General features: G+C 39.5%; 1 protein-coding gene and 1 long non-coding RNA gene across 2 annotated transcripts; one reads left to right on the forward strand and one right to left on the reverse strand.

The window, feature by feature from the left end:
- Positions 1-14,353: 14,353 nt before the first annotated feature.
- LOC105612761 (uncharacterized) lies at positions 14,354-49,365 on the reverse strand. The gene is made up of 3 exons (XR_001041031.5): positions 49,175-49,365; positions 25,534-25,793; positions 14,354-22,240 (listed from the first exon to the last, which is right to left on the reverse strand). It is a non-coding gene; the product is annotated as an uncharacterized LOC105612761 (long non-coding RNA).
- Positions 49,366-49,523: 158 nt separating this feature from the next.
- On the forward strand, positions 49,524-54,650 carry DDIT4L (DNA damage inducible transcript 4 like). The gene is made up of 3 exons (XM_015096396.4): positions 49,524-49,695; positions 50,001-50,140; positions 52,037-54,650. The coding sequence occupies exons 2-3, from the start codon at positions 50,050-50,052 to the stop codon at positions 52,525-52,527; spliced, it is 582 nt and encodes a 193-aa protein (XP_014951882.2). The 5' UTR covers positions 49,524-49,695; positions 50,001-50,049; the 3' UTR covers positions 52,528-54,650.
- Positions 54,651-72,089: the final 17,439 nt, after the last annotated feature.

Below are 72,089 nucleotides of genomic sequence, written 5' to 3' on the forward strand. Positions count from 1 at the left end.
AAGAAATAAAGAATTAGGACTTAATAAATAAGAAATTTGATTTCTTATAAGTCAAATTTATAAGAAAAGACACAACTTTAACAACTGTAAAAGATGACTTAAACAGATGTTCTAAATAAATGCCCCTTACTTGAAAAATAATCACCATAGAAAACACTTGAATGTTAAAAAAAATAAGAATAAAAATTATTTTTATCAGTTATATAAAAAATATTTTATTAATAATAAAAATATAATTTTATTATTATTCCCTAGAGTAACAAAAGATACATACATGTTACAGTACTTATTGATGCACAATTCTGATGCAGAAATTAACAAGAAAATACAGTCTTGAAACTTATCCCTAAATACATGGATATTTAGTATATAATAAAAGCAGAATTTCAAATTAGTGGGAAAAGAATGGACTATTCAATGATATTTAATGGCAATAGGAAAAATATCTAAATGGAAGAAAATAAAACTATATACTCACCTCACTCCAAATAGTCACATAAACTTCATATTGCTTAAAGTTCTAAGTGTTAAAAAAAAAAAAAGAAGAACATTAGAAATAGATACAGGAAAAAAATTACAGCTAGAGGACTTTCCAAGTAAAATGGGTTTCCAAACAAGACAATAAAAGGAATACAAGGAAAGCCATTAATGAAAAAATTGCAAACAAGACTATATAATCCTTAATTCTCTATGCCAAAGTTGTCAAAAATATAGTTTAAAAAATCAAACTGATGAAAATATTTTAAAACTGAAATTGACAAAAGCTAATTTCTCTAATATATACAGAGTTTCTTCAAATCAATATGGAAAAAACAAAAGTAAAGAACGTAAACGTAATTTTCTAGAAATAAAAATTCTCAAACTTACTAGTAAATGCACAAGACATGAAAATTAAAACAATACAACAATGTTTACCTATCAAATAGGCAAAACATGAAATTGCAGAAGCTGTGTTTGTCCCATTTTCAGATCCCTTTCCAAGGGAGTTATTCCCTGTGCTACTGTAGACTTATTGTGCTTGTGGAAAGAGGTGAGTTTAGGACCTTCCTCCATCTTCAACCCTCTCATTTAAAAAAAAATTTTTTTTAATTGCTAATATTGGTGTTGTGTAAGCTTGGTTTCAAGCCAACCTAACTCTCAATGTCACTTCTAACCACAGAGCCTTTATTTGCTCATCCTCCAACCACAAATGATCCCATACAATTGTCATTTCACGGACAGATTATAATGCAGTCCTGACTAAAGTGAGAACAGTATAGATCCTTCTGCCTGGCTCTCATATTCAGACCCCAGTCATGTATGCTTGTTAAACTTTCCTAAAACCCATTTTTCCTTTATGTATAATAGGGATTTATTCATTCTTGACTGCGTATTTCTATTTTACTATTTCTACTCCTGCTTTAATCAGCTTCAAATCCCTGTGGAATTGATGAATACAGAGAGAGGCATAGAAATAGAGGTGATAAGTAGAAGACAGGGGACAACAAAGAAAATGGATGTTTAAATCAAACTTTCTTGATTTCTTCTGAGATACTAACCTAAGGAATTAAATATTAAATGATAAAAACAATTTTATTATCAACTTATGACCTCTTTCCAAAAGTGTGCTCATGTGAATCAGGAACACATCCACAATTTAGGGCTTAAAAATAACCACTTTCTGGAGTCAAAAGATGGAAAACCATCTATATCTTCTATACAAATTATGCTAAGTTAATACTTTTGACTTGAAGCATCTCCTATAAAAATATTTTTTACAAAATAAATACATACATTTTATTGATGTTGATGCTAAGACTTTTGGCTATTGTAGGCATCAAAAGCAAGAAAATGTATATACATCTATACACACACATATTTATAATCAATTATACTGCATCAAGGAGAAGGCAATGGCACCCCACTCCGGTACTCTTGCCTGGAAAATCCTATGGACGGAGGAGCCTGGTGGGCTGCTGTCCATGGGGTCGCTAAGAGTCGGATACGACTGAGCAACTTCGCTTTCATTTTCATGCATTGGAGAGGGAAATGGCAACCCACTCCAGTGTTCTTGCCTGGAGAATCCCAGGGACGGGAATGGCAACCCACTCCAGTGTTCTTGCCTGGAGAATCCCAGGGATGGGGGGCTGTCATCTATGGGATCACACAGAGTCAGACACGACTGAAGTGACTTAGCAGCATACTGCGTCAATAACTAAAAAGCCAAAGAACCCATCTTCTTTTCCCACTCTGAATATGTGTAACCAAACTCAGGCTTTGACTGAAGTCATTGTTCCGTGATTATGTATTATTCAGCTTCTATCTAAGTCTGTCTCAGAATCTTCTATCTTGAACTACACAACAACTTTGGCAAAAAAATAAAAAGGCCTGTCCTACCATTCCTCATGCAAGTGATAAGGATCTGCTTCTGTTGTGCACTGCTTGAGGTTTTGCTTAAGGAAGAAAGCCCTTGTAGTGCCCTTTTTATGTAATTCATCCTGGGGATAATCCCCCAGGAAATGTCTGGATAGCTTCACTGGGTTATGGGAAATGAAAATCCTATGTTGTTTTAGCTGAGTATGTTTTAGACCTTATTGTTGGAAGTGAGCCTTACTTGACATTTGATATTAATCACAGACATTGGAGAAACACCTCAGGGAGCTGGAATTGTCATCTGTGACCAATCAAGTCTCATTGGACAACACTCACTGCTCAGTGTTGCTTTAACTTACTGTGCTGAGATGCCACACCTGTCAGCCAGCTTGCACATCTTCCCAAGGATTTGCTAGGCTTAGTTTTCTCCCTGTCTTTAAATGCAACATAAGTTAGCAACATTCATTGACAGATTTCAGCAGTATTTTTCCCCTAGTTGAGCTGTTAGCTCGATTGTGAAGTACAGGGATTTCTTTTCAGTCTTCAAAGAATTCAGAACCACAATCAGAACTAGGGGGAAATAGCAAAGCAGATTGACAGCATATCCATCCAGATAGTCTAGCAGTTGCTTAGCTGTTCGCCAACACTGCCAGCCCTCCTCTCATCTCTCCAGCAAGTGGAACGCTGAAGAAATATACCTGGAATTTTCAGATAAAGGCAACTGGAAAACACCAACACAGATGTGGTGCAGTGGTAAAAAAAAAAAAAAAAAAAAAAATCCACTTGCAATGCAGGAGACGCAAGAGACGAGAGTTGGATACCTGGGTAAGGAAGATCCCCCAGAGCAGGAAATAGCAATCCACTCCAGTATTCTTGCCTGGGAAAATTTCATGGACAGAGGAGCCTGCCGGGCTACAGTCCATGAGGTTACAAAGAGCTCGACGCGACTGAGCACAGACAGACATTCATTCAATACAGATGAAGTAGCGGTTAAATCAAAGTTAATTTTAAATTGCTCAAATAATTGGGGCTTGTAATTCTTATGGTTTATAATATCCTCTTCATGACCCCCACCACATGCCTGGGCTCTTTCTAAGAGATCACAAAGATTGGTTGGTGAGCAGAGGCAGCATAAAACCAAGAACCAGATGGAGTTTGGAGGTGCTCCCTAAGAAGCCTTCTTCAGTTTATTAAAGCCACATAGAGCAATGTAAGCAATGGTAGAGAAACCTGTACTTAAGCATAGATAGAAAATTTTAAAGTTCAAGAGGTTTTTATTTGTTAAGAAAATCGTGAAAAAAATGGAGTGAGAGAAATTAGGGGTTGGGTAAAATTTAGTTGTTAAATATTTAAAGTGAAAAATGCAGGACATGAGGCTGAGTATTATTTTTAAGTGTTTCCTAAGATATTTCCTTGAAACAGTTTCTTCAATCTAGATGTATACAGTGTTCAAAACAATTACAGCTATGGAAAAGGAAAGGAGATAAATTATCCAGCGGCTCCAGCAGAAATACTATCCAAAATGGATAATTTTAATTACAAGCTCTTTACTAAAGAGGCTTTTCTGTATTTATGAGAAAATGAGACCATGTCTGGTGAAGTCAAGGTCTCTAATTATCCAGAGCAGTGTTGACTTCTGTAGTCCAGGCCGTGACCGTGACCAAATGGGAATGAAATTCAAACCTTTTGTCCATCAGGATCTGCTTCAGCCTTCCCTCTGAGGCTGCAATTCACACTTAAAAAAAATAACACTAATCATGTTGAAGACCTTTTGAGGTTCCACCTGTGTTAAATCAAGAACAAGGAAAAGATTTAACACTTTCTTCCCCATCTCAAGCAAGCCAGAAATGCTCACTACATATTACTACATATTGCTAATCACTTCATGTCCTGTATGTGGCAGATTTATTCACAATGGAAAATTTTGACATTTTTTTCTTTTTTATAAAAATATTCAAGTAAAATAGATAAGATTAATAAAGGGGAATTTTTAATATAAGCAACATTTTTATGTATTTACCTCTTAGGTTAAACCAAGGGATAAAATCCTTGACACAACATCATTTTAAATAAAATTGTTATTGATTCATATAGCTGACAAAAAACTGGACGTGAATTATAGCACATTATGCTGGGTCTTTCGAGGAGTAGAGTAACTTCATAAACCTCTGCTGCCACATTTGCCTCATGTCCCTTGTATTTTGTACACTCATCTACTATTAACACCTACCTGAAATAGAAGGAGTAAAGTTGATCTCTTGGTAAATGACTGCATTGGCCCAAATTCCCTGGGATCCTGTATCTGGCCAGTTCTTGAGGCCACATGCCCTCAGTCTAGTCATACCTGGCAGGCTAACAGAACATATTTCTTCTGCACAGGGCATAACTATAAACCCTCAAGGACAGCAAAACCCACTCCAGTTTCAGCCTTACCTCTGAAATGTATCCATCACTGGAGAATGAGTGCAGCATGACTAATGGTGATTAGGAGGACACATGGTATGATGGAAAAAGAACTGAGCTTGGAATCAGAAGGCAACTGCTCCTGTTTCAGTGCTAACCCTTACTAACTGGGTGACCTACGGCAAATCTTTTTAAATCTCTGTCCTCAGTTTCTCCTTTGTAAACATGGGCAGTGATAATTTACTATATCAAGTTGTTTGTAAATAACATGTGGAAACATTTTGTAAATATTATACATGCAAAAAATTACATGTATTAGTTCAGTTCAGTCACTTAGTCGTGTCTGACTCTTTGCCACCCCATAAATTGCAGCACACCAGGCCTCTCTGTCCATCACCAACTCCCTGAGTTCACTCAAACTCATGTCCATCCAGTCGGTGATGCCATCCAGCCATCTCATCCTCTGTCGTCCCCTTCTCCTCCTGCCCCCAATCCCTCCCAGCATCAGAGTCTTTTCCAAAGAGTCAACTCTTCGCATGAGGTGGCCAAAGTATTGGAGTTTCAGCTTTAGCATCAGTCCTTCCAATGAACACCCAGGGCTGATCTCCTTCAGAATGGACTGATTGGATCTCCTTGCAGTCCAAGGGACTCTCAAGAGTCTTCTCCAACACCACAGTTCAAAAGCATCCATTCTTCAGCACTCAGCTTTCCTCACAGTCCAACTCTCACATCCATACATGACCACTGGAAACAGTGCCTCTACATTAATTTATCTATATTTGCACATTTCTCATGGCCAGGTAAGAAGAATAAATAATGAAAAATTAAATGCTGCTTCCTTCACACTTTCTGTTTTGGAAGCATCTTTCAGGCCACATTTAATTGCAGGCAATGAATCTCAGAACAAAGAACTTTTACCTCACCTTCCCTTGTAAAATATGTGAGAAATCATGATAGTTAAGGCTCAAATATAAACTTGGCTAAAGCTAAGGTGGGAAAATTTTAGACAAGGAGTCAGCAGACTGGTGTGCTGAACTCAGCTCTGCTAAAAGCAAATGTCACATCAACATGACACATAACCTCTGTGTAATTTATCCTTCAATTAAAAGGAGGAAAGAGGGGGATTAGAGTTAAGTTGTTCTTCACTCTTTTGTGTCATGCATCTCTCTAAATATTTTTATATATTTTAATATTTTAATACCAAAAATCACAACCATCATATGAGGTGGTATTAATATTATCTTCGCCTTATCATTAGGTCACTGAAGCTTAGAGTACCGAAATGACACAAATAACACCTGCATCTAAGTCTAGGGAATTCAAGGACCCACGTAAATGATCTACAGAAGACTTTAGGTTAAAAGTCTCAGAATTAGAGCATATTCTCCAGGGAGTTTTCCCAACCCAGGGACTGAACCCAGGTCTCCTGCATTGCAGGCAGATTCTTTAGCATCTGAGCCACCAAGGAAGCATGGTCCTTGTACCTGAGCATTCTCTTCTTAAATGAAAGGCCCATATTTTATTTGGGTAACACTCAAAACCTTGGCCTGATATGGCCCCTTTCCTTCTAATAAGAGATGGATAGTTACCTCAGATGGACAGTTACCTACCAGTGGATATGCAACACTATTACCCAGTGAGATAATAGCACTCTGGCATCTTTAAAAATAAAGCCAATGACTCTAAGAAACAAAAATGAATTCACTTTGTCCTGGTGACATTCAGAGAAGCTGCTGCCAATAGGCCCTGGGTTTGTCCTCGGGCCACTTTCTTCCTAAATGCACACTAGATTGCACAGTTTTATCAAGGATCATGGATTCTTACCATTTGAATCCTCCTTTATAGAGACTATAATTTTTTCAGATCCAATTCAATACTCAACAAACATTAGAACGGAGTAAGTAAGCACATTTTCAGATATCCAAGTTTTCCAAAAATCTTGCTTCTATACACCCTTTTTGTCTTTTAAAGGAGATTGATAGATATTATGCTCCATTGGAACAAAGAATTAAACCAAAAAGATCAAGGCATGATATCCAAAAATGGAAGCTGTACCACATGAGATCTCCTTGCATGACAGCAAAGACAAGTGCCAGGACTGTAGCTAAGCAGGAAGGAGAATGTGTAGAAAGAGAATTGATAGCTATTTTTTGGAGCTTCTGTTAAAGGATGTAGGGGATCTTAATCATAAACTTGAAGAAAGCTGAGTAAAAGAAAAAAAATCAACTAATTCACAGCAAAAATAAAAGTTTGCAGAAGTATACTTAGCAGTGAACATTTACAAATACAAAATAATGAAAACCCTGAATATGGACTTAACCATAAAGCTATTCTGCAGGTTTCCAAGAAGAATAAATATGTCTGCATGAAGAGGGGTATAAGAAAAATTTTCATCTTCTATAGTCAATAGTTCAGTTCTGCTCAATCGCTCAGTCATGTCCGACTCTGCGACCCCATGAATTGCAGCACACCAGGCCTCCCTGTCCATCACCAACTCCTGGAGTTCACTCAAACTCATGTCCATCGAGTCAGTGATGCCATCCAGCCATCTCATCCTCTTTCATCCCCTTCTCCTCCTGCCCCCAATCCCTCCCAGCATCAGACTCTATTCCAACGAGTCAACTCTTCGCATGAGGTGGCCAAAGTACTGGAGTTTCAGCTTTCGTATCAGTCCTTCCAATGAACATCCAGGGCTGATCACCTTCAGAATGGACTTGTTGGATCTCCTTGCAGTCCAAGGGACTCTCAAGAGTCTTCTCCAACACCACAGCTCAAAAGCATCAATTCTTCAGTGCTCAGCGCTCAGCCTTCTTCAACTTCTTCTTCCAACTCTCACATCCATACATGACCACTGGAAAAACCTTGACAAGATGAACCTTTGTTGGCAAAGTAATATCTTGGCTTTTCAATATGCTGTCTAGGTTGGGCATTACTCTCCTTCCAAGGAGTAAGCGTCTTTTAATTTCATTGGCTGCAGTCACAATCTGCAGTGACTTTGGAGCCCAAAAAGATAAAGTCTGACACTGTTTCCACTGTTTCCCCATCTATTTGCCATTAAGTGATGGGACAGGATGCCATGATCTCCGTTTTCTGAATGTTGACCTTTAAGCCAACTTTCGCACTCTCCTCTTTCACTTTCATCAAGAGGCTCTTTAGTTCTTCTTCGCTTTCTGCCATAAGGGTGGTGTTATCTGCATATCTGAGGTTATTGATATTTCTCCCAACAATTGTGATTCCAGCTTGTGTTTCTTCCAGCCCAGCGTTTCTCATGATGTACTCTGCATAGAAGTTAAATAAGCAGGGTGACAATATACAGCCTTGACGTACTCCTTTTCCTATTTGGAATCAGTCTGTTGTTCCACGTCCAGTTGTAACTGTTGCTTCCTGACCTGCATACAGGTTTCTCAAAAGGTAGGTCAGGTGGTCTGGTATTCCCATCTCTTTCAGAATTTTCCACAGTTGATTGTGATCCACACAGTCAAAGGCTTTGGCATCGTCAATAAAGCAGAATAGATGTTCTTCTGGAACTCTCTTGCTTTTTCGATGATCCAGCAGATGTTGGCAATTTGATCTCTGGTTCCTCTGCCTTTCCTAACATCTAAAACATAAAGTATGATAGACTAGTAATGGAATCATGCCACTGAAGATACATGGGTGATTATTGGACACAATAGCTGAACAAGTTGAGAATGATCAGACCCAAAGAGTGGAAAATGAGATGGTGAGAAGGAAAACAAACTTTAATATTATTTGACTTTAAAGACTGTCTACAATAAATACCTCAATATAAATAAAAATTAAACATTAACAAGATACTAGAGGAGACTATACAATAGACTAAAGTCACATCACTTTGGTGACAAAGGTCCATATTATCAATGCTATGGTTTTTCCAGTAGTCATGTATGGATGTGAGAGTTGGACCACAAAGAAGGATGAATGTCAAAGAATTGATGCTTTTGAACTGTGGTGTTGGAGAAGACTCTTGAGAGTCCCTTGGACAGCAAGGAGATCAAATTCGTCAATCCTATAGGAAATCAACCCTGAATATTCATTGGAAGGACTGATGCTGAAGCTGAAGCTCCAATACTTTGGCCACCTGATGGGAAGAGCCGACTCATTGGAACAGACCCTGATGCTGGAAAAGATTGAGGGCAGGGGGAAAAAAAGGAGGGAACAGAGGATGAGATGGTTGGATGGCATCACCAACTCAATGGACATGAGTTGAGCAAACTCTGGGAGATGGTGAACGATAGGAAAGCCTGGCATGCTGCAGTCCACGGGGTCGCAAGAGGTGGACACTACTTAGTGACTGAACTACAGCAGAAACCTGCGTTGATCTGAAAGGAGTGAAATGCTGCCCCTGCTCTTCCCTTGGAATTCTGAGGAAGCACCGCCCCCACCCAAAGTCATCTTTACATGACCTTTTTCTCAATCCCATAGTACATTCCAGACAGTACTGAAACTTAAACAGCTTCAAGATCTTCTTATTTCTTTTTAGTCGTGATTAAGAAGTAACATGGAAGTTTCTGGTGAAAAGATAATATCATTGTATTTTAGGGGTCATTTTGAGTAAACGATTCAGAGCAATGTTACTGCAATGTTGCTGATCAAGATCAGCTGTGGGAAGCCCTGCTTTTACCTTCTCAAGTTCCATGTGGTCAGTTTCAAAAGCCATCACCTCTTGTGATACTGGTATGTTACCTGGTGAGCAATTCACACAACTTCTGAATTTATGCACTCTAAACGAAAAGCAAAATGGCATACCAGTCTTGAAATCCTGCCTGGAGATGCATAGAAAATGTGGAGTATCCCCAGGGTATTTGATTGCTAAAAGGAAATGTCCTGAGTCACTACTGCCTACTCAGGGTTTGAAAACACTGCAGATGTGCCAACAATTTCTTCTTTCACCTTTGCCATCTTGATGAAGAGTTCCACTCCAGAAAGGATAATGAAGAGCAAGCATTCACAGTGGGTCACTTAGTATGAACACAGATTTTGCCCACTCTGTCCATCCAGCAACTGCAATAGAAAATGGACTTGGGCATGTAACACATGAAATTAGAGTAACAGACTTTCTTGTAGGAGATATCACTTAGGTTTCTCCAACCACAGACCCTTAACCACCATGGCAAACATCTCAAAATTTCACACCTCTGAACACTCAGGAAACTGAGAAGACAATGTCTGTGGTTTGCTCTCATTGTTATTAGGAAAACGGCTTCCAGTGTAAATTCTATTAAAATGGATGAGTTTCCAGATCAATTTTCTCTAGTCTACAGAGTGTGTTTATATACATATTTCACTGCTGAACAGAATTTTTAAAGATAGCCCGTCGTGTACCTAATGCATATTTCCCACTCAATCTCTGCCAATTATGCAACACCTCTAGAGGCAGGATCTTGCTTCTTCCAGAAGCAAGTCTCGTCTGTGAACCACTGAGAGCTAAGGAGATCTTTCTTTGTTCTATGGCTCAGTGACTGCCACTCCAAAAGCCTTTTATTCCTCTGGAGTCTTAAAACAAGGAACAAATGGAAGCTCTTTTCCACGTTATAACCCTTAAAATGTTTGATGGCAGCTTCCATTTCTCCCACCACAAGTTTTCTTCTTGCCTCTACTCTTTCTGCCACATCTGCCCAACAGCTTCTATAGCCTTATCTCATGTACCACAGCCCCAATTCCTTTCAATGGGCAGGGTACTCTGTAGAGCAGTGTCACGTGGGGCTTTGAGCAGGGGCATCAGACTCAGAAAAACTAGGATTTTAATCTTGCATTGCAAAAGAGTCAGTCATTACTTAGCAACTCAATGACAATAATCTTTCATCTACCCTATATGTACAGGACTTGGACCAAGTAAGGTATCTAAACCTCAGTCTCTTAATCCATAAAAAAGTGGCAAGAATAATACTTATCTCTTAATGACATAATATAGGTAAAGTTTCATCAAGTTGCTGAAAACACAGTAGATTTCAAGAAAATGCTACATTAGCATTGTTTGGTCCAGTGTGCAAGTGTTGTGATCTGTCCATCCTCTGCAAAGGGACATGCTCACATCTCAATAGATTATTCTGAGCAGGATTCAGCCAGCCTTGGGCAGTGTCATAATCTTGGACCACTGGGCACTGCTTTCATGATTGACAGGTTGCTGTCACTTATTTACTCACCGCTGCATCTTTAAAAAGATATTAATTTCAACTAAGACCACAGAGCAACCTCATCCTCTGCAACTCTCCATGTCTGGAACTGAACAATATAAAGGAAATGCTGGAGTATGTGTGTTTTCCATTCTAAAGGATCTCTCCTTAAGGTACAAAGGGAAAAATGGCAGTGCAAGAAGGTAGAAGGGAAAGGGAATACTAAAAACTGTTAGAATCCCTTTTGCGGTCCAATTCTAGCAATTTAGGATGCCAAAATAACCCTGAAAATAAAACTCTGGATATCCAAGATGGAGCAGTTATAGATTAGACAGCAGTGATAATGACAACTGGACGTCAGAGGAAATCTGTAAAAAGGATCCCTGGCTATCTTGGAAAAATAAACAGTTTGAATTGAGTTCCATTCAATTTTAGGAAAAAAGTTTCAATAACTACATGAGACCAAACAAATAAATCAATGAATGTGTCCAAGGGTTCTTTTTGCATTCTATGGAAATAGCTCTCAGGGAAGAGAAATTCATGAGGTTCTTGAGTTTAGGAAGGAAGAAACCACAGTAGAAGAGAGCAGGGCTAAAAGCATGATTGTTTGATAAGGACAAACATTAGTGATGTATAAATTGTCTGACATGCATGTGCATTGTTTTTTGTAAAACAGAGACTGTTGACTTTTTTATTTTTTCTTTTGCAGAACAATCAGAAAACACAGAGGCAAAAATAAAAACTAAAAATTAAAAACATGAAAAAATCTCCCATAATGCTATACCAGTGAAAAATGAAAATGAAAGTTCCTCAGTTGTGTCTGACTCTTTGCAACCTCATAGACTGTCCATGGAGTTCTTCAGGCCAAAATACTGGAGTGGGTAGCCTTTCCCTTCTCCAGGGGATCTTCCCAACCCAGGGATCGAACCCAGGTATCCCATATTGCATGCATATTCTTTACCAGCTGAGCCATAAGGGAAACCCAAGAACACTGGAGTGAGATACTTCTCCCTTCTGAGATACTTAATATTTTAAAACTCTGTGTATTCAAAGCATTTTTATACCATTTTCAAAAGGGAACATTTTGAAAAATTGAATCTGCTAAGGCTAGCCTCTTTCTGATCGTCACTGAGGAAGTATAGAGACAGCAGAAAAGTCACCTCTAGAATCTGGTAGCTAGAGCACTAAACACGGACTTATTGGAGAAGATCCTGATGTTGGGAAATATTGCAGGCAAAAGGAGAAGAGGGCGGCAGAGGATGAGATGGTTAGATAGCTCACCAACTCAACAGACATGAATTTGAGCAAATTCCAGGAGGTAGGGGAAGACTGGAATGCTGCAGTTCATGGGGTAGCAAAGAGGTGAACACAACTTAGTGATTGGACAGCAACAATAATTGCATAATGTCAATGACCCAGAAAAAAAGACCAAATTTTGTCAGGATATTTCCAGACACAACTATAATAAGCATAGCTTTATAGAAATCAGGCAAACCTATTTTAGTCTTCCCTTTGTGTTTTAATAGAAGAGTCATGAGATTAACCTGAGAGTGAAATTCAAATTATTGAATAGTGGAATGGTTCTGGAGAAAGGCGGAAAGGAAGTGCCCAGTGAAACCAGTTTCTTGCAAAAGAAGCTTTCTGGTAAACTCAAGTTTTAAAGGGGTTTCCCTGCTAGCTCAGTTGGTAAAGAATCCACTTGCAATGTAGAAGAACCCGGTTTGATTCCTGGGTCAGGAAGATTCGCTGGAGAAGGGATAGGCTACCCACTCCAGTATTCTTGAGCTTCCCTGTGGCTTAGCTGGTAAAGAATCTGCATACAATACGGGAGACCTGGGTTCAGTCCCTGGGTTGGGAAGATCCCCTGGAGAAGGGAACAGCTATCCACTCCAGCATTCTGGCCTGGAGAATTCCATGGACTGTATAGCCCATGGGGTCACAAAGAGTCAGACATGACCAAGCAACTTTCACTTTCAAGTTTTTAAAATGATGAAAAGATAAATGTGTACCCAAATAAAAATACAAAGAAAAAACAATGGATTTCAACATATAATGGATGCAGACAAATACTGTTTGATTCCACTTATACAAGGTATCTAGAATAGTTAAATTCATAGAGTCAGAAGGTACATTAGCAGATGGGGTGGGGGTGCAAGAAGGGAGGACAGGGGGACTTAGTGTTTAATGGGGACAGAGTTTCAGTTTAGAAAAGAGAAAATTTCTGGAAATGGATGATGGTGAGGATCAAATAACACTGTGAATGTACCACTGAACTGTACAGTTTGTGTGTTCTCCATTCCTCAGTCGTGTCTGACTCTTTGCACCCAATGGACTGTAGCCCGCCGGACTCCTCTGTCCATGGAGTTTTCCAGGCAGGAATACTGGAGTGGGTTGCCGTTTCCTTCTTCAGGGGATCTTCCCAACCCAGGGATCAAACCCACATCTCCAATCTCCCGCATTGGCAGACAGATTCTTTCACCACTGTGCCACATATGTGATTTTTATTGCAATAAAAAAAAGATAATAATAGAAGCAAAATAATGTTAGAAAAGCTAAAATTCTAAAGTCAAAAGAACTAAAATAAAAGGGACCTTGTAAGTTAGATTTAAAGCAGATAAAATCAGGAAGATAAACATCCCTGATTATAGAAGATGGTGTTATGTTAACAAATGCTTGAATGAAGACAGAAGGCTTCCTTTTACAATCTTTTTCCCCCAAGGAGAAGAGAATGCTGTTTATATTAGAAAGTGCAGATGATCCCTCAAGTCCCTTCTAACCTGAACAAAAGTGTTTTAGGGATGTTTCACTTTTTAGCAGGTTGCTGGAGTTTTGGGTAAATACCACCAGATGTATGATTTCAGATCCAAAAAAACCTCTGTAAGTTTCATAACTAAGAGTCAGCTTTTCGCAGAAAAATCTCTTTGATATCAAAAGATTGAAAACATTATATTAGGAATATGGATATGTGTACCTATAATATGACACACATATGCAAAGAATTACAGGGCTACCTACAGCTGAAAACAAAACCTTACATTTGGAAGGCTAATATTAAGGAGGATAACCCTTAAAAGCATTTCAACAGCAGTCATTCTGGTTTCTCAGACTTCTAAAATCAGATTGTTTAAATACATATCACTGATTTCATTTTTCAGAATATTAACATAAAAGTAAAGAAATTCAGATAATGTTTTGAGTTGCACTCAGATTATGTTCTGAGTTGCAGTCAGAAGGGTAAGTTAAATTTCTTTTCCACTCAAAATATTATCCATGATTTTCCATATAAGTCAACACGCTATGATCACTCCCTTACTCTTTCCCTAGAATCAGATGAGAAATAAACATTGAATTTGTGAAGGACACCAAAATAAGTGTAAAGATAATTTAACTCACATCACGGGGAAACAGCTTACACCATTCAAACAATATGTTAATGGCTGTATTCATGGCTTCATGAAGTTGCCTTTATTTTCTTTTTTAATTTAAATTTTATTTTTTTTACTTTACAATACTGTATTGGTTTTGCCATACATTGGCATGAGTCCACCACAGGTATACATGAGTTCCCAACCCTCCTCCCACCAAGTTGCTTAATTGGCTATTTCTTATACAATTCTCAGAGCTGTAAATGGAATATGACATCCATGTTCTTTTTGCATCAATCAAGTAAAGAACAAACAATAAAAAATCCTTTTAAAATAAATAATTAAAAACTAAATATATGGGTGTGCCCATTTATCAGTGCAGTTCAGTCACTCAGTCATGTCCAACTCTCTGCAGCCCCATGGACTGCAGCATGCCAGGCCTCCCTGTCCATCACCAGCTCCCAGAGCTTGCTCAAACTCATGTCCATTGAGTCGGTGATGCCATCCAACCATCTTATCCTCTGTCATCCCCTTCTCCTCCTGCCTTCAATCTTTTCCAGCATCAGGGTCTTTTCTAATGAGTCAGTTCTTTGCATCAGGTGGCCAAAGTATTGGAGTTTCAGCATCAGTCCTTCCAATGAATATTCAGGACTGATTTCCTTTATGATGACTGGTTGGACCTCCTGCATTCCAAGGGAGTCTTAAGAGTCTTCTCCAATATCACAATTCAAAAACATCAATTCTTTGGCACTCAGCTTTCTTCATAGTCCAACTCTCATGTCTATACATGACTACTGGAAAAACCATAGCCTTAACTAGATGGACCTTTGTTGGCAAAGTAATGTCTCTACTTTTTAATATGCTCTCTAGGTTGGTCATAACTTTTCTTCCAAGGAGTAGGTGTCTTTTAATTTCATGGCTGCAGTCACCATCTGCAGTGATTTTGGAGCCCAAAAAAATGAAGTCTGCCACTGTTTCCCCATCTGTTTGCCATGAAATGATGGGACCAGATGCCATGATCTGTTTGCTGAATGTTGAGCTTTAAGCCAACTTTCTCACTCTCCTCTTTCACTTTCATCAAGAGGCTCTTTAGTTCTTTGCTTTCTGCCATAGGGGTGGTTTCATCTGCATATCTGAGGCTATTGATATTTCTCCTGGCAATCTTGATTCCAGCTTGTGCTTCATCCAGCCCACCATTTCTCATGATGCACTCTGCATATAAGTTAAATAAGCAGGGTGACAATATACAGCCTTGACATACTCCTTTCCTGGTTTGGAACCAGTCTGTTGTTCCATGTCCAGTTCTAACTGTTGCTTCCTGACCTGCATACAGATTTCTCAACAGGCAGGTCAGGTGGTCCGGTATTCCCATCTCTTTCAGAATTTTCCACAGTTTATTGTGATCCACATAGTCAAAGGCTTTGGTGTAGTCAATAAAGCAGAAACAGATATTTTCTGGAACTCTCTTGCTTTTTTGATGATCCAACAGATGTTGGCAATTTGACTTCTGGTTCCTTTGCCTTTTCTAAATCCAGCTTGAACATATGGAAGGTCACAGTTCATGTACTGTTGAAGCCTGGCTTGGAGAATTTTGAGCAATACTTTGCTACCATGTAAGATGAGTTCAATTGTGTGGTAGTTTGAACTTTCTTTGGCATTGCCTGTCTTAGGGATTGGAATGAAAACTGACCTTGTCCAGTCCTGTGGAATTTGCCCCAGATGGGGGAAGGGCTTTCTAACACTGAGGCAAACCAAGGTCAAAGACAGGCTATCCCCATTCCCTCTGAGGATCTGGGTTAGAGATGACCTGTTGCAGCATCTAATGGGTGTGTGGCCACTTCAAATTGTGAGGAAAGTGTAGACAGTGGGAATGGAGAGCTGGAAATTCTCCTTTTCCAAATCATCCTTGGTGACCACAGGGCACATTCAGCTGTTGAGAGTCTGGGGAGAGGGGAATGGTAGGTGCTTGACAGAAGACTCCTCACAAAGGATTCCATAGAAAGAACTATAGAGCAGACACCCAAATTCAAGGCCAAATGCGACTTGTCATCAGATCTGAGAGCTAGGTGATTGATAACAAGCCAGCCTCATCTTCAAGGCTGCAGGAACCCAAGCCATGTGAGAGTTACACTGGCCACCAGTTACACTGGTCAGTTGTGTGGGACAGCGGGTCACCCAGGAACACCTAGTATGAGGTTCCTGAATCTTCCCCACCTCCCCAAAACCATGGAAGCCACGACCCTTCCATGCACCTTAGAAACAAAGCAGAATAAAAGGGGTGAGGGATGCTTCTGTCGTTAACAGGCATTTTTATCCAAGACTGTTTTCTAAATGGACTATTTAAATTCCCAGATCCAATGCAGCTTTAAATCACATAGAACATTTGAAAGTTTTTCTTGGTAATTAGTAAATAGGGATTTTGGAGGAAGGCCAATTAGTTATGACTATAATAAACAAATTACATTCACACTGTACATTTCAATTGTGAGGTGAATTAGATTTGTGAATCTGCTACCTCCAGTTCTGCCCACTCATGAAAATCTTAATTCAAATCGTCAGCAAGTTCCATCCCCACAGTGGGTTCTTTATATTGGGATTTTGTGGAAACAACCTAAGAAGTGCTGAAAAATGAGTAATTCTATGCACTGCAAAAATAACAGCAGAATTACCTTAGGTATAAATGTATAAAAACATCTACAGAGGATACAGAATTAAGTTCTCACACTTTCTTTTCTCCTCCAAAGGAAGCAGGGAAAAACCTCTAGCTATGGGTCTTGGGCTTATCTCTCTTCTCTAGTCTCACTTCTTCTTTTTATGTCGCCTGAGCTTCTCCTCTGCACCATCCAGGCTGTCTTGTCTCTTGTCCTAGGTTTTGCTTTTTCAGGAACTTTTTTTATTGTTTCTCTAACATACTTGCTCTAAGTACCCCATGTGAAAGTGAAAGTGTTAGTCATGTCCGACTCTTTGTGATCCCATATACTATAGCCCTCTGGACTCCACTGTCCATGAAATCTTCCAGGCAAGGATACTGGACTGTGTAGCCATTCCCTTCTGCAGAGGATCTTCCTGACCCAGGTATCGAATCTAGGTCTCCAGTATTGCAGGCAGAGTCTTCACCAGGGAAGCCCCACGCCCCCCAAGTACCCTCACGAGTACACTCTATTCATTAAATCTTGGTAGAATGATCTCTACTAACGAATCTCTACCAAGGTTTTCTGCTTCACACATGAACCAACACACTGTGCCTTCCTGCTTTATAATCCTGAGTTTGCCTTGAGTCCCTTGCCAAGCCCTGGAAGTTCTCTTTCTAGCAGTAATGCTCTCTGTCCTAGCCTCTGCATGAGTGAACTGGGCATGAAAAACATCTTCAAGAGTTATTGAAAATGGTTTTCGTCAGAGTCAAGCCCAAGGATGCTATGAGAATTTCTCTGCAACATCATTAATCACCCCAGACTCAGTAGTATATAGTGTATAGACTTTCCCATTAAAAGGTATCTTAAACATTTCATCGTTCCTGCACATTTTCCTCTGGATTTATGCTTACAGTTACATTTTTGGCAGCAGTAGTTTTTGCATTTATCACTTGCTGCTTTGGATGAATTGCTTGAATTTTCAGTTGGTTTTTTTTTTTTTTTTTACTGCTCTTCTGAATGTCTTAAACTTTTATAGTTACATGAGTACATTGCCTTTGGTTAGTCAAACTAGAGTTTAGAACTTAAAGAAGTTATATTTAATGAGATTGTAAGAAAATTTTGCTTGGGGACATTCCACAGTCTAGTAATTAAAATATGTATTCCTCTGTGAAATCAAATGATGAGCTCTCTCTAATGCAGTCAAATTGTCATTAAAAAAATAGAAGGAGCATCTTCTTTTCTGTTCTGCTCATATATAAACACATTTTTAAAATCCAGGTATTAAATGGAAAATAGGAAAATAAATATTTCATTTCCATGAGATGGGCACTGAAACCAACAAGCAGCATATTGAGGAGATCAAAATGAACTGTGTTTTCTTGTCTCATGTCCTAGACGTGGCTTCCTTTTAACAGGACCCTTATTAGCAGGCCTCTGGCCAGCTTAACATAGACACAGGAGAGAGAGAGAGCCCAAGACTTGCCCCTCCATGTGGGACCTGCTACTTCTGGAAACTGGGGTGAAAGAAAGCAATGCAAAATGGAGGGGATGCAATTGGCTAATGTGAGAGCATATTCCCTAAGATATTATCTGTAGGCATGCACTCCAAAAATCACTGAGCTCCTATTTTCTACCAGGCATTGAACTGTGTTTTCTAGAGTAAATAAGGACACAGTTTCCACTTTCCAGGAGTTCATAGCCTAGTAGGGGAGATAAGATATACACAAATGATCCTAGTAATCAGCAAGAGAGTAATGGCTATAACAGGCACAGTACCAACCAGGATGCTGAAGAAGTGCAGAGGGAGAAAGAGACTGAGGTGTTTGGGAAAGGGCTCAAGCAGAAGATGGCACTCAAGCTGAGCCTTGAAGTTCATGAGTACGATTTCCCAGGGTAGGCATGAGGACTGTGGCTTTTCCAGGGGTAGAGCGGCAAGATTAAAACGTAGAGAGAGAGAAACCACAGGTCTATTCATGGCAGAGAGGTGAAATAGGACCAGGATGACAGAGGAAAGCACAGCCACTGAGAGAAGAAAGCAAATTTGTTTCATAAAAGAGGAAAGGCAGGAGATTCTTAAGCCTTTCCTCCAAGCCCCGCTCTACACTCCCAAGGCACTGACAGAAAATCAGAACCATTTTCAAAGACTGCATAACTAAGGGAGATAGGTTTATTTAACAAACAGTAAAGTAGGCTATTGGAGTGCATAATCCCCTAGAACAGGGAGGGTTGACTGTATTAGGGAGCATCGCCTTTCTGCTGGATTATTAGTGCCAGTTGGCTGCTTTAAGAATCGGTGCCTCATTAGAAGTAAAAATGTAAACCAGATCAAACAAAATTTACATGAAATGTTTTATTCAGCTGAGTGTTCCCTGAAATTCAAATTAACTGGATAAAAACAAAAACAGTGGAAGATAGTTAATGAAGTCAAATTTTCCTAAAATCTCTGTATATTTCAGGCATAATTTTGCAGTAAGGCTGGCACTAGAATAGGGGACCATTTGCTTATATTCCATCAAAACTACTCCATCTAGAACAGAGACATTCTGTGACCCATTAGACTTCTAACAGGATTATTCTAAAAAATTTGGAGAATTCCATACATAATCATCTAGAAGTCTGTGATTAATGTGAAAGCAAAAGGAAATCTTCTGTCAAATAAAGGGAATACAGAATTTTCATTTATTAAGAATGAACTCACTCTAGGATCCTATTTTCTGTTTCTGAAGACACAGCTCTCAAGGAAACAACTGAGGGCATTAAACATGCAATTTCAAACTGTCCAGTGAGCAATGTGTGTGGCTGTTGTTTATGTTCATTATTCATAAAACAGCTCTTTGTGAATGTGTCCTTTAATTTGGGGAAGGATCCAAGCAACATGATGATTCTAGAATCATCACCATTTAATATGAATTAAGAGGCTTTCAAAGGAAGACACTGCTTGATGGGACCATCTACATGAAACAGTTAATCATATACAGCCAATAAGACCTTGGTATCTAAGGGAAAGGGGCAGAATCAAAGACAGCAAAGGGGAGAAAGGGGCCACATAGCTTACTTGGACTTTGCAAATCTTCCTTATTTTTCTGTGTTATCTGACTTAATGCAAGACTGAACCAGCCATTTTCCTCAATAAATCTAGTTTAAACAGCTGCTTAGAAAGAAAATGTAACTAGGTCAATGCACATTAAAAAGATGACCTAAATTTTTCTCCTAATGATTTAATAAATGCTTGACTAGAAACAAGAAAAAAAAGAGATTTTTAAGGGAAAAGATGAAGTAACAGCTTATCATACTTCAGCAAATTTACACCCTGAAGGAAAACACCTATCTTATTTTCTATAAAGGTGCTTAGTCAAATACAAAATCACTATACAGACAATCTAAGTAGAGACTAAGAAAATGAACATTTTACCAAAATGATGCCAATTTAAAAAGCCCACATCTCCACCTGCCTTTAGAAAAACTAATGACTGATTAAAAAGTGCTCTAACCATTAATCCTACATCCTAACTTAAAAGAACACAGGTCAGCATGGAACACAGAAGAAGAAGGAATCCTTGTGATTTTAGGTGATGGTAGTAAAGTTTGCTAATAATTCAACTGCCAAAAATCGCAAATTTGGAAAGGCTGGGAAATCTGTTTTAAAGACAAAATAATCAATTGTTTCGATTGACACAACCAATCAGGTCAACCATCAATTCTTGGGGTGTTTGGATTATTGGGCTTATCTGTCTTCTCTAGTCTTGCTTCTTCTTTTCATGTTGTCTGAACTTCTCTGCACCATCCAGGTTTTCTTCTCTCATGTCCTAGGTGTTACCGAAAACTCAGGATTACTGAACACTTACTACTTCCCAGACATTGTATAACCACATAGTTTGGTGAAACAAAATTGAGGAAGATACAGTCTCTATCCTTAGTTCAGTTCAGTCGCTAAGTCGTATCTGACTCCTTGCTACCCCATGGACTGCAGCACGCCAGACCTCCTTGTCCATCACCAACACCCAGAGTTTACTCAAACTCATGTCCATTGAGTCGGTGATGCCATCCAACCATCTCATCTTCTGTCATTCCCTTCTCCTCCTGTCTTCAATCTTTCCCAGCATCAGGGTCTTTTCCAATGAGTCACTTCTTCACATCAGGTGACCAAAGTATTAGAGTATTGGAGTTTTAGCTTCAGCATCAGTCCTTCCAATGAATATTCAGGACTGATTTCCTTTAGGATGACTGGTTGGATCTCCTTGCAGTCCAAGGGACTCTCAAGAGTCTTCTCCAACACCACAGTTCAAAAGCATCAGTCTTCAGTGCACAGCTTTCTTTATAGTCCAACTCTCACATCCATATATGACCACTGGAAAAACCATAGCTTTGACTAGACAGACAATTGTTGGCAAAGTAATGTCTCTGGTTTTTAATATGCTGTCTAGATTGGTCATAACTTTTCTTCCAAGGAGCAACTATCTTTTAATTTCATGGCCACAGTCACCATCTGCAGTGATTTTGGAGCTCCCCAAAATTAAAGTCTGCCACTGTTTTCACTGTTTCCCCATCTATTTGCCATGAAGTGATGGGACCAGGTGCCAGGATCTTAGATTTCTGAATGTTGAGCTTTAAGCCAACTTTCTCACTCTCCTCTTTCACTTTCATCAAGAGGCTCTTTAGTTCTTTGCTTTCTGCCATAAGGGTGATGTCATCTGCATATCTGAGGCTATTGATATTTCTCCTGGCAACCTTGTTTCCAGCTCATGCTTCATCCAGCCCAGCGTTTCTCATGATGTACTCTGCATATAAGTTAAATAAGCAGGGTGACAATATACAGCCTTGACATACTCCTTTTCCTCTTTGGAAACAGTCTGTTGTTCCATGTCCAGTTCTAACTGTTGCTTCCTGACCTGCATACAGACTTCTCAGGAGGCAGGTAAGGTGGTCTGGTATTCTCATCTCTTGAAGAATTTTCCACAGTTTGTTGTGATCCACACAGTCAAAGGCTTTAGTGAAGTCAATAAAACAGAAATAGATGTTTTTCTGGAACTCTCTTGCTTTATCAATGATCCATCGGATGTTGGCAATTTGACTTCTAGTTCCTCTGCCTTTTCTAAATCCAGCTTGAACATCTGGAAGGTCACAGTTCACATACTGTTGAAGCCTCGCTTGGAGAATTTTGAGCATTACTTTGCTAGAGTGTGAGATGAGCACAACTGTGTGGTAGTTTGAACTTTCTTTGGCATTGCCTTTCTTTGGGATCAGAATGAAAACTGACCTTTTCCAGTCCTGTGGCCACTGCTGAGTTTTCCAAATTTGCTGGCCATATTGAGTGCAGTACTTTCACAGCATCTATCCTTAAGAAACTCACTACCTAAAGGTGAGGGGAAGGAGACCAGATATAAATAGAAAAATTAAAATACAATATGGCAAGTGCTATTTTTAAAAGTATGGAGTAAGCACTAGTAAGATCTAGATGTCAGAAAACCTAATTCTGCTACTTTTTCCTCCTCCTTAAATCAAAACCCTTAAAATTCTTCTCTCACCCACCACCCTTCAAGGGCGACCTAAATGTAATCCTGGGTACTGTGAAAAATATCAACTAACATGAAAAGCAAATCTTTTCATTTAAAAGAAAGAAGCAAGTCAGAGCATCCCACTCCTAAGTTGGGATGTAAGAATATGAGTCTTTGCTAGCATTGTTTCAGCTTCCCACAGGGTGAGCAAGAAGGTCATATTCTTGCAAAGTGTCTTTTCCAAGAAATGGGTCTTCAAAGAGCCTATATCGATTCCATCACTAGGGCCACAGACAGGTGACTTAACCTCTCTGAGCCTCAGTTTCTCCATCTGTAACATGGACAGAATTATAATCCTTCCTCACACAGTTGCTGCCAGAATTAAATAAGGTAGCAATGCTAAAAAAAAAAAAAAAGTGTGTGTTGTGGGGAAGGGAGTGGGTGAGTAAAGTGCCTGAATTCTTTAATTAATGCTCAATAAGTAGTCACTCTGATTAAATAAATCAGCTCCTGAAGATGCTGCCTATTATATATGCATGAGTTCCCAAAAGGCTTTTCACAGCTACGGGGCAGGCAGCGTAATGAATTTCACTTGGATCTGGGGAATATATTTTGCTCTGTGTACATTGTCTTGAGGCTACATTGCCAACATTAGGTTTTTAAATGTAATTGCTTTGTTGCAGCATAGTTTTCAGTCTTTTGAGTTAATACATAATTTTCTCTATAACAGTTATTATAAAGCTCAACACTGAAAAGACTCGCACACCTGTAGGACAGAAAAATGATGACATTGGCAATGCATGATATCCAGAAGGAATGGGAGGAGAAAATTTGAGCAGAAAGTTTTTCAATGGGGAAGGTTCACTGAAATGTATCTTTACTGGCTTCAGAAGCCTGAGTGCCTCAAATGGAGGTTTCACGCTGGTGAAGTCTTTCAACCGGACAAAGATTTTCATGTGGAAAACTTAAGCACAAATTAAAAAATTATTATGAAGAAAACCTAGCCTTCCAAAGCAGTGCCGTAACCTTTCCAACGGGCTGCCCTAACTTCAGAACTGAGAAGAGGGTGAGGGAACTTAGTTGTTCAGATGTATGATCTGAACACATCTGGCTCTTAAGAGCTTTAAGCAATCCTTTTGCAAAAAGCTGCTTGTGCTCACAGAATGCACATTTAACCTGCAGCTTCCGAAACACTTTTTGTCAGCCTTCCATCCCTACTGCTTAGCTCTTATTCTCCCCTTTCTGCCTGTTTCAACCATATTCAATAAGTAAGACTTATTCAAAGGCCATCTTTTCCAGGGTCCCCTCAGCATCTTTGGTTGTGATTTTTTTTTTCTTGGTCCTCTGTACTTGTATGACATTTGACTTTTGTCCTGAAGTGAAGTTACTCAGTCGTGTCCGACTCTTTGCGACCCCATGGACTGTAGCCTACCAGGCTCCTCCGTCCCTCGGATTCTCCAGATAAGAATACTGGAATGGGTTGCCATTTCCTTCTCCGGGAGATCTTCCCAACCCAGGGATTGACTCCAGGTCTCCCGTATTGCAGGCAGACGCTTTACCATCTGAGCCACCAGGGAAGCTCGATTTTTGTCTTGATCACACGTTAACTACACACTAGGGAAAGGTATGACCCAAGTCATACTTTTGATGTGAACTCTTTAAGCTTCAGGACTCTGACTTCCACATCTTTGTACACAGTGCAAATATCTATAGCCTAAGTTATTTGAAAATCTCTCTGAGCTAATTGACAAAACAAAGAATACACGGCTTAAAGTTACAAAGTGCACTATTTATGACTTCATAGCAAGAGTAACAGCAGATACTGTGCTGGCCAAAAAGCCATCTTTTTCTGGAAAACCGCCTTCATTCACTATCAGTAACATCACAGGGGCCTCAAGAAATTATTGAACTATAATCCAATGCCTGGGCTTCCAGATGACCTACATTTTAAGCTTAAGGCCAGTGAACCATTTCATAAATTGAACTGGCAAAACTTTTACAAACATGCTCCTGGGATTCAGCCTTTCTTGGAAGAGAATTGCCTGGGTGGACTCAGGATTATTGGACTCATCACTGTATTTGGAGCTTCTTTTACCAAAGGTTAGCATTTGGAGGGACAATAAGAACATATATGACCATTTCCTCCTTGCCTCCCTTACCTTCTTCCTCTTGTTTTTTTTTTTTAACAAAGTGCTTAACACTTCTAAAAATATTATCTTTTATCTATTACATACTGATTGTTTATTGTCTATCTTCCTCACTAGAATGTAATCTCCATAGCAGTCATTGTTTTGTTCACTGATGTACTGATGGATCCAAAGAGTATCTAGCAATGTTTTGCACACAGCAAGCCCTCAATAAATTAATTGCAGAAATGGTTAAATAAGTGAATAACAGACTACCTCCTAACAAGTATTGCTTTGCTGATAAGATAGGCAAAGGATCAGGGGTGGAAGTGCTGAAGACATAGGAAGATTGAAGAGATTTAATATGCCAAGGAAAAGGGAATATATATGAGAGTGTGTGTGTGTGTGTGTGTGTGTGTGTGTGTCTGTGATTATAGACAGAGTCTCAGGTAAAGAATGTGGGGAGAAAAACCAAATACTGAAACCTTAACTGTGCATACAATGTCTGAAAAGTGAAAGTGTTAGTCACTCTTCCAGTTGTGTCCAACTCTCTGCAACCCCATGGACTGTAGCAAGCCAGACTCCTCTGTCCCTGGAATTCTCCAGGCAAGAATACTGGAGTGGATTGCTATGCCCTCCTCCAGGGATCTTCCTGACCTATGGATTGGACTCGGGTCTCCTGCCTTGCAGGCAGATTCTTCACCAGCTGACCTGCAGTGTCTAGGAGAGTGAAAACTGTAGTTACTAGGAAGAAGACAACGTGCCATCGGCTGGTTTGTGTGAGTGTGCAGAGGGTGCTCAAAATATTACTCTTTCCTGCTGAGTCCCTCCTCAGATGGTTTCGAGCAAGGTTTTCAGCACTGTTGACATCTGGGGCTGGCTGAGTCTCTGTCGGGGGGCTGTCCCATAATCACAGGGTAGTTAGCAGCACCTGGCCTTACTCACTAGTCACCCCAAGTTTCAAGTAGCCAAATATGACTCTAGAAAGGGCCAAATGCTTGCCAGATGAAAGTGGGGCAACTTACCTTGCTGAAAAGCACTAGTTAAGAATCTGTCTGGGATGAGTCTTACAGTCCTTTCCTTTCTGGTCTATTTTCCTCCTCTCTCCTCCCTCCATCTCCCACATCAGCATTTTCAACCCCTCTGATCTCTCCCCAAGGCCACAGCTCCATCCTGGAGGCTTTTCAAATTCAGACTGGCCACCATTCCTGAATTTGTTCTGAAAACCTGGTGATCCTTCCTGGCCATTGCAGAAGTTTACATCATCATTCTTCACAACCAGCATCTACGAAAAGCAAACATATGGAAAGGAAGCAAATTCACCTTGCTAATAGCAATCACCTTTCAGAACATAATTTCTGAGCACTGTTCAGTTCAGTTCAGTTTAGTCACTCAGTCGTGCCCGACTCTTTGTGACCCCATGAATCGCAGCACGCCAAGCCTCCCAGCCCATCACCAACTCCCGGAGTTCACTCAGATTCACGTCCATCAAGTCAGTGATGCCATCCAGCCATCTCATCCTCTGTCGTCCCCTTCTCCTCCTACCCCCAATCCTTCCCAGCATCAAAGTCTTTTCCAATGAGTCAACTCTTCGCATGAGGTGGCCAAAGTTCTGGAGTTTCAGCTTTAGCATCATTCCTTCCAAAGAAATCCCAGGGCTGATCTCCTTCAGAATGGACTGGTTGGATCTCCTTGCAGTCCAAGGGACTCTCAAGAGTCTTCTCCAAAACCACAGTTCAAAAGCATCAATTCTTCAGCGCTCAGCCTTCCTCACAGTCCAACTCTCATATCCATACATGACCACTGGAAAACCATAGCCTTGACTAGACGGACCTTAGTCAGCAAAGTAATGTCTCTGCTTTTGAATATGCTATCTAGGTTGGTCAAAACTTTTCTTCCAAGGAGTAAGTGTCTTTTAATTTCATGAGGACTGTTAGAAAAAGCATTATTATACCTCCACTAGAGGAAAGAGGAGGAAGAGAGAACTTTCTTTGCTACACAACTATTCTCACATCCTGTTTATCTCAGAAATGAGGGTAAAGATGTTCCACAATGATGAGCGCACAAAACCTACAATATTTTCAATAATAGATTTAAGTCAGACTGACTTTCACTTCTGGTAACTAAGACAGAAGCTAAAATTTATACCCTCCCCCAGTTTTTTGGGCTCCAAAATCACTGCAAATGGTAATTGCAGCCATGAAATTAAAAGACACTCCTTGGAAGGAAAGTTATGACCAACCTAGATAGCACATTCAAAAGCAGAGATATTACTTTGCCAACAAAGGTCCATCTAGTCAAGGTATGGTTTTTCCAGTGGTGCCGAAGAATTGATGCTTTTGAATTGCGATGTTGGAGAAGACACTTGAGAGTTCCTTGGACTGCAAGGAGATCCAACCAGTCCATTCTAAAAATCAGTCCTGGGTGTTCTTTGGAAGGACTGATGCTAAAGCTGAAACTCCAATACTTTGGCCACCTCATGCGAAGAGTTGACTCATTGGAAAAGACTCTGATGCTGGGAGGGATTGGGGGCAGGAGAAGGGGATGACAGAAGATAAGATGGCTTTATGGCATCACCGACTCGATGCACATGAGTTTGAGTGAACTCCTGGAGTTGGTGATGGACAGGGAGGCCTGGCGTGCTGTGATTCATGGGGTCGCAAAGAGTCAGCAACTGAACTGAACTGAACTGAATTGAACTAGTGATATGGGAGTAAGATTTTTTATTCCATTAGTTCTGATATTTTTTCCAATTAGTTCTTAAGCAGCAAAATCCACTTCAGAGTCCAGCAGAAGCCAGGAAGGGTAGAGAGAGGTATTTAGAAATAGTTTAGCCTTCAGTCTTGATTTGTGCCTAAAAGAATGTTTTCTAAAAGGCTGCTTTAGCCTTTAAATAGTTTTGCAAGTCACATTTCATGACAACACTGTCTAGAAAAAATGCACTGTGAGCCCAAGGCACCAGCACAGAATCAAAACATCCACTATAAATATCATGGTGAATCAGATTCCACTGGGAGAAATAAACTCCTCAGGAGCAAGTTTGAGATTTTCCAGGAAGCCTTGATTCTTTCAGGGCATTATAGGGATCATTTAAAGTGCAAAAATTTATGAGATCTCTAAACACACAGCTACACAACACACACCAACATTACAATTAAACTGGGAGCTCATTTTCCTGAATTCACAGCAAGGATATAAAAAGCAGAGACAGAAGGTTGATCTAAATTAGATACTGTTTCCTCCAAACCTTTAGAAACCTTGCACATTTTTTTTTCTCTTACAACCAGCTTTCCATACCTCCAGCCTATCTACTTACAGATTTTTAGCTTTGAATGTGCTATAACTAAAAAGATACAAGTCTCCCTTAGGCCACATCCTCCGAAAGACCAGCTGAAGGTGCTTTCAATTGCAATCAGCCCTGAGAATGTTTGGCTTAATCTCCACTACAGCTTCTGCTTTCAAACTTCGGTGGCCCAGAAGAAGGAAGGCCGAGGAAACAGGATGGGAAAAGGGAAGACATCAAAAGCACTGCAGAGCATCCTTTGGGTGCTGTGAAGTGAAAAGAGAATAGTTATTTGGGGGGGAAATCAGACAAACAAACTAGACACAGTAGCTTTCTTTTTAAATAAATTAATGGACTATATAGTTAAGCATACCGAAAACATTTTCCTAAAAGATAATGCAATGTAAGAAGCTGAAGTTGAACGGTTCTATGAAGACCTACAAGACCTTCTAGAACTAACACCAAAAAAAGATGTCCTTTTCATTATCGGGACTGGATAGCAGAAGTAGAAAGTCAAGGAACACCTGGAGTAACAGGCAAATTTGGCCTTGGAGTACAGAATGAAGCAGGGCAAAGGCTAATAGAGTTTTGCCAAGAGAAGGCACTGGTCATAGCAAACACCCTCTTCCAACAACACAAGAGAAGACTCTACACATGGACATCACCAGATGGCCAACACCGAAATCAGATTGATTATATTCTTTGCAGCCAAAGATGGAGAAGCTCTATACAGTCAGCAAAAACAAGACCAGGAGCTGACTGGCTCAGATCATGAACTCCTTTTTGCCAAATGCAGACTTAAATTGAAGAAAGTAGGGAAAACCACTAGACCATTCAGGTATGACCTAAATCAAATCCCTTATGATTATACAGTGGAAGTGAGAAATAGATTTAAGGGACTAGATCTGATAGACAGAGTGTCTGATGAACTATGGATGGAGGTTCATGACATTGTACAAGAGAGAGGGATCAAGACCATCCCCATGAAAAACAAATGCAAAAAAGCAAAATGGCTGTCTGGGGAGGCCTTACAAATAGCTGTGAAAAGAGGAGAAGCAAAAAGCAAAGGAGAAAAGGAAAGATATAAGCATCTGAATGTAGAGTTCCAAAGAATTGCAAGAAGAGATAAGAAAGCCTTCCTCAGTGATCAATGCAAAGAAATACAGGCAAACAACAGAATGGGAAAGACTAGAGATCTCTTCAAGAAAATTAGAGATACCAAGGGAACATTTCATGCAAAGATGGGCAGAATAAACAACAGAAATGGTACCAATCTCACAGAAGCAGAAGATATTAAGAAAAGGTGGCAAGAATACCCAGAATTGTACAAAAAAGATCTTCATGACCCAGATAATCATGATGGTGTGATCACTCACCTAGAGCCAGACATCCTGGAGTGTGAAGTCAAGTAGGCCTTAGGAAGCATCTCTACGAACAAAGCTAGTGGAGGTGATGGAATTCCAGCTGAGCTATTTTAAATCCTAAAAGATGATGCTGTGAAAGTACTGCACTCAATATGTCAGCACATTTGGAAAACTCAGCAGTGGCCACAGGACTGGAAAAGGTCCGTTTTCATTCCAATCCCAAAGAAAGGCAATGCCAAAGAACGCTCAAACGACTGCACAATTGCACTCATCTCACATGCTAGTAAAGTAATGCTCAAAATTCTCCAACCAGGCTTCAGCAATATGTGAACCATGAACTTTGAGATGTTCAAGCTGGTTTTAGAAAAGGCAGAGGAACCAGAAATCAAATTGCCAAAATCACTGGATCATCAAAATAGCAAGAGAGCTCCAGAAAAACATCTGTTTCTGCCTTATTGACTATTCCAAAGCCTTAGACTGTGTGGATCACAACAAACTGTGGAAAATTCTGAAAGAGATGGGAATACCAGACCACCTGACCTGCCTCTTGAGAAACCTACATGTAGATTGAAGCAACAGTTAGAACTGGACATGGAACAACAGACTGGTTCCAAATAGGAAAAGGAGTATGTCAAGGCTGTATATTGTCACCCTGCTTATTTAACTTCTATGCAGAGTACATCATGAGAAACACTGGGCTGGATGAAGCACAAGCTGGAATCAGGATTGCCAGGAGAAATATCAATAACCTCAGATATGCAGATGACACCACCCTTATGGCAGAAAGCAAAGAAGAACTTAAGTGCCTCTTGATGAAAGTGAAAGAGGATAGTGAGAAAGTTGGCTTAAAGCTCAACATTCAGAAAACTAAGATTACGGCATCCAGTCCCATCACTTCATGGCAAATAGATGGGAAACAGTGGCAGACTTTATTCTTTGGGGCTCCAAAATCACTGCAGATGGTGACTGCAGCCATAAAATTAAAAGATGCTTACTCATTGGAAGGAAATTTATGACCAACCTAGACAGCATATTAAAAAGCAGAGACATTATTTTACCAACAAAGGTCCGTCTAGTCAAGGCTATGGTTTTTCCAGTAGTCATGTATGGATTTGAGAGTTGGCCTATAAAGAAAGCTGAGGGTTGAAGAATTGATGCTTTTGAACTGTGGTGTTGGAGAAGACTCTTGAGAGTCCCTTGGACTTCAGGAATTTCCAACCAGTCCATCCTAAAGGAAATCTATTCTGAATATTCATTGGAAGGACTGATATTGAAGCTAAATATCCAATACTTTGGTCACCTGATGTGAAGAACTGACTCATTGGAAAAGTCCCTAATGCGGGGAGAGACTGAAGGTGGGAGGAAAGGGGGAAGACAGAGGATGAGACGGTTGGATGGCATTACCGACTCAATGGACATGAGTTTGAGTAAACTCTGGGCGTTGGTCATGGACAGGGAGGCCGGGTGTGCTGTAGTCCATGGGGTCGCGAAGAGTCGGACACAACTGAGTGACTAAACTGAAGTGAACTTAATGTGAAGTACAATAAGTTTGGAGTAAGATAATCTCTTGCATTTTATTCCAGGAGGGTGAATTTGTGTTAGATTTAAAAGAAAATTAGAAATGGAGCTTATACGGAAGAATGCAAGAGAATGATGTTTAAAAAATTATCTTTATAATAGGACATCTAAAGCCCCAATGTTTATAATAAATATTTAAAGCTATTACTCATCTTTATTGCACTGAAATATGTCATATCAATTATATTAAAAGTTGGGTTCTGGTTCCCATTCTGTCAATAATCAATCTCTGTGACCTTATGTATACTTCCCTTCTTTTTATCTCTGTTTCCCGGCTTTTTAAGTCAGACAATTAGACTAGATTATGTCTTGAATGTGTGCATGCTTAGTCACTTCAGCCATGTCCGACTCTTTGCAACCCTATGGACTATAGCCCACTAGTCTTCTCTGTGCATGGGATTCTCCAGGCAAGAATACTGGAGTGGATTGCCATGCCCTCCTCCAGGGGATCTTCCCAATCCAGGGATCAAACCCACGTCTCTTGTGTCTTCTGCATTGGAGCCACCTGGGAAGACCCCAGATTATGTCGTAAAGACTACTGAAGTGAATAGACAAAATTTGTGTAGTTTCTGGGATTCTTTTAGCCCTGAAGACTTATCTGGAAATAATGTAAAGGTAATACATTTTTTTTCCTTTGCTCTTTATTTTGAAAACTCCCAAACTGCCTTAAGTTGCTCAGAGCTCTCTTTAAGAACAAGGAACATCAACATACCCATAAAATGATTTCTAGGTATTTGTGGAATAGGCAGTTCTTGAAAGAATGTGGAATAAATGGCCTGTAAAGGCCCTTCCCAGTCATCTGTTCTAACTGTTTACCTTTCTAACTAGACTGAGAATTATATTATCTAAGAGAGAGAAAAATATAAGCAAGCTAATGCACTGAAAGGAATGACAGAATATCCCATGGGTGGTAGCCATCCATTATTGCCTAAAAATAAGAGCACTTAGTGATTGGAACTGAGCCAAGTAGTTTTTGAAGGGGGATTAAGGGACAGGGGAAAAGCCTGGAGTATGAGGCATGGCAGAGGAGGGCAAAACTGACCTGCAATGAAGAAGCCAGGGCTTTCAGCTAAGTATCTGGGGAAGTCCAACTGTGCTGTAGGAGCTGGGTGGAACTGAGTAAAAATGGTCAGGTTGGAGGGTGAGGAAGGGAGGCTGGTCACTGAAAGTAAAATTCCCTGCTTCGTGGTTTTACCAAGGCTCTTATTGTCCAGTGGAGAAGGAAATGGCAACCCACTCCAGTATTCTTGCCTGGAAAATCCCGTGGACAGAGAAGCCTGGTGTGTTACAGTCCATTGTGTCTCAAGAGTCAGACACAACTGAACACAGCACAGCGCCTTGTCCAGGTACAAAGTATTTAAGAATGTTGCTACATGCAAAGAGACGATTGGGCAGGTTCTCTCTATCCCCAAATGAACAGGTACACGGTAAGAGTATTGGCCATGTCGTCCGCTTCTGGCGACTTCAATCTTGCGACTTCAAGGTACGTGTGAGGAGACCAATCCTCCCACGCCAGACCAAAGCTCCCCAGCTAGAAGAGCCAAAGTCTAAGGGGACTACCTACTTTTACCAATTTAATTTCTAGAAAATCTCTAATTATCAAGCACTGGATGTCCTCCAGAAATTTGGAAAATTGTGACTTGGTTGCTGAGTCAACTTGTCCTGTCAGACTGTCAATCACTGATTTTCTTTTTTCTTTTTCTTTTTTTTTTTTTTTTTTGCTTTTTGCTTTTAACGTTTTTAAGTGGCAACAGTCATGTATGAGGGGATGCATGTGTCAGCTCAGTTGGCATCATGCTGCCTTGACCTTTGTGGCCCTTCACCAACCCTGGAACTCAATAAAAGTCTAATGCATAAAAGGAGGCTCCCTTCTTTTTCTCCTTGACCAGAGTGAAGCCACTTTATAGAATTCCATAAAGTACAATTTCTCCTTTTTTCCAGATTTAAGAGGGTTGACAATAAAATGGGACTGTAGGAGATTTTTTTCTCAACTCTGAATCAGCAAACCAAAAATTAGAATTTATTGCATTCCTAGTACAGAGGTCAGGACACCAGAGCAAGGACTCAAGCCAACACAAAGACAAGAATTCCTTTTCCTTCCAGAGGGGCCTACTGCAATAATTCTTTGAAGTAGTCTAAAGAAGTTTTCATCCCATGAAAAACCTCCATCTGAAACACATTTATTTTTAAAAAGGTAGATATACAAAGTCATCTTCTGAGACACATTTTATAAGCAATGCATAACTTAAAATGTTACTAATGAAAGGAAGTAGAATCACATAAATCTAATAATCCTGAAGAGCCATAAAATTTCTGATCTGCCTCTGGAAAAGGATTGGAGCTTAGACCATTCTGCTGGTCAATAAACATGCCCGATTCCACTCAGAAAAAATGTTGAGCTATGAGTCCCATGTTCTGAAAATATGTGGATGTAGAAATCAATTCTGAGCAAGACTCTCCTAATAAGGAGTTCTAAGTCTTTGTCTACAATGCCTTTCTAACGTTTTCAAAGAGTTCACAACCGACCCACCATTGAAGAGACATGTGCTTGCTCTGTTTTGCCCATAGCGGTCATATACTGATGTTGAAGAACTCTGCCACCTTCTCTGGCTCCTTTGCTAGGGTGAAGAACATAATCTCCTGAGTTACAGGAAAACCTCCCAAGAACACACTTCATGCCAGTTGATTATCCACATTGATATACTCAACAGATGTCATTTACATGCACAAAACCCCTCCTTACACAATGAACGCATGCTAAAAATAACCCTTTCTGCTCCCACTCATAAAAAAGAATTGCAATGTAATGGCTATATGCCAGAAAAATTTTGAATTTGAGTTAATTGTTTTAATCAAAATGTTCATAAAATGTAATACCTTATATTTCATAACAAATCATTTGTGATATAGCCTTACTATAAAGTAGGATACTTCACTGTGTGATGGTAGCATATAAAGTAATAATTATTAATAAATTATTCTGACCAAAGGACAAAGATAAAATGAATATATTTCAGTTGAAAAAAAAACAACAACAAAACAAAACTATACACAATGGATAGTTCATCAGGAAGCTGTAATTCACAAAAGGAAGCTTTCCCTGATTATTTGGCTCAGGGTTAGAAAAACTCTCTTCAAGCAAAACAATTTTCCACGAGAATATAGTTTTTGTCATGTTTAAGTCATGTCAACTGAGTTAAGACCATATTCTTTAACTACACCAGGTAAGATGAAGGAGCTCAAGGTAGGAATTTAAATTGTGAGAGAATATGACTCACATTTAAGTGATATTCAATTTGCTCCTTTACATGGCTTCCTCAGCACTCGATCTGTATCCCCATCCTTCCCAATCTCATTCCTGACACCGCTTATTCTCCCACTTCCCCCTACCTGCAACCTCCCTCCATCATCATTACACACTCCACTATTCCGTATCTTTCCTACAAACAGTCACTCACAGAGTTACACTGTTCAAATCCTAGCTCTACCACTTACTGCCTGTGTAACCTAAGGCAAGTTTCTAAATCTCTGTGTTCCTCATTCCTCATCCTCAGCCCTAACTTAGGAGCGACACCACTCAATTAATAGGGTCATTATGAAGATGACAAGAAATTATTCATGTGGAACACTTGGGAAGTGCCCACTGGATACTGGCTTTCAATAGTATTAATTTCTCTGTCTATAACATTTATTCCACTCCTCACCCCTTTTTGTATACTCAGTTCCTTTGCATCTTTCAAATAACATTTTAAAGAGGAAATCAAATAACCATATCCTTGACTAGGTCAATATTCTTTTTGTTTATACTATGTCCATTATCATAGGACTTCATGTCCCCTGCTGCTGGTTTCAACATATTGCTTTCTCCCACTAAACTGTTAGCTCCATGAAGATAAATCCCATATCTACACTGTTGTCCATTTTACTCTCACCCTTCACCAACACTTAGCACATGTGACCTCAGTTGCTTCCGTCACGTTTGACTGTTTGCAACCTCACTGACTGTACAGCCCACCAGGCTCCTCTGTCCATGGGTTCTTCAAGCAAAAATACTGGAGGAGGTTGTCATGTCCTCCTCCAGGGGATCTTCCTGACCCAGGGATCAAACCCATGTCTCTTACATCTCCTGCATTGGCAGGTGGACTCCTTACTGCTAGGGCCACCTGGAAAGCCCATTTGCACAAACCAAGCCCTCAAAATAATTTGTCAAAAGAATGAAAGAATTAATGAATGAAAGTTGACTGGCAAGAGAAACTCACATTTGCTTGAATTTTAATTGTGTTTTAATTTTATTTCAAACATGGTTATGATTTCTTCTACATGCGTAATTGCCTACTCATAGGCATCACTTCTCCTCCACTCCCCAAAATTTCTGTTGCTACTGAAAGAAACAGAATTATGGCAGTTGCTCAATGAAAACAAGTTGAAAAATTATTTAAAATGGAAGCCATGAAAATTGCAAATCCTTCCTTGAACTTTTTCCTTTGTAAACCTCAACACAGAAGGCTGCTTCTAGACCCTAGTATCTGGACCATATGGTCTGTATGTTGCTAACTGCTCTAACTTGCTATTTGCTTTACCAAAGTATATTTAGCTGATTTTACTTTTTAAAAAAGGAAAATATATAACATTGAATTCTTTATTTAAATTTATTATATTTAATCTGTAGAAGCTAAGTAAAACATCATTTTATTTTTACTAAAATCTCTGTTTCATGCTAAGGCTAAACTTAAGTTCTGCTGCTGCTGCTGCTGCTGCTGCTGCTGCTAAGTCGCTTCAGTCGTGTCCGACTCTGTGCAACCCCATGGATGGCAGCCCACCAGGCTTCCCCGTCCCTGGGATTCTCTAGGCAAGAACACTGGAGTGGGTTGCCATTTCCTTCTCCAGTGCATGAAAGTAAAAAGTGAAAGTGAAGTAGCGCAGTCTTGTCTGACTCTTCGCGACCCCATGGACTGCAGCTTACCAGGCTCCTCCGTTCAAGGATTTTCTAGGCAAGAGTACTGGAGTGGGGTGCCACTGAACTAGTTTTCCTCAAAATTTTAGGTTGTTCAATTCACATTATAAGGTTATGTATGGAAATGCTAAGCCCACAGTGAAAGTTATTATGTTTGCAATTATTTAATTCAAAATAATGTTTTTTTAATAACTATTAAATGTGTCTGAAATGTTTTCCTGTTCATGGTAGGAAGTTAGCACAAATATCTAGTAAGTAATTATAGGTACAGAGAAGGCAATGGCACCCCACTCCAGTGTTCTTGCCTGGAGAATCCCAGGGACGGGGGAGCCTGGTGGGCTGCTGTCCTTGGGGTCGCTCAGAGTCGGACACGACTGAAGTGACTTAGCAGCAACAGCGGCAATTATAGGTGAAATGCTCACAATTGCATGATGAATAATGAATAATGACAATCATTAAACCCTAGGGATTCATGTATTTATTCAGCCAATATTTATTAAACATCAAGAAGGTGTTAGACATTGTGCTAAGCAATAGGCATATAACAGCACAGACATGGACTTGGCCTCTTGGAAGAGAATGCTGGCATTAAAGAAATAAACCTCCAAAAAATGTAAATTATATTTATGGTAAAATCTATAAATTAAAAGGATACCAGCAGAGTTAATAACTGAGGGGACCTAATTTAGATTCAAGTGTTAGGAAAGTCTTCTCCAAGGATGCAGTATTTAAAATAAAACTAAGAAAGAATTAACATCAATTCAACACAAACTTTCTCAGAAAATACAAGAGGAGAAAGTACTACATGAATTATTTAATAAGACCAATATTTCCCTGGTACCCAAATCAGACAAAGATAGTATAAGAAAGAAAACTCTAGAAAACATCCCTTATGAAATAGAAGCAAAATCTGTTAACAAAATGTTGTTATTCAGTCGCTCATTCGTGTCCAACTCTTTGCTACCTCATGGACTGCAGCGCCAGGCTTCCCTGTCCTGCACCATCTCCCAGAGCTTGCTCAAACTCATTGAGTCAGCGATGCCATCCAACCATCTCATCCTCTCTCATCCCCTTTTCCTCCTCCCTTTAATCTTTCGCAGCATCAGGGTCTTTTCCAATGAGTCAGCTCTTCCCTTCAGGTGGCCAAAGTACTGGAGCTTCAGCTTCAGCATCAGTCCTTACAAAGAATATTCAGGATTGATTTCCTTTAGGATAGACTGGTTTGAACTCCTTGCTCTCCAAGGGACTCTCAAGGGTCTTCTCCAACACCACGGTTCAAAACCATCAATTCTTTGGCACTCTGCCTTCTTTGTTGGCCAACTCTCATATGCACACATGACTACTAAAAAAACCATATCTTTGAGTAGATGGAACTTTGCCATCAAAGTAATGTCTCTGCTTTTTAATATACTGTCTATGTTTGTCATAGCTTAGCAAAATACTAGTAAATTGAACCCAAGTATATGAAAGCAATAATACATCACGAGGAAAGGTAAGGCTGATTCAACATTCTGAAATCAATAGATGTAATTCACTATATCAACAGAGTAAAGCAGAAGATCACATAATCATCACAAAAGATGTAGAAGAATGTATGTGACAAAATTTAACGTCCATTCATAATAAAAATCCTTTTAGCAAACAAGGATTAGTAGAGAGTTTCCTCAGTGTGATGGAGAGAATCTCCAAAATGTCTCCAGCTAACATTACAGTTTACAATAATGTGAACTGCATGCTTCCCCAAGAATGAGAACAAGACAAGGATATCCTTTCTCACTACTCACATTCAACATCCCGCCTGAGGATCTGCTCAGTGCGATAAAGGGAAAATTAAAAAATGAAACAAAAGCAGATTGGAATGAATGGAATAAAACTATCTATTTACGGACAGCATGATTCCTGTGGAGAAAATCCCAAAGAATTTATTTAAAAGTTAGTAGAACTACTAAGTCATTTTAGCAAGAGTTAAAGAACAGGTCAATTTTCTTATATCTTGTATTTCTGCATTTTTATAGTATTTCTGTATTTCTATTGCATTTCTATATGCTGCTGCCACTGCTGCTAAGCCGCTTCAGTCGTGTCCGACTCTGTGCGACCCCAGAGACGGCAGCCCACCAGGCTCCCCCTTCCCTGAGATTGTCCAGGCAAGAACACTGGAGTGGGTTGCCATTTCCTTCTCCAATGCATGAAAGTGAAAAGTAAAAGCAAAGTTGCTCAGTCGTGTCTGACTCTTAGCGACCCCATGGACTGCAGCCCACCAGGCTCCTCCGTCCATGGGATTTTCCAGGCAAGAGTACTGGAGTGGGGTGCCATTGCCTTCTCCACTCTATATGCTAGCAATGAACAACTGGAACTTGAAATTTTAAAATAGCATAAAATGTAATATGTATAAATAAAAAAATATATGCAGTTTCTGTAAGCTGAAAACTACAGATGTTTAAAAAAGAAATCAAAGACTTAAATAAATGGAGAACTTGTATCATGTTTATTATTGGAAAACTCAAAGTTGAAAAAATTTTTCTAAACATATCTGTATTCAATGTATTTCTAATCAAATCCCAGAAGACATTTTCTTTTGAAATTAACAAGCTGATTCTAAATTCATATGAAGACACAAAGGAACTAGAAAGCCAAAATAATTTTCAAAGAGAAGAACAAAATTAGAAGACTCACATTACCTGCTTTCAAGACTTGTGATATTGGTAAAAGGCAGGCATATAGATTAATAGAGTACAATAAATACCAAAAATAAAGTGGCATGTATATAGTCAATTGACTTTTCATAAAGATGCAACGGCAATTCCATTAAGGATATTGTTTTCCAACAAATGATGCTAGAGCAACTGGGCATCTATAGGTAAAAAATAATAATTTCAGCCCACGCCATCTATCATATATAAAAAGGAGCTCAAAGTAGATCATACACATAAATGTAAAACTATAAAATTTCTAGAAGAAAACATGAGAAAAATAGTTGTAATCTTGAGTTATATAGAAACTGTTGGATATGACACAAAAATATGACTCATGAAAGTACTGACAAATTGGACATTATCATAACTTAAAACTTTTTTCAAAATACACTGCTAAAAGAATTAAAAATCTACACACTGGTAAAAAATGTTTGCAAAGCATCTATGTAATAGGGGACTTACATCTCAAATTCATAAAGAACCCTCAAGTCTCAATAATAAGAACTCTCAAATTCTCAATAACAATGAAGAACTCTCAAGCCTCAAAAAATCCATTAAAAAGCCAAGGGCAAAAAAATTCAACATATATTTCATCAAATAATACATACATATGACAAGCTCATGAAAAGATGTTGAACAAAATGAGTCATGAATAAAATAAAAATTAATACCATAATGAGATACTATTACCTTCCTATTAGAAGGACTAAAATTAAAAAGAAAAAAGGCAGAGGAATGACAGTATCATATTCTGGCAAAGGTATGGCACACCTGGGAATACTCATATTAATACATTGCTGGGGGGAAGTACAAAACTGGAACCACTTGGGGAAACATTTTGGCAACTTCTTATAAAATTAAACAAACACCATATGACTCAGCAATTCCAGTCTCTTGGTACTTACCTAAGAGAAATGATAATGTATATTAATATACAAATCTGTAAGCAAATATATACACTGAGTTTGCTCATAATCCTCAAAAACTGGAAAAAACCCAAATGTCCTTCAACTCCAAATGGATAGACAAAGCGTGGTACATATATGCAATTGAATAGTACTCAGAAATGGAAAGAACTACTAATACAACAACTTGGACGAATCTCAAATGAATTATGCTAAGCAAAAGAAACAAGAGTCAAAAGTCTACAGACTGTGAATCCATATATGTAACATGTTTGCCCAGGGCTGGGCTTCAGGCAAGAGGTTGATTACAAATACTCACAAGGTAATAATATTTTGTGGTGACGGAACTGTTTGTATTGATTGTGGTGGTAATGGTGGGTACATGACTGTAAGAGTTGTTTAAAATTTGAGAACGCTACACTAAATAGAGTAGATTTTAATATATTTAAAGTACAGTAAACCTGATCCCCCAACTTAATAGTTACCATTTACAGAGTATACTTTTAAGAATTTTCAAACCCTCAAGAAAACAGAATATAAGCATATCTATAACCAAATCACTTTGCTGTATACCTGAGACTAACACAATATTGTAAAACAACTATACTTCAAATTTAAAAAAAGAATTTTCAAATCCTCATTTATATGCAAAGAAGCTGCTATGCTTCCTTTTTTAAGGTGAAGTGGCGAAGATGTAGAATAGTATTGCCTTTTATTTCTTAAAGTGAACAATGACTGCAAACCACATATAGTATTTTAATTTTCTAGTAGTTATATTAAAAAAATTCTAAAAAGAAGTGAAATTAATTCTGATATTTTCTTTAATCCAATATATAAAAATCTTACTACTTCAACATGTAACAGACATAATGTAATTATCAATGAGATGTTTTGCATTCTTTATATTTGATTAAATCTTTGAAATCTGGTGTGTATTTTACACAGCTCACTTTGGATTAGTCACATTTTAAAGTGTCCAATGCAACATGTGTGTAGTGGCTATCAATTAGAGCAGACCTAGAACACTCTCAAACCTGCACTTGAACCCATGATCTCTTCCATACTCAATATGAGTACCAAATTTTCTGATGTACCAAATTTCATTTAACTGAATATTCTACCATGAGTTATAATTTTGCAGTGGTTAAAAGAGGGAAATGTTATTGAATTATTTGAACACTGAAGTAAAAATATAGGCAATTTGTAAATTTTATGTTTAAAAAGATGTCTTTCTCTTTTTAAATGAAGATTTTCTCCTTAAAAGAAACCAAAGGAACTTTGGCCTCAATAAACACAGCAATGTCCTTACATAACCAGAATACATAACCATAACCATAACATTTGATTGAAAATTCAGTACAAATGGAACTGTAGAAAGAAAAAAAAAAAAAAAAAACTTTTGCTGCCTTAACCGACCAATCTGAAGTTATAATAATCATTGTAGATACAGCCCTAATACTTTTCCAAAACTGGGAATTAGGAAAACTTTGATATATTTCTAGTTTTTCCTGAGAATTGTGATTAATACATTCCACTTACCGTTTCTCCCTTTTCAAAATAGGACAATACATTTCCTACCATGAATGAATGAAACTGCAACTCCCAGCCAATAGGTTTTCAGAGCATGTTAAAACTATATAAAAAGGCATAGAAAATGCTTAAAATAGTTATGAAGCGAACAAATGTTGGAGAGCCTGTGAGAAGAGAAATTCTCATACTTTATTGGTGGGTCCCCAAAACTGTACAACCTCTGAAAAAGATAATTGATCAAGATCTTTCAAAACTATATTTTGCATAGTTGTCTGGTTTCAAAAGCCCCTCCTCTAGAATTCATCTTAATTTTTCCCACATTCAAAGTGACTTCTGAATAAGATTATTCATTAAAGAATTGTATGTAACTGTAAAATATCTATCAATAATCAAAATATCCCTTGTAATGTACAGGTGAGATGAAAATCTATAAGGCAGAACACTAGTACTTTATAGGCTAGAGAGAATAATTATAAGTTCATACACAAAGAACTCTTAAGTTTTATATTCAGTGCAAAAAGGCAATGAGAAGAACATATAGTTTTTTCCTTTAGAGTGAAAAAAGTGAAAATGAGAATATATATTAGTATGTGCTTGTATTTCCATAAAGAAATTCTAGAAGAATGCATAAAAACTAATAAAAGTGGTTACTTCCAGGCAGGGGGTACAAAGAATGATATGAATGAGAAGTAGCAACAGGAATTTGATTTTTCACTTTGCAGCTTTTAAATTGTTTGTAAAGTCAAAGTCAATTATACTTTATTAATGCATTTTGAGTTTTCTGGACCTGCCTCAGTAATACTTCCCCTAGGTTACTTAAGAGTAAGATAAAAGTGTAAAGATCATTATTTTAAAACTAATTTTTACAATTAAACTTGTAAGATTCTACCTACATAATTTCTTACAAGGCTTATATCTTTGTAATGTGTATTTAAAATAGATTACTGATTTAGAAAATATAAATACATTTTTTATTTATGGAGTTTTCATAGTAACTGTGCACTGGAAATGGAACTCTTACATTAGATATAAATGCTAAAAGTAGGGTGTCCAAGAAAACCACATTATGATGTGTAAATTGAATGAAACAAAAAATTAACATATTTTTAGAAGTATAACTAAGCAATATTACTGCTTTTTTGTTTACTGTTTAGCTTAGTATGTGATATTTATGCTTTATTCCACCAAGAAGTAGGTTACTTTCATTTCAGTCCCACTTCCCCTCACCATACTCATCCTCCCACTCCATAGACCCAATGCTTATGTCAAAGATGGTGAATTCTGTGCAATGTTGAGATTCCAGGAGTGGGGTGGGGATGAAGACAGCCTCCCTCTAGTCATTGTTTGCCCACAACATATCCATCACTTGTGCCATCAGCATCCATCTGCTCTGGCCATTTCCTGCTTCTGAATGGTCCTCAGCGTGCAGCGAGAATCTTTTTCAAATATGGGAAGTCTGCCCAGTTCCTCTGTAGTATCTGCCGCCTGCTAGACACTGCCAAAAAGTCAGACCTTTGTCTCTATTGCTCTGGAATCCATAAATAACTCTCTCCTCCTCCCAGCTGGGTGAATCTCTTTTTTAGTTTTTCAATACTTCTGGGTGATTCTGCTACCTTATCCTGTGCCCAGGTCAGAGACCAAGTCCGTGTGAAAGCTATATGTGGGGCCAGGTCTTCTAATTCTCCCACCAGTATACCCTTTATTATCCATTATCTGCAAAGTAAAATTTACTACAACCTCAAAAGCCCAACACAGCACATGACAAATTAGTTGCTTAAATAGAATGTGCTTTTACTTACGTGTGCAAATTCACATAAGCTATGTGTGTTTAGATGGCCACCTTTGACTGAGTTCTTCATATGTACAAATTATGTTGCCAGAAACGTAACATGTTGTTTCATTGAATGTTCTACATTACAGATGAGGAGGCTGACATTCAAAGGATTTCAGTTAATTTCAGGATGCCTATCTGTGGCAGATCCAGGATTTGAAGCCTAGCCTGACTGAGTCACAGCCTTTAGTCAAATCACTGGGGTGTGCTGTTCCCCTCCACATATGGAGGTGAGCACTGTCTTGCTTTTAGCATATGGATGTCTAAATCTACTGCCAAAGTAATTATGCATTGCTACAAATAATTTTCTAAGTACCACTTATTGCTCAACTTGATACAATGCATCAACAATGTCACACAACTTCAGTGTGCGTCCAGGTATATTGACATCTCCCAAAAGGCTGCTTCAGCAATTTATGATTTAGAACCTCTGTTACTGTATATCATTTATTAAAATAGTTCTTAACCACAGCACAATATTTCAAAACATCAAGTCAATGTTTTAAAGTATATTTTATGATATGATTTCAGAAGAAGAGATGAAAACTTGCATAACTGTACTTACCCTCTCCAGTAAATTTGGAGGTAATAAGACATATATCTTTCTATACTACTCCCTTCCTTCCAAATTTGTTGTTTCCAAATTCAACATTCCCCCAATCAATCATTTTAAATACATTTTACAATGTAAGCCCATTTCTTTTTTTATATAACTGGCTTCCATTTCATCAAGATTAAAAATAATTTAGAGTTTGATAGTGTGTCAAGTTTATTAAATAGGATATTATTTTTCTATAATATTATTCATAGCTGTGCATGATTTCTTGAGCCAAGCCCAAGGTCTTGATGGCCAGTAGGAGCTATGGAGACTCCACAAACATTTGCCCAGCTGGGAACCACCTTTCATCAAGGCCAGGCCTTATTATAGAGTAGGAACTCAATAAATACTTTTTATTAATTGGCCCAGAAAAAGTTTTACAAATACTTAGATCATCTTATTGTTTTGTTTATTCTCTATAATTAAAAGCACAGCTTCCCGAGACTTTCCTGATAGTCCAGTGGCTAAGACTCCATGCTCCCAAAGCAGGGAGCCCATGTTCCATCCCTGGTCAGGAAACTAGATCCCCTATGCCACAGTTAAGAGTTCGTATGCTGCAATTAAAGATTTCACATGTTGCAACTAAGACTTGATACAGCCAAATAAATAAATACTTTTTTAAAAAAGCAGAGCTTCCCAGAATTTAATTGCATACCATATGAATCACCTAGGAGTCTTTTTAAAAAGCAGATTCTGCTTGAGTTGGATTGAGGACTGAGGTTCTGCATTTCTTAGGAGCTCCTAAGTGATGTTCATGCTACTGGTCCATGAAACAAGGTGACTAGCAATGCTATAAAACCTCCTTCAGAACATATTAGTGCTTATATCATTGCACTGCCACAGTGCACTGTAGCTCCCCAAACTTGGCTCATTAATTGTAATCTTATATTAATTTGTCTGCACATCTTTCTAAACTACAATCTCTAGGATATAGAGACTCTTGCATTCTCTGTGCCTGGCAGAGAATCAATATTCAATAAATACTTCTGAATGTCAACCAACCAATGAATGAATGTGTAGCAAAGATACACTTTTATACACACCTTAAACAGACATCACACTCCTCAAGCTACCTTTTCATAACAAGATCACTGGGGCATTGGGATTTTTTAAGATCAGAGCAAAATACACAGTTCTAATCATGGCTGATGTTTATTGAGTCTATTGTGTATTAACTCATTTAATCCCCACAAAGGCCCTTCATAAGGTCAAGTTATTACAATTCCCATTTTAAACACAGAAATGGAGTCACAGAAATGGAGTCACAGAAACATTAAAGACCTTGCTGATGTCTATACTGCTAGTCTGTGTCATTGCTGGGATATGCACCTAAATAGTCAGGCTCCACAGTCCATGTGTTTAACTACTACACCATAAATATCAAAAACTGGAACCTCTCTGTGACTTTGTCAAGCTTTTTCATTTTAATATACTTGACATCTGCAAAATTGGGATCAGGTATATTCTAAAGGCTACTCTGCAGAAACTCCATCTAGTCCATTGGGTATTCTTGGGATTTAATTCTCTTCTCATACTATCCCCCAAATTTATGCCATAAAGCAAATTATAACTTTTCTGGGAAACAAATGTGAACAACAAAAGCTGTACAAAGCTCGTCCACCAGAATAGGACACTAGGCTGGCAAAAGAAGGGGGAACAATGAAGGACCAGCACCTACATGAATGCATAGCTTTATTTATAAGAATTCCAAAGAAAAGGTATGACATTCTGGTATTCTCAAATTTGGGGCTTGCCAAGGTTTTAAGTTGCATCCCTAGAAAAATGTCAAGGACATCCTCCACATTCTTGGCTGACATTCCCTTATGTAGGCACCTGAATTCGAAACTTTTGCATAATTAAGGAAAAGTAGAGACTGTGTGCTTTTAAACACATCAGCTTGCTTTATTTAAAAGGAGATAATACACACCATTGTTTATTAGGAGAAAAAAGTCATACAACTATTTTAAGAGATAAGTCACTATGGGAACCATTTCTCTGCTTGAATTTAGAGAAGTGAAGCCTTCTGCTACTGGAAAATTCTCTCAGCTTTTAGCAGCAGTAGATATTATATTATTTTATATTGGACCTTTTTTTGCCTTATACTTAATAATTAAGTCTCCATGTTACTTAATGGAAAATCTTTCAATATATCATAGAATAACTCATATTGCATATTTAATGATGAAATGGAAATTTTATTGCGTGGAACATCCTCAAAGACAAATAAAAATAATGATGAACTATCTCATCCAGAATGTCATACTTATCTTGATACAACTGGATGGTTTTACAGTCAATGATTCTAAATGTCTATAAATTTTATTTTTTTCCAGGAAACCATTTTCTAGATTATGAAGCATTAATCAGGTAACTTTTTATCCACAATATTTTCTTACATATCATTGGGAGATCTCCTTCACCACTCCCCAAAACAGTTATGCACATATTCTAATAAAAAAGTTCTTCCTAATCAGTGGCAAATATTTTCTAGATTTCCTAAAAACATTAAAGACCATAAATTGTGTTCTACCTTAGCAATACTTCTCTAACCCCATGTAGCCCCTCTAGCATTGACTTCATTGAACCAGAAAACTACAATTTCAAGATAACAATAAAATCAACAACAATAACTATCACTTATTAAGTACTTGCTGTGTAACAGGCTCTGTTCTAAGACCTCACATGAGGGTTAGAATTTAGCACAACTAAGGAAAGCTAGAGACAGTGTGAAATCAAAGATCTCAGATTTATTTTATTAAAAAAGGGATAATATTTTAAATTGATTATAAGGGTTTCTCTTTTAATCCTCACAACAACTTTATGAGTTTGATAAGGGGCTTTGGATATTGCACAGATCAACTTTCATATTCTGTAAATCCTCCCTGAACCTATCGTACAGATTAAGAAACACAGTCATTTTCCCCTCCAGTGTCATAGTTTATGAAATGAAATAAGCAATGCACTGAATGTAAATGTATTAATAAGAGCTCAGGAACAATGGTACACATTGGATAAAAAGAGAAAACAGGCTGGCAAAACAAGTAATAAATATTCAACACTCTAAATCACAAATGCACAAGATACCAATATTTCCTATAACAATACATTAAAACATCATATTGTCTGTCTTTTTTACAAAATCGCTGGTAGTTTAAATTTGCACTTTATGTAAGCAGTGATATTATAAATACTATATTTATACACGAGGAAGCATGGAACTTAAATATTTGTGTATGCATCAGATGAATATACTGTTGCCATTCATTGCTACTATTTCTCTTTTTTGTGGGAGACAGATAAGTAAATTATAGTAATAATAAAAAAGCAAGCGTGCTTAAGTTAAAGTCCTTGCCTATGATTTTGGTAGCTTGTTATAGTACATTGGTGTATGAAAGTTAATCAATTATTTAATCAATTAGATTTTCTCTTCATATACAATGGTTATTTCCAGTAAACATCCTCACTATCTTTATAATGTTAATTAGAAAGGATATAACAAACCAGCAATGAAATAAACTTCATCGCTGTATCTGGTAAACACCTGAGGTACGCCAATGTGATCAACTTTCAGTTATAAGCAATTAAGCGTATTCACAACAGTACAAACTCTAACACGCTATCTTGTGACAAGACTATTGTGGCACTTACTAACAGTTTTTCCTAATTCTATTCTATAGTTCCTTTGGAAAAATCAGCTCTGTTCATTTAACCCTGAAAACATGCAAACCAGAGACAGAATGAATTTTTTACCTTTTTAAGTAGATTTTTTTAAAGACAATTTCCATTCATTATCCCAGGAACTGTGTTCTATATCAGTAATTTCTTATGTTCTATAATTTCTGAAAGCAAGGCCCTTTCAGCTAAAAAATTACATTATTCATCTTTCATACATAAGTAAATTATTTTCTGTGGTAAAATCCCCAAGGACTTGGCAAAATTTCAGTTACTCAGGTGAGCTGAGAGTAGCTGCTATAAGGTTCAATAATCTTTCTGGCCCTTTGGGAGTACTTAATTTATGCGTGCGTGCTCAGTGACTCAGTGTCTTGATTCTTTGCAAACCCATGTACTATAACCCTCCAGGCTCCTCTGTCCATGGAATTCTCCAGACAAGAATACTGGAGTGAGTTGCTATTTCCTCCTCCAGGGGATCTTCCCCACCCAGGGATCTCTAACCAGCATCTCTTGCTTGGCGGGCAGATTCTTTACCACTGAGCCACTTGAGAAGCCCTATGCCTAAACACCCTAAGGAAACTGAAATGGGTCATTTCTTTACTTCACTAGTATAGGTTCACATCACTTTTTATATCAATCCGAATTACTCTGCTTAGAAGCAGGTGAGCCTCATTAACCCTGGCACCCAGATAAGGAGAGCAGTGTCCTAACCCTACCCCCAGCTGCCAGGCAGCTGCCCTCCCCGACTTGACCATCCATTGGTCCTGACCACACTTGCCATTGCAAGTGTTTGGCTTAACCTGGCTTGTCTATTTGGCCCTTTTCTATTGCTGAAGTAGAAGTGGAAATCTGCCTATCAGCATCTCCTCCTTTGGCTCCCTGACCTTCAGGCAGCACGCAGCTGCCTAAGCCGAGTTAAAAATGGACTGTCGAGCTGGCTTTCTGCTGCTCTGCCTCCCAGTGTCCTTCTACTGATCTGTTTATCACGCCTTCCTTACCCCTTCCGCTGTTGTTTTACTTCAGAAGAGTTTTCAGTCTGGCCAGCTGAAACTGCTTCTCAAGGCCCTACCCTACACAGATCCTTGTAGATTATAGGATTGAGAGCCAAGGGTAGCACCTCCTACTTATAGAGAGTCTTCTCCCTGAAGCATCCCCTCCGTTTCCTCTCCTGACCCACCACTGTCATTGGGAAAGCTCCCTCTGACCAAATCATCTCCTACTGGCACACCAGGGAGTGAACAGGCAGGCTTAGGCACTGTGGAAGAACACAGAATGTGTAGCTTCTTGCTGGTGGCTTGTGCCAGGGTGTTGACCCTGCCGCACTCCTCTGTTCCACTGTGCGCTCAGGTTCAGAACAGGACATCAAGCTTCACAGGGATATAAAACACTGTATCTTCATTCCCTCAAGCCCCTCAAGACTGCCCATGCCCAAGTTCCTTCCCCTAATGGGGCTGGCCAGGAGCTTCTGTCTCTGAGAACCACAACTGCTCCCAGAAACCTAGACGGGTCGTGGAAGCAGCTAAAACCCCCATTTTTTTTTTTTAATTGCAGGAAGGGCAGAAGACCTAAACAGACATTCTTCTTTAGAAGACATACAGATGGCTAATAAACACACGAAAAGTGTGCTCAACAACATTCATTATTAGAGAAATGCAAATCAAAACTACAATGGAGTATCACCTCACACTGGTTTGAATGGTCACCATCAAAAATATATACAAACAATAATGCCAGACAGGGTGTAAAGAAAAGGAAACCCTCTTGCATTGTTGGAGGAAATGTAAATTGATACCGCCACTATAGAGATTCTGTTTAAAAAAAAAAAAAAAAAAAAAAACTAGGAATAAAACTACCAACTAAAGGTTTTGTTTAGTTTCTTGGCAAACTTCATTCAAGCTGCTGGCTCTCTGGAGCCAGGTCTAATTGGAAGAGTAACAGGCTCACCCTTCTCCCGGAGAAAACGCGTTAGTCATAGATGAAACGCTAGGAAGGTGCCGAGAAGACCCCAGGCTGGGGAGCCTCGGATGCGGGAAGGCAAGCTAGAGCCGACCGCGTGCGGGAAAGGAGAGTACAGAAACCTTGGGACGCGAAGCGGATTAGAATTAATTCCGTCAGAGGCCAGCACTAAGTGCATAAATGGTGCCCGTTGAACAGATAAACATATTTAAGCACAGTGTTCGGCATGTCAGAGCAAAGACTCGGGTCACGGTCATAGACAAAGTCAGAAAGCTTCCCGCTTCTCTGGGACAGAACCTCACCAAGGCCATCAGGAGCGTGAGTGTGTGCGCACACTCTGGGGAGAGGGGTCGCACCCAAGAATCCAGGTTGGTGGCGGAGGCGAGCGATCAGTTTGGGGCGAGTCGTGCACCCAGGATTGCACTCGTGGTGACCCGTGGCCCACCCCAAAAAACAACAGGTGTCAACCCTACCGCAAACTTTTCCTTAACTCCCAGCGGCTCGCCTGGAGCTGCTGGAAGTGTGCGGGTGGAGATGCAACCCGACCCCTGGGAGGCGGGGCGCGGGCCCGGGGCGGGGCGGTGCAGGTGGGCGGGCCGGGACCGGGAGAGGAGGCTGGGCATATAAAGTGCTCAAAGCCCCCGCGGCGATGCAGCTTAGTGGAGCCTGAACCTGCGGGGCGGGGGACGAGCAAGGTGCCGGTGGCTGCTTGGGCCCGCAGGTCACTGAGCCCCCGAGGGAGGGGGTTCCAGAAGACCGGGCCGGCCTCGATTTACCCGCTGCTGGACCAGCGAGCACGTCGGCCCCGGCGCACCCCCAGCAAGTGAGGCCGGGGGCTGCCTGGGTGGGAGGAATGGGGGCGGGGGCTCCGCTCCTCTGGGCTCAGGGGTGAGCTCCGCGGGGCAAATCGGTTCCGAGTTTTGCCAACTTTGAGTTAGTTGAAGATTGTGGCTGTTAGTTGGCGTCTTTGCTCCCAGGGTTTTGTGAACCTGAGTTGCAGAGGCCGATTCCACCCCTTTGGAAAATGAATGCCTCGCCTTGTTCGCTCCGGGGACGCTGGGCATTTTAGGAACTCCTGCACGTCTTGCTTGCTTTTGCAAATCTGTCCTTCTTGCCTCCTTTTTCTAGCTCCCCGGAAAGGCCGTTCCGCCCCGCGAGGGAAACGGAGCCGTTGACCATGGTTGCAACTGGCAGCTTGAGCAGTAAGAACCCGGCCAGCATTTCAGAGTTGGTGGACCATGGCTTCCACCCGGGGAGCCTGCTAAATGGTGAGTTTCCCAACCGCCTACCTCTCTTCCCTCCAAAGGCCTCATTCCCTGGATGGATTGAGATTGTCAGGCATGCCGTGTGGACCCTCTCCTTGAATTTTGGAGATGCTATAAAATCCATCTTAAAGAGATTCTTTAAAACAGCATCTTCTGTCTATGATAGTGAGAATCAAAAGAAGCAAAAAATAAAATCCCAAGGGCTACCTGGTCTAGTCTGTGGCTGATAGACTCCTTGGGATTAAAAACTATACAGGCCCCTACCCTACATGGTTGTGAAGTTATGGTGAATTTTAAGTATACAGTTATGTGTATTTTGACAAATGTATTCACCTGTGTAACCAGTACCATCACCTTCTGCCCCCAAAGCCCCACAGACCCATTTGCTGTACCCACTCTACCTCTCCCATGTCTCCAGGGAAACACTGATCTCCTTTTTGTCACTATAGATTACTTTTACCTCTAGAACTACATGCAAATGGAGCATGTAATATGTACTCTCTGTATCTGGTTTCTTTCCCACCACCTAATGATTTTGAGATCCATTCCATGCTGTTGATTCTATCAGTATGTGTTCATTTTGGTTTGCTGAATAGTATTCTATTTGTGGATATACCCATTATTTCATTTTTTAATGCCAAAGGGAAGCTTTAAAACTGCAGTGATGCTGGACATATTGTCTTGTAATTTTAAACAACAGTGTCTAAATTAACATGCTGTGCTGCCACGCAGAATCTGTGTGGATGTAGATCAATTGCTTAAGATCATTGGGCCTTCCTCATTTAGAAGGTGAAGTGGTTGATGATCTAATTTTATAAGCCAAAGCTCTAAAATTCTCTGTCTTCAACATAGATTTTTTTTTAAAAAAAGAGCCTTATAATTTGGAGTGCATTTGTTTTATTTATTAAAACACACACACACACACACACACACACACACACACACACAGAGTGATCTAAGTATATAAGTGATGTAGGAGCCAACAAAGATGCAGAAGGCTTCAGGCAGGGAGCCCACAGGGCATCTGCCTGTGACCTGCTCAGTTGACTGTGTGGTGTGGCATCCTGCCAAGGGGTAGGATTAATTTGGAAGGTAGGTGACCAAATGCAGAGCTATCTCTTTTCCTTTGAGCAAATCTAATTTTGTTTTCCTAGGACTATTTTGTTTTCCTTGGCTCCAAAAAAAAAAAAAAAAAAAACCCACCCAGCCAGTTATAAATATCCTTGTGAACCTCAGAAGTCTTCTCTGTGGGCAATTTTTAATCGAAGAGGTTGAAGCTAAAATTGGGATCTACAGGTTATTCCAGTAAAGACTTTTAAAGAAAACACAAATTTAATTGATGTTTAATATAGCTCATCATCAAAGTCATTTTAAGTTCATCACTAAAGAATAATAGCAAAAAAACCCACTGTTTTATAAGAATAAATGAATGAATTTCTTAGAAAGTAACAATCCTTAGTCCAAAAATATTATTAACATTTTTAGTCCAAACCTAATGCATAGTCTCTATAAAAGGAAACTTGAAATGCCCCGTAAGCAAGTCAGGAAGCAAGATAGAAAAGAAAATCACTAGTATTCTAAAATAGCCCTGAATAGATTTGGTTACGTAGTCTTTAAGATTGTATGTGTGTACTCACATTAAGTTTATTGAAAAATGGTGATAGGCTACCTACCTATTTATCAACACCTTTATTTCATAGATGAACTTTCAGTGTCAGGTCAGTTGATTTGCTTTGTTACTCAGAAAGTTAACAGCAAAGTGAGGTCAAATGACTTCCAAACAAATATTAGAAGAGTAGATCTGACAGATAGAAATAAACAGTGTTGCCAAACCTGGGTGTGTTTTTCTGCTCCTGGGTTGGTTTGTTTGTTTTCATCTTAAACTTCCATTTTCCACAGATTTTGACTACTGGGATTATGTTGTTCCTGAGCCCAACCTCAATGAGGTGGTATTTGAGGAGACAACTTGCCAGAGTTTGGTAAAAATGCTGGAGAACTGTCTGTCCAAATCTAAGCACACCAAACTTGGCTGCTCCAGAGTCCTTGTTCCTGAGAAACTGACCCAGAGGATTGCTCAAGACGTCCTGAGACTTTCCTCCACGGAGCCCTGTGGTCTGCGGGGCTGTGTTATGCACGTGAACTTGGAAATTGAAAATGTATGTAAAAAGCTGGATAGGATTGTGTGTGATTCTAGCGTGGTGCCCACCTTTGAGCTCACCCTGGTGTTTAAGCAGGAGAACTGCTCATGGACGAGCTTCAGGGATTTTTTCTTTAGTCGAGGTCGCTTCTCCTCTGGCCTCAGGCGAACTCTGATCCTGAGCTCAGGATTCCGACTTGTTAAGAAAAAGCTTTACTCCTTGATTGGCACAACAGTCATTGAAGAGTGCTAAAAGGGAAGCACTTGAAAGAGTCCTTTTTATGATTGGGTAATAAAAACTTCACAGCCGCCCAAAGTCATTGTAGCTTGCCTTGCCTGCTCTCCGCAAGGCACACCAAACTGAAATCATCTTCCTTGTGGTTCATATTCACAGCCACCCCAGCTGAAGGGCTTATTTGGGGCAATTGAGAAATGACCAGTACATTGTCTGCATTTACCACAGTTTTTATAAAATGGAATGGAATAGAATAAGAAAAGAAGCAATACACTTTAGTTTTTTATTTGACTCCACAAGTTTTCCAGGTAGTCTTGCTAATAGACTGTAGAAACCCACTTTGCCTAGTTTGATTTTCATATGGCTTTTTTTCTGTAAGTTTTCAGTGTGATCCTCTCAATCACAGAATCTTATATGAATGCTTTTTAGCCCATCGAAATTTCCAAAAGCCCATACTACCCATTTCCTGCCCCTACTCAAATTTGAAGAGTTCTTATACAGGAGGATAGAATTAATCAAGTGGGTGAGCTTAATTAGATTCTAACCTCATGCAAAAGTGAATAAGGAATCTTGCATTGAGAACAGAGTTACAAACTGCTGTTTCTCTGCATCCTCTCCTCTCTTCTGTTTCAAAGAGATGGCAAAAACTTGACCTACCATTTCAGTAACCACAGTATTGTTTTAAATAATATGGTACAATACCTGCTCAGTTTTTCTAGTTCATAAGTATTTATCTTTAAACTAGAAAAATGGAAAATGCCGGGGTTTTTTTTGCATGTAGTGATTCCTCTTCTATTGAGTGAATGGTGAGTGTATACAAGGATAAGTGAGTTCAGGTTCCTTTCTCATTCACTTGATAATTTAGCTTCATTTTACTTTTACATATACTTAATCTCAGATATCACCATCTCAACATATCATTGTTGTCTCATCCTTGGCCTTTCCTGGGAACTGAAGGAAACTTCCTTAACCTGAAACTTCAAAGATAGCTGCACACCATTAGTTTTAATTTTTAAGATGGACCTATTTACAAGGTCTCCTTTGGCTATATATATCTGGTCTATGGGCTTCCCAGGTGGTACTAGTGGTAAAGAACCCACCTGCCAATGCTTAAGACATAAAAGACTTGAGTTTAATCCCTGGATTGGGAAGCTCTCCTGGAGGAGGGCATGGCAACCCACTCTAGTATTCTTGCCTGGAGAATCCCATGGACAGAAGAGCCTGGAAGCCTACAGTCCATGGGGTCACACAGAATTGGACGTTACTGAAGCGACTTGGTGCACACACACATCTGGTGTATAGTACAGAGAATGAAAATTGTGATCTGGATAACCAGTGCATGCACACTCAGCTTTCTTCATCCTTGGACACCTGTCTCAAGGGAACAATAAAGGCCTTTATTTTTTTCTCTTGTTCCAACTAGCTAGATCCTTATCTTTTGATGCTAAGGAGAGAGCACAGCCTCCACATTATAATGTTCATTCAGGAAGACCTTCACATCCTTGCTGTCGGTCATGGATAAGGAGCTTATTTCAGTCTCCTGCCCAAGCTATTGGCAGGACTTTACATACCTGAGGCCAGCATTGTAGGGACCATGGCTTCATCCTGCTGCTGCTGCTAAGTTGCCTCAGTCTTGTCCGACTCTGTGCAACCCCATAGACGGCAGCCCACAAGGCTCCCCCGTCCTTGGCATCCTCCAGGCAAAAACACTGGAGTGGGTTGCCCTAGCCTTCTCCAGCTTCATCCTAGGGTAATTCAAAAGAAGGTGTGATCCTGTTTCTAATCCCATAAATAATGTAAAATTTCACTATTCAAATCAGCCAGTGTTCCAACAAACGGAACTCTTCAAGTGCTTGGAAAGATAGTGCAAAGCGAATCTTACCAGACTGGGCCAAGATCAGTTGAGTTGGTTTTGCATGTCTGTTATTGCCTAGGGCTCTGAAGGTCATTGTGATTCTGTGGGTGAGGAACCTGGCCTGCATGTAGAATTGTTGTCCTTTCCCCACTAACAGTTGTCTTTGACCCTCTTGTCTTTTATACTCACAAAATAGTGATGGCTTTATAGAGACCCTTAAATTAATATTCCTGTTAAAGGAAATTAAGTTTGTCAATTTTGACAATAAAGTAGCATATATTTTTAATTCTCTTGTCCACTTTGTCTTTTCTGAGTTATGCAATGATCACCTTAAAATATATTTGACAGTATTTGAGGGAAGCTTTTAGAACAAGTATTCATCTCCATTTTGACAAAGGCTATTTGTACCCTTCATTATAACATTCTAGTTGTAAATTGTATGTGCTTATGTGTCAGACTTTATTTTTGGGGGCTCCAAAATCACTGCAGATGGTGATTGCAGCCATGAAATTAAAAGACGCTTACTCCTTGGAAGAAAAGTTATGACCAGCCTAGATAGCATATTCAAAAGCAGAGATATTACTTTGCCAACAAAGGTCCATCTGGTCAAGGCTGTGGTTTTTCCAGTAGTCTGTATGGATGTGAGAGTTGGACTGTGAAGAAAGCTGAGCACCAAAGAATTGATGCTTTTGAGCTGTGGTGTTGGAGAAGACTCTTGAGAGTACCTGGACTGCAAGGAGATCCAAACAGTCCATCCTAAAGGAGATCAGTCCTGGATGTTCATTGGAAGGACTGATGCTAAAGCTGAAACTCCAGTACTTTGGCCACCTCATGCGAAGAGTTGACTCATTGGGAAAGACTCTGATGCTGGGAGGGATTGGGGGCAGGAGGAGAAGGGGACGACAGAGGATGAGATGGCTGGATGGCATCATCGACTTGATGGACATGAGTCTGAGTGAACTCTGGGAGATGGTGATGGACAGGGAGGCCTGGCGTGCTGAGATTCATGGGGTCGCAAAGAGTCGGACACAACTGAGCAACTGAACTGAACTGGCTAGTGTAAGAGTCATTCACGTCATAGTTTTCAAATACAACAACACTTCTCACGGAAGACATTAGTTATTTAAGCTCCTTGGTCTACTGTCTTAAAAGAAACCTCGCTGTGCATAGGCTGCTTCTGTAGTTTTCCTAATACCCGGATACAAATACATCAGATGGTAAGACCAGGATATATTTTAATTTTTACCAGAATATCCTATTAGAGCAACATATCTCTAATTCCACAGTTATTCATCAATTTGAATTTTTAATCTTGTCCACGTATCTTTTCTGTCTCCTCAAATATATGTCATTAGTTCGGATTTCTCACACTATATAACCCACATTTAATAAGACTTGCTACATCTAGGCTGCCTAACTGTTCGAGGTGCTTTACATAAACCATCTCATTTACTCCTCATATCAGCCCTGTGCAATGAGATCATTATCATCTCCATCTTATGGCTAAATGAGCAGACACAGAGAGGTTAAGTAACTTGCCCAACACACCAAGTTATGCAAGAGAGCCAAGGTATAAAACCAAGCTGCTCTGCGGGGTCTTCTCTGGTGGTCCAGTGCCTGGTCAGGGAGTTGGATCCCATGTGTCACAGCTAAGAGTTTGAAAGTCCCAACTGAAAGATCCCCTCAGGCTATAACTAGAGATGATTCTGTGTGCCACAATTAAGATGAATTACAGACCAAAAAAAAAAGAAACAAGCTGGTTTCAAGCTGTGCTCACAATGCTGCTTCCAACTGCTCTAGGGAGCATAGACATCTTATCTGTATCAGTGAAGGACTGTAAAAACAACATCAGAAACATTTGCCCTTAAGTTCAAAGAATTCTTAATGTGATTTCTTTTCAGGTAGAAAAGAATGAGGAAACTCCTGACAGTATTCACCATTCATTAGAACAGAACTGTGCCTAGAATAAAAATCCTGAATATTTGAAAGACATGCGTTTCAATCCTGGCACCGTTACACCTGTTTTTTGCAGTTGACCTGGTTACTTTCTCACGTACATTCATGCACTTGGCTCTCAATCGTCTGTATCGGTTTAAACAAGTGATAATAAAAACTGACGTCCGAGGCACACTAGTAGCAGATGAGGAGGGAGAGATACACGAAGATGCACTGGGAGGAGGATCATGGGATGTTTAAAATCCCAGACTCCTGGCTAGACTCTGCCATCGATTATGGACTCACAGTGCTCTACTGGGTCCTCCACACCTGGCACAAACTCGAAGCGAGACTATGAAGGGTCCTGTGAGAAACCTGGGGCCAGGTGTGGAGGTCATGTATTTAACTTCTGTCTACATGCCCCAGAGAACTCAGTCCTAAATGGCCTCATTCACCTGCAAGGGGGACCGGGAAGTGTGGTGGCACAGTATGCCCAGAAGCAAATAGGCTTGAACTGAAAACAGAATTTCTGCTACACAGAAAGTGATGAGTTAGTCTATAAAACAATAGAGAGCCCAGACACAGACCTACACATACGTATTTGCAAAGCTGATTGGTAACAGAGCTGGCACTTTAGATCAATGAGCAAATAAATGATGGTGTATTCCAATAAGGGGCGCTATAATAATTATCTATGTGAAAAAAAAATGAAATTGAATGCATACATGGCAAGCATGAAAATCAATCCCAGGTTGATTAAATAATTAAATGTGAAAGGAAACTTTTAGATGACAATATATTTTTATGATTTTGATGTAGAAAAAGATTTAAGATTCAAAGAAATCCTTCAAACCTTTTGTCTATCACATAATACTCAAAAAGAATAAAAATATCATAAGTCATGGATTGAAAGTATCCTGATACTATACATGTAACTGAAAAGAGGTAGTAGCCAGAATGTTAAGAATTATTTCAAAGAAATTAGAAAAACACAAACTACTCAAAAAAAAAAAAAGTATCTGCAAAAGCTTGAATGGCACTCTATAGAAAAGGAAACCTATATGGCAATAAACATATGAAAAGATGCTTACCCTAATTAGTAAATAGGGAAATCCAACTTAAAAGCACAATAAGAGAGAAAGCACAAGACACCAATGTATACACATCCATATAGAATACATCATGAGAAACGCTGGACTGGAAGAAACACAAGCTGGAATCAAGATTGCCGGGAGAAATATCAATAACCTCAGATATGCAGATGACACCACCCTTATGGTAGAAAGTGAAGAGGAGCTAAAAGCCTCTTGATGAAAGTGAAAGAGGAGAGTTAAAAAGTTGGCTTAAAGCTCAACGTTCAGAAAATGAAGATCATGGCATCTGGTCCTATCACTCCATGGGAAATAGATGGGAAACAGTGGAAATAGTGTCAGACTTTACTTTTGGGGGGCTCCAAAATCACTGCAGATGGTGATTGCAGCCATGAAATTAAAAGACGCTTACTCCTTGAAAGAAAAGTCATGACCAACCTAGACAGCATATTCAAAAGCAGAGACAATACTTTGTCAACAGAGGTCCATCTAGTCAAGGCTATGGTTTTTCCAGTGGTCATGTATGGATGTGAGAGTTGGACTGTGAAGAAGGCTGAGCGCCGAAGAATTGATGCTTTTAAACTGTGGTGTTGGAGAAGACTCTTGAGAGTCCCTTGGACTGCAAGAAGATCCAACCAGTCCATTGTGAAGGAGATCAGCCCTGGGATTTCTTTGGAAGGAATGATGCTAAAGCTGAAATGACTCAATGGACATGAGTCTAAGTGAACTCTGGGAGATAGTGATGGACGGGGAGACCTGGCGTGCTGCGATTCATGGGGTCATAAAGAGTCGGACACGACTGAGTGACTGAACTGAACTGAAACTCTGAAAATTCCAAATCTGGGTGAAGATACAAAAGAAAAAAACCTATTTCAACATGCCAACATATGTATCTATGCAGCCTGGCACTATTTTGTAAAGCTGAAGATAAACATGCTTTGAGTTAGCAATTCTATTTTTAGTTATCAAACCTAGATCAGTGTTCTTCAAACATTTTTTGCTTGTGATACATCTAAGAGAATTTTGGAAAAGTATACTTTCTGCTATATTTTTCTAATTGCCATCCAAAATTTTTATTCTAAGTTTCAGTTCAGTTCAGTTCAGTCGCTCAGTCATGTCCGACTGTTTGCAACCCCATGAATCGCAGCACACCAGGTCTCCCTGTCCATCACCAACTCCCGGAGTTCACTCAGACTCACGTCCATTGAGTCAGTGATGCCATCCAGCCATCTCATCCTCTGTCGTCCCCGTCTCCTCCTGCCCCCAAACCCTCCCAGCATCAGAGTCTTTTCCAATGAGTCAGCTCTTCGCATGAGGTGGCCAAAGTTCTGGAGTTTCAGCTTTAGCATCATTCCTTCCAAAGAAATCCCAGGGTTGATCTCCTTCAGAATGGGCTGGTTGAATCTCCTTGCAGTCCAAGGGACTCTCAAGAGTCTCCTCCAACACCATAGTTTAAAAGCATCAATTCTTCGGCGCTCAGCCTTCTTCACAGTCCAACTCTCACATCCTTACATGACTACTGGAAAAATCATAGCCTTGACTAGACGGACCTTTGTTGGCAAAGTAATGTCTCTGCTTTTGAATACACTATCTAGGTTGGTCATAATTTTTCTTCCAAAGAGTAAGCGTCTTTTAATTTCATGGCTGCAATCACCATCTGCAGTGACTTTCGACCCCAAAAAAATAAAGTCTGACACTGTTTCTACTGTTTCCCCATCTATTTCCCATGAAGTAATGGTACCGGATGCCATGATCCTCATTTTCTTAATGTTGAGCTTAAGCCAACTTTTTCGCTCTCCTCTTTCACTTTCATCAAGAGGCTTTTAGCTCCTCTTCACTTTCTGCCATAAGGGTGGTGTCATCTGCATATCTGAGGTTATTGATATTTCTCCCGGCAATCTTGATTCCAGCTTGTGTTTCTTCCAGTCCAGCATTTCTCATGATGTACTCAGCATAGAAGTTAAATAAGCAGGGTGACAATATACAGCCTTGATGTACTCCTTTTCCTATTTGGAACCAGTCTGTTGTCCCATGTCCAGTTCTAACTGTTGCTTCCTGACCTGCATACAGATTTCTCAAGAGGCAGGTCAGGTGGTCTGGTATTCCCATCTCTGTCAGAATTTTCCACAGTTTATTGTGATCCACACAGTCAGAGGCTTTGGCATAGTCAATAAAGCAGAAGTAGATGTTTTTCTGGAACTCTCTTGCTTTTTCCATGATCCAGCAGATGTTGGCAATTTGATCTCTGGTTCCTCTGCCTTTTCTAAAACCAGCTTGAACATCAGGGAGTTCACGGTTCACGTATTGCTAATGCCTGGCTCAGAGAATTTTGAGCATTACTTTACTAGCATGTGAGATGAGTGCAATTGTGCGGTAGTTTGAGCATTCTTTGGCATTGCCTTTCTTTGGAATTGGAATGAAAACTGACCTTTTCCAGTCCTGTGGCCACTGCTGAGTTTTCCAAATTTGCTGGCATATTGACTGCAGCACTTTCACAGCATCATCTTTCAGGATTTGAAACAGCTCAACTGGAATTTTATCACCTCCACTAGCTTTGTTCATAGTGATGCTTTCTAAGGCCCACTTGACTTCACATTCCAGGATGTCTGGCTCTAGGTGAGTGATCACACCATCATGATTATCTGGGTCATGAAGATCTTTTTTGTACTGTTTTTCTGTGTATTCTTGCCACCTCTTCTTAATATCTTCTGCTTCTGTTAGGTCCAGACCATTTCTGTCCTTTATCGAGCCCATCTTTGCATGAAATGTTCCCTTGGTATGTCTAATTTTCTTGAAGAGATCTCTAGTCTTTCCCATTCTGTTCTTTTCCTCTATTTCTTTGCATTGATCACTGAAGAAGGCTTTCTTATCTCTTCTTGCTATTCTTTGGAACTCTGCATTCAGATGCTTATATCTTTCCTTTTCTCCTTTGCTTTTCACTTATCTTCTTTTCACAGCTATTTGTAAGGCTTTCCCAAACAGCCATTGTGCTTTTTTGCATTTCTTTTCCATGGGGATGGTCTTGATCCCTGTCTCCTGTACAGTGTCACAAACCTCATTCCATAGTTCATCAGGCACTCTATCTATCAGATCTAGGCCCTTAAATCTATTTCTCACTTCCACTGTATAGTCATAAGGGATTTAATTGAGGTCATACCTGAATGGTCTATTGGTTTTCCCTACTTTCTTCAATTTGAGTCTGAATTTGACAGAATGTGTCCACTGGAGAAGGGAATGGCAAGCCACTCACTTCAGTATTCTTGCCTTGAGAACCCCGTGAACAGTATGAAAAGGCAAAATGATAGGATACCAAAAGAGGAACTCCCCAGGTCATTAGGTGCCCAATATGCTACTGGAGATCAGTGGAGAAATAACTCCAGAAAGAATGAATGGATGGAGCCAAAGCAAAAACAATACCCAGTTGTGGATGTGACTGGTGATAGAAGCAAGATCCAATGCTGTAAAGAGCAATATTGCATACAAACCTGGAATGTCAGGTCCATCAATCAAGGCAAATTGGAAGTGGTCAAACAAGAGATGGCAAGGGTGAACGTGGACATTCTAGGAATCAGCAAACTAAAATTGACTGGAATGGGTGAATTTAACTCAGATGACTATTATATCTACTACTGCAGGCAGGAATCCCTCAGAAGAAATGGAGTAGCCATCATGGTCAACAAAAGAGTCCAAAATGCAGTACTTGGATGCAATCTCAAAATTGACAGAATGATCTTTGTTCATCTCCAAGGCAAACCATTCAATATCACAGTTATTCCAAGTCTATGCCCCAATCAGTAATGCTGAAAAAACTGAAGTTGAATGGTTTTATGAAGACCTATAAGACCTTTTAGAACTAACACCCAAAAAAGATGTCCTTTTCATTATAGGGGACTGGAATGCAAAAGTAGGAAGTCAAGAAACACCTGGAGTAACAGTCAAATTTGGCCTTGGAATGCAGAACGAAGCAGGGCAAAGGCTGATAGAGTTTTGCCAAGAAAATGCACTGGTCATAGCAAACACCCTCTTCCAACAACACAAGAGAAGACTCTACACATGGACATCACCAGATGGTCAACACCGAAATCAGATTGATTATATACTTTGCAGCCAAAGATGGAGAAGTTCTATACAGTCGATAAAAACAAAAGACTAGGAGCTGACTGTGGCTCAGATCATGAACTCCTTATTACCCAATTCAGACTCAAATTACCAAATTCAGACTCAAATTCTGTCTAACTGAGTTACCATAATTAGCCTAATAGTTTACAATTGTTGGATTTCTAAATTTTTCCTTTTCTTACATTTTTTTATTTAAGTATAATTGACATGTATTACAGATGTACAATATAATCACAATTTTAAAGTTTATACTTCATTTATAGTTATTTTTAAATATTGGCTGTATTCCCAGTGCTCTACAACATACCTTTGTGGCTTGCTTTATATATATTAGTTTATAATTTTTAATCTCCTACCCCTATATTGCCCCTCCTCCTTATCTGTCTCCACTGGGAACTACTAAGTAGTTTGTTCTCTATATTTGTGAGTCTGTTTCTTTTTTGTTATATTCAGTAGTTTGTTATATTTTTTATATTTCACATATAAGTGATACCATATAGTACTCACTTTTTTCTAACTTATTTCACTTATCATAACATCCTCCAAGTCCATCCATGTTGTTGCAAAAGTAATGTCATTCTTTTTTGTGGCTGAGTAGTATTCCATTGTGTGTTTCTATCTAACTATCTACACCACATCTTCATTATCCATTCATCTGTGGGTGGACATCTATAGGTTGTTTCCATGTGCAGGCATGAATGTTAAGTCGCTTCATTCCTGTCCAGCTCTTTGTGACCCTGTGGACTGCAGCCTGCCAGGCTCCTCTCAGTGGGGTTCCTCCAGGCAAGAATACTGGAGTGGGTTGCCATGCTCTCCTCCAGGGGATCTTCCAAACCCAGGGATAGAACCCACATCTCTTACATCTCCTGCATTGACAGGTGGATTCTTTACCATTAGCACCGCCTGACAAACCCTGCTTCCATATCTGGGCAACTATAGACAATTCCATTAGGAACATTGGGGTGCATGTATCTTTTTGAATCACTTTTCTTGTTTTATTTAGATGTATACCCAGGAGTGAGGTAAAGAATCTGCTTGCAATGAAGGAGACCTTGATTTGATCCCTGGGTCAGAAATATCCCCTGGAGAAGGGAGAGGCTCCCCACTCCAGTGTTCTTGCCTGGAGAATCCCAGGGACGGTGGAGCCTGGTGGGCTGTCGTCTATGGGGTTGCACAGAGTCAGACACGACTGAAGCGACTTAGCAGCAGCCGCAGCAGAGTCACTAACTCTTTCACTTTCATACCCAGGACTGGAACTACCAGCTCATATGGTAGTTAGTTTTTAGTTTATTATTTTAGTAGTAATAGTAGTTTAGTTTTCACCTTAGTAGTTTATTACTTTAGTAGTAATTGTAGCTTAGTTTTTACTTTATTTTTAGTTTTTTGAGAAATTTCCATACTGTTTCCCTCAGTGGCTACACCAATTTACATTCCCACCAACAATGTACAAAGTGGGAACACTTGTCACCACACCAACATTATTTGTGCTCTTTTTGACAATAGCCATTCTGATAGCTGTGAGATGGCATCTCCTTGTGGTTTTGATTTGCAAGTGAAATGATCCTTTTAAATTAGTGAATTAATTTATTGATATTGTTTTTGCTAGAATTAGAGAATCAAGCGCCATTTCCTATGTTTTGTTTTTCTCAGATATAAGCTCTGAGAAAATTTATTAGCACCAATAAGTAGTTGGAACTACAAAAAAATTGCCAATTACAATACATAATTGTAATCAATATTTGAGCTACTTTCAAGATATATGCCAAAGTCATATGAATATATATTTCCAAAAAAATATTTCAGATGATTTAGACAGAGACAGTTCAATAAGACTTTATTTCCTAATTGTTGAAATCAAAATTAAGAAACCGTTCCTAAGTGATCAATGTGAAGAAATAGAAGAAAACAATAGGATGAGAAAGACTAGATGTCTTCAAGAAAATTAAAGAGTCCATGGGGTCACAGAATCGGACACGACTGAGTGACTGAATTAACTGAAATCAAAGGACTAAAGACCACCAGATTTGCAGAACTTCTTACCTAGAAGTAATAGTTGTCATAACAAATACCACAGGCTGGGTGGCCTGAGCAACAGAAGCCTACCTCCTCACAGCTCTGGAGGCTTGAAGTGTGAGACCAACGTGCTGGCAGTGTTGCTTTTTCCTTGAAGCTTCTCTCCTTGGCTTATGGATGGCAGCGTTCTCTGTTTTGCTTCACATATTTCCCTCTGTACTGTTTGTGTAATCTCCTCTTCTCATAAGGACAACCGTCATATTGGATTAGGACTCACCTTAAAGACCTTGTTTTAACTTGATTATCTCTTTGTAAACTCTGTCTCCAAATATAGTTGCAGTACTAATGTACAAGGCATTAGGACGGCAACCTATGGATTTGGCGGGTACACAAATTCACTCATTATACAGACATTCAAATAATTAGCTTTCTCAGTACTGTCCTAGAGCAATGGTTTCACCCACCAGGCTCCTCCGTCCATGGGATTTTCCAGGCAGGAGTACTGGAGTGGGGTGCCAGTGCCTTCTCCGGTTTGGTACCCTAGAGGTTATTATACCCCTGAATAAAGCATTACAATAAGATGGGCCAATAGTGAGCAGCATGTCTTTTGTGAAGCAAGGTAAGAGGCCTGTTACAGGGGAAGTGAGCAAGTCAGACCTGCATTTCAGGCAAGTTATCAGGGAGATTAATTTTAGGAAGGTGCGTACATAGAAGCAAAGGCTTTGGAAATTGGTCACCCTAAAACTGTGTTTCACACACCTCAGGGAAAGTGTTTTATTTATCCCTGTACTCATTTCCCAGTTGTAAGACTACCGCTTTCAACTGTCTCACCCATGCGCCAAGAGACTGGCAGTTTATCATCACACTGTTTAGAAGAATAATGTGGAAACAACACAAACATCCATCAGTTATAGAATGGATACATGAATTGTGCTGTACTCATAAACTGCAAGCTATAATAGTGAAAACGAATGGAATTGAAATTATAAAGGATCTGGATGAATCTTTAGGATATAATACCGGATGCAATAAGAAATCAGAAAAGAATAAATAGGCTATTTTTGCTTACTTAATGATGTAAAAACAGAAAACTAAAATGTTTAGTTTTCCAATACGTGTGGATCATCTATTTTAAAAACCCAGGGTTTCATAAGCATAAATTTCAGGAGAGTAGATTTATCTGAAGGAATAATGCTGTAAGTGGAAATAATGAGGGGCTCACAGAAAACATCAACAGTGCTAGTAGAGATAGTACAAAAGTTATATAAAATATATATAAAGCATAAGGAGTCAGGATTCACAATAAATGCATGCCTACCTCCAACTTTTATAGAAAGATCTCTACCATCACCTTTAATTTTTTCTGTGAGCTCCTCATTATTTCCATTTACTTTCTTGTCACTCCAGATATATCCACTCTCCTGAAATTTGTGCTCATGAATCCCTGGGTTTCTTAAATAGGTAAACCACATATATCGGTATCTCTAAACATCTTAGGCATGTATATATAGTTGAATCCTGACTCTTTATGCTTTATATGTACTTTATACATCTCTTTCTGTACTTAATAATAAATAAAACTTTTAAAAATTTTAAAAGGCTATGGGCAATTTAAAATTTAAGCAAAATTCAAACTATATATCTATTTTAGAATTTTCCATACTTCCAACAAGTATACTTTCACGGAACCAGCTCTAAGAGATATGAAAATCTGAGAATTTATTTGGACCACTAATTTTTCCTAGTATAAATACTTTGAGCAAACTGCAACAATTATTATAGGCAGCATTCAATTATTCTCTCCATAGGGGGCAACCATGAAATAAATGATGAAAACAGTATAAAATGCAAAAGTCATTACTATTTGACTATGGATTACATATTATTAGTCTTGTGATACATTTACTTTTGCAGAGAATAATATAAAATGATGTTTATTGCCTGAACACACAATATGTGAAAAAATATGATGGAGCATGCTGAAGAATGCAGACTATTTGGAAGAGGCTGCTGAGGAACTTGACCATCTAGACAACTAAATTCTGACCTTATTTCTAGAACTGATATTTAGGTCAAGTTATCTACATAATAATATTAGTTAATGATTTTCAAATATATATTTTTTTAAACTTAATAAATCCATTCAAAAAACGCTAAAGAAAATGGAAAGGCAGACAGATCAAATCTCAAATCAAAAACCATATTATAGCTCATTTGACTTTGCTGGGAAAAAAATGAGAGACATTTTATAAACTTGTTTCAAGGCTAAAATTCAGACTAAAACCACTTGGAGGGTGTATAAAACACAACTTTGCAATGTTCTGTCAGCAATAGAATAAAGATAATCGGTCAACTCTTACTGTGTTTCAGAGAATTCTCTAGCTAACTACCACATAAATCAAACAGAACTTGCTATAATAGGCACTGTGGAGTATGGAAGAGGTAGTAGCAGCAGCAATGCAGACCAGTTGTATTGGAAGAGCTCTAAAGGGCCTAAGAAGAACCCTACTTTAGAGGTAACGTATTCGCCTGCCATAGTTTCATGGCCACTTGTAGAAGACACAAGACTCCCGGGATAGAGACAAAGGATTTTGTCGTACTCAGCTCAGTTCAGTTCAGTCACTAAGTTGTGTCCGACTCTTTGTGACCCCATGAATCGCAGCACGCCAGGCCTCCCTGTCCATCACCAACTCCTGGAGTTCACTCAGACTCACATCCATCGAGTCAGTAATGCCACCCAGCCATCTCATCCTCGGTCATCCCCTTCTCCTCCTGCCCCCAATCCCTCCCAGCATCAGAGTCTTTTCCAACGAGTCAACTCTTTGCATGAGGTGGACAAAGTATTGGAGTTTCAGCTTTAGCATCATTCCTTCCAAAGAAATCCCAGGGCTGATCTCCTTCAGAATGTAGCCTGTGACAATTTCATGGTTGCTTGTACAAGACTTCAGGGAAAAGGACTCCTCATGCAGCATGAGAATCAGCATATTTGCATCAGTCCTCTCATCCCTGCCAAGGCCCACAGTATCAATGGTGCTGAAACCAAAGGATGCCTATTCATGGTGTTACAGGAGTGGAATCCTGAGCTTAGGGAACCCAAATCTTTTATAATGGATAGGCCTGCCCTTTGCTCCAGAAGAATATACTACCTATTTCCCACTGTTGATCACTATACAAACATCCTTGAAAATATAGTTTCAAGGCAACCAGAGGGCAATCACTACCTCACTTATAAGAGATGAAGAGACATAAACAACCCACAGAGAATTGTCTCCCAACAGCTTGTGTTAATACTTGCCATTTGTTGCTAAAAATCAAGCACAACGGGACTTCCCTGGTTGTCCAGTGGATAAGAATCTACCTGCCAATGAAGGAGATATGAATTCGACCCCTAGTCCAGTAAGATTCCACCTAAAGCCTGTGTACCACAGCTACTGACTGCGAGTCACAGTAAGAAGCCACCACAGTGAGAAGCCTGCACACCCGCAACCAGAGAGGGCAGCAACAAAGACCCAGGGCAGCCAAAAGTAAATAAATAAAAATAATTTAAAATCCCTGAAAACACCATCTTAAAAAGAAGAAGAAAAGTCCAGCACAATAAACAAATGACTTTTCTTCCCTGATTATAACATATGTACCCGATAACATAAGAAGTACAAATTCATAAAATTAGAAAGTTGAGGAACTTATAAGTATAGTGAATAATGTTAATATACTTCTGTTAACAACTGAGTGAAGAAGGAAATGGCAACTCACTCCAGTACTCTTGCCTGGAAGATTCCATGGATGGAGGAGCCTGGTAGGCTACCATCCATGGGGTCGCAAAGAGTTGGACACGACTGAACGACATCACTTTCTTTCTTTCTATAGTTCTTTTTGGAGAAGGAAATGGCAACCCACTCCAGTGTTCTTGCCTGGAGAATCCCGTGGATGGAGGGTCCTGGTGGGCTGCAGTCCGTGGGGTTGCAAAGAGTCGGACACAACTAAGCAACTAACACACACACACATATACACATACAACAATTGAGATCAGTCCCAAAGAGAATTAAAGAAGGGAAAGATGGAATGACATCATACATACTATATTTAGTAACCATGCATAGAACTATAAATCCTCAACTTATAAGTACAGATTACAGGAAATATATCCTCAAATTTACCACACTAGCAAACATTAAATTAACAAAGACTATTGTGTAAAATAAATAATAAAAGCATGAAAACAACCATAACACTTCCATACATTTGGAAATTTAAATACAAATACAAACACTTAGGTCAAGATAATTTTATAAACTTAGAATTTAATGATAATGAAGTTGTTACATAGCAAAACACCTAGGATGCAGTTAAGACATAGAAATGTATAGACATAAAAAGAAATGCATAGCCTTAAATATTTATATAAGAAAAGAACAAAATGAAAAATGTTTTTGGAAATGAGAAATTTATACAGGAGCATTTCAAATGAATTATTGATCAAAAACCTAAAGATAAATAAATAGGTTTGAAAGCTGCTAAAACCTAATACACAGGTTTTTTTTTATAATTCTCTATATTTTTCATTGTGCTTTAATACTTTATGTATTCTTAAAAGGATCAATATTTGTAAGAGAATTTATTCAAGGGAGAGCATTGCACATAGAAAGAATGAAGCAGCAACAGGAATTTTGAATCATTCTGAGCAGCTTTAAGGCAGACTTGCATATTCAATAACTACTTATAAAATAGATTAGTAACTATTTATAAAAACTATTTTATAGATTAACTATTTATAAAATAGTTTTATAAATATTTATAAAATAGATTATAAATTAGATTAGAATGAATTAGAAAAAAATATATGGCCCAGAATGCAGAGGCCTTTCGGATGTCACACTAAGAAAGGCAGTTTCTACACAGTTGAGCTATTTCATGTTTATAAGCAGTGAGGTACTATTATAATGTAGGACTTGGGGGAAATCAATCAGAAAACATTGCATATAATAAAGAGTTTAGGAGTCATAAAGAGGCAGGAGGCAGGAGATCAGTGAAGAACTGAAATAGCCAAGGTGGGAGGCAAGAAGAGTCTAAACTAGACAAGAAACAACTGATGTATATTAAATGTAATAATAACAGTGATGGTAATTAGCTCAAGAGTCATTGCAAAGAGAAGTGATCGGGTTTTGGTGGCTGTGTATAAGGAAAAGAACTGTGGTGCTGGAGAAGACTCTTGAGAGTCCCTTGGATAGCAAGGAGATCAAGCTAGTCAATCCCAAAGGAAATCAGCCCTGAATATTCATTGGAAGGACTGATGCTAAAGCTGAAGTTCCAATAATTTGGCCACCTGATGCAAACAGCCAACTCATTGGAAAAGATTCTGATGCTAGGAAAGATTGAAGGCATGAAGAGAAGGGGATGATAGAGGATGAGACGGCTGGTTGGCATCATTGACTCAATAATGAACATGAGTTTGAGCAAACTCCAGGAGATAGTGAAGGACAAGAAAGCCTGGCATTTTGCAGTCTGTGGGGTCGCAAGGAGTCAAATACAACTGAGTGACTGAATGACAACGATAAGGAAGAGAAAAAGGAGGGCATTGGTAAACTTCCAATATTCTGGATTGTACGCTGCTTGTTTAATGCAGAAGTTCATCCAGATAGTTATGAGGAAACTTACAGCAGCTTCCATGAGATAAGATGACCACACACCTGACCACACATCTGGCATCATTTCTGCTTTAATAACTACTTTAGGTGGAGTTCCCCAGAATAGACTCTGAGATGGAGATTCGCAAGCAGAAGGCTTATGCCCTGTGATCAACAACCTAGCGGAGAGAAGGAAGCAAAACTGACTGAGCAAAGGAGATACTTGAACCGTTAACACGGTTTCACAAAAAGGCCTCCCCTGATCTCCCAGAGTTAGATGCCCTTCCGAGTTATTTCCCCTGGGGAATCAGGGTCTGCCTTTATCCTCACCCTCACTGACCAGGCTTTAGGAACAAGCTGCCGAGGACAGGTGTACGTGTGATTCTGGGCCAGGCAGCGCTCATCAGTTGAGGCAATTCCTGAAGTTTGACATTCCCAACAGTTGGGGAGATGCTGGCCTCAGATGTTAAGAGGATATCTGGGGTCACGCTGCAGCATCTACCCCAGTCTATCACTCATGCCACTCAGATTCATTTGTGTGAATATAATAAATTCTGCGTCCAGCTCTCACATGATTCCATTTGGCCTCTTTTCCTATGGAAACTGACAAAGGTGGGTGGGATAAACAACAGCGCTGCCACTGCTGCTGCTGCTGCTGCTGCTGCTAAGCTGCTTCAGTCATGTCCGACTCTGTGCGACCCCATAGATGGCAGCCCACCAGGCTCCCCCGTCCCTGGGATTCTCCAGGCAAGAACACTGGAGTGGGTTGCCATTGCCTTCTCCAATGCATGAAAGTGAAAAGTGAAAGTGAAGTCACTCAGTCGCGTCTGACTCTTCGCGACCCCATGGACTTCAGCCCACCAGGCTCTCAAAGCCACAGTGGAGCATCATTCCCTTGTCTGCCACCATTCTAGACTCTCCACTTCCTCTTCATCACCTCTGCGGGTCAGCTGACTTGCTAAAGGAGTGACTCAGACCCCCATGGTTGAGAGAGTGGTTTTCACTCTATATATCAAATTGCCAATATACTCTGCCAACTACCAAATGTGTCCACTGGAATTACACATGTGGGGACCAAGGAAATGACCAAAGGTTATACCCATGAGTCCAGCGGACACACAGTGAGCTGGAGCTGGACCAGGACTCAATTTATTACTTGGAGGTTATGATGATGCTTGAATTCCAGGTCATCAATGTCAACTCAGACCTCATGTTTGACACACCTTGAAATGATGTATTCTCCATTTTCTGTTGTTCAGTTCAGTTCAGTCGCTCAGTCATGTCTGACTCTTTACGACCCCATGAATCGCAGCACGCCAGGCCTCCTTGTCCATCACCAACCCTGGAGTTCACTCAGACTCACGTCTATTGAGTCCATGATGCCATCCAGCCATCTCATCCTCTGTCGTCCCCTTCTCCTCCTGCCCCCAATCCCTCCCAGCATCAGAGTCTTTTCCAATGAGTCAACCCTTCGCAGGAGGTGGCCAAAGTACTTTTCCGTTGTAAAAATACCCAAATAAATGGCTATAGGTCACTTTGGGGAAAGACTAAGGGTGCAGGGAGATCACCAATTGTGTATACACTTGGCATGGGCTTACCAGCAACTTTTCTCCAGGAATTTTGAACTCTCCTTCAGTAAATGGCTTCTAGATTAGAAACTGGCTTAGTTTTGAAAACTGAATGGAGGACCATGACTTTTTATTGGAATGGCTGCCTCCAAGAATGGCTTTGGGTGAGGGCAATGTAAGGAGAGGGGCTGGCTGAAAGTTGTCAGCCACTAACACTCTGAGCAGCCAGTGGAGTGAGCATCCCAAACCTGGATGCTGCAATAGTGTATGGAATCCACTACAACAACCAGTTCTTTTAGAGTGTATGTTGAAAGGAGGAATTAAGAAATAAAATTTCAGTTGAAATGATGGAAAAAAGAGAAATGTAAAACTTTTTTAAACTCTAAATTATCAAACTTCCTGTTGAACTTAATTCTGTGTCAGTCTCTGAGAGTTACTCACATATACTGTTATCACACTCAGGTCGAATAATTCTGATATACCAAACACAAGTGGAGCTATAACATTATGCATCTATAATTAAACTAAGGAAGTGTTTACCAGTGAAAAAGTCTTTGCTGGAGTCTTGTGTATCTGTAGTAGGTGGACAGAACAGCTGCAAAGTTCTGACCTGACTCACTGAAAATGGCAGAAGAAAAATTCCCTAAATGGCAGTGTTAGCTCTCAGAACTTTTGAATGCCCCAAGCTTCTGCACTTGGGATCTTAGATATGCTGAAAAACAACCGAACTATAAGAAATTCTCCAGTGTGAAGTAGAGGCCCTGAATAGTATTGTATACAGCCATCCCAGATGGCCTCTTCCAGTTTATGTGGGAACAATAAGCACTTTATTGCTGGAGTTACCAACATGTTGGTGTGCACTACAAGAGACCTGGGCTTCCCTGGTGGTTCAAATGGTAAAGAATCCACCTGTAATGTGGGAGACCTGGATTCGATCCCTGGGTCGGGAAGATCCCCTGGAGAAAGGAATGGCTACCCACTCCATTATTCTTGCCTAGAGAATTTCAGGGACAGAAGAGCCTGGCAAGCTATAGTCCATGGGGTCACAAAGAGTCAGACATGACTGAGTGACTAAGCGCAGGAGCCCAAATTCAAGGCTGCTCTTGATGCAAAGCCCTGCAAAGTATTGCTTCAGTTCTTCATGATAATTAACCCAAACTGACTGCCGTGCATTCAAATCCTCCCATCGATCCACATGTAAATAATTGGAAGGAGTAGAGTGTTATTAATATAGAACCACTATTTCTTATTCCTGATTGACTGGTATATATTGGGTTTCTCTTTAATAAGCAGAGAAACTAACAATGAGTCCAGCTGAATGTTAATATAAACTATAGGGTTTCTGGTTTCAGAGGTGTAACTAGAAGAATAATGA

The sequence above is a fragment of the Ovis aries genome, chromosome 6 (assembly GCF_016772045.2).
Source record: "Ovis aries strain OAR_USU_Benz2616 breed Rambouillet chromosome 6, ARS-UI_Ramb_v3.0, whole genome shotgun sequence".
Taxonomy (NCBI): domain Eukaryota; kingdom Metazoa; phylum Chordata; class Mammalia; order Artiodactyla; family Bovidae; genus Ovis; species Ovis aries.

Coding starts and splice junctions, on each gene's coding strand:
- DDIT4L (XM_015096396.4), top strand. CDS start 50,050: ATGGTTGCAACTGGCAGCTTGAGCAGTAAGAACCCGGCCAGCATTTCA. Junction 50,141..52,036: donor CCCGGGGAGCCTGCTAAATG/GTGAGTTTCCCA, acceptor CATTTTCCACAG/ATTTTGACTACTGGGATTAT.